Below are 55,367 nucleotides of genomic sequence, written 5' to 3' on the forward strand. Positions count from 1 at the left end.
TTTTCAAAATTCTTTCAAGGCCTGTGGGGGTCACTGGCAATACCAGCATTTTTGCCTACCCATTGGTGCCCTTGAACTGAGTGGTTTGCCTGTTTCAGAGTTAACCACATTGCTGTGGGTCCCGAGTTACATGGAGAGCAGACTGAAGAAAAGCAGAAGAGCATTAGAGGCGCATGAGGTTTTTTTTGGCATTAGATAGTTTGGCTGTGACAATAATGGACTAACTTTTTCATCCTATAGATTATGTATTGTCCCACATAACTACTACAATTGAATCGTTAATTTATACTAGTGGTGGAAATTTGAACCCGTCGCTAAAGCATTAATCGAGAGCTCAGCATTACTAGTCCAGTGATATTACCACTATCGCCCTCATCACACCCTAGTGTTTTCACATTTACATTGTTGAAACGGGTTTGAAATCGAGATATATTGATCATTACAACGCAGAAGCACCACCGCAGTCCTGGAGCAGCAACTATATACAGTGCTGCATTCTTGGTGCAGGGTGGGCGATCGCATAATTGCGAATAAACTCGATTTCAACATATGAAAAGGGACGTTGAAGCCAACACGCAATAGCCAGCCTTCAGTATCCCTGGAAATTGACGTCTAGCAGTTTCACCAAGGACTTTGTATTTCCAGCAGCCTTGTCTTTGCTCACGGCAGAGAAATTGATCCTGCTAGCGGGCTGGTTCATAATTTGCAGTAAGTGCCAGCCTTATTTAGCGTTTTCACGAAACTGGGATGGTCAGTGTGGCGTTTTGGTCGAAGAATTAAAAGGTGCGGGATTTACTGAGCGCAGTGCTCTTGACGTCAGGATTTCTTTCCCCACCCCGGTGAGAGTGTGGAGGTGTGGGGATCTCATTAGAGCACCCAGACACACACAGCTAACGGTGATGTTTCCCTTTGGTTTTGAAGTGGGCCGGGTTGTTGTGCAAACACTGGATGCTGAGTAAACTGAGTGGCTGTGCGGAGGGTGCTTTCCAGCTACGATCCACGCCTTGGAGCGGACGGAATGGGCTGTGGAGGTAGCCGTGCTGACACCATCGAGCCCAGGTACTACGAGAGCTGGACGAGGGAAACCGAGTCAACGTGGCTGACTAACACCGACACAGAGGCTCCTCTGCCGGGCATTACCAACGGCTGCAGCAGCCTCACTAGCGAGCCCAGTGCTCTAGAGAAAGGCGCGGAGCATGTGTATTCCAGTAAGTATAATCGCAGTGTTTAAGAGGGGATGGTGTGGAGAAGGACATCTGTCTACATTTATCTTTTTAGATGGGTGTTTAAATCACTTCAAACCGGCGCGCCAGGCAATTCAAGAGCAGCCCGAGTGGATGCGGCTCGCAGCTCCTGGCGTCCTTTCAGTTTAGGTTTTCACAAGAGAGCTCTCTGTCTCTCTCCTTCTGGATCCCTCTGTGTCTTTATGTGTGTATCTGTTTCTGTCTCGCTCTGGAGAAACCGAAAGAACTGCGGATGCCGTAAATGAAAAACAAACAGAAATTGCTGGGAAAGCTCAGCTTTGCCCATAGGAATGGACCAATCCAATGGAGCCCCATGGCCTCATCCCCAAACAGACAGACCATAATGTTAAAAGGGATTCCTCAAACTCCAGATTGTCCCCTCTCCCTGACACATGACCTAGGGCAATCATTCTGGATTAAACCGTCATTCTTGACAACAGTTGAAAACTGCAATGGGTCAGTGCAGCATTTCGGGTTTGTAGTCATGTTTTGCACAATATTCTTTCCAGGAATCTTGTTCAATATAATGAGATGAAAGGGAACACTGTTTGACACCCTTTCCTGCAGATCTGCACCCACACACACCCTGCTACTTTCAAACAATGCTGCACTTAATCCCAGGAAGAGGGAGGTTCAACTGTAGCATGAGAGCTCTTGGGACCTGACTAGTGGTGTTGCCACGGTAACCAGGCACTTTAAACAATTGTCATGGTGTCTTCTATTCATGTTACAATTAACTTCCCCGTAATTGAGATAGCACACAGCTCAGAATAACTGGCCAAATGGTCACCTGGACACTCAGTCCTGGCTTTATTTTGAATGACTCCAACCTCAGAAAGCAAATGCAATAAAAGGGGGCAGCTTATAATCCACAGTTGAATTACAATCATTGTGTTAGAAGATGTGGGGGAATGGAAAGGATGGCAGTCATGAGCACTCAAAGATGGGGAGAGACAAAGAGAGAGAGGAGAGTCAGAGAAGCATATTCAGAGTGAAAGACAGAAATGGAGAAGGGAGAGGGAGATGCACAGAAACAGGCAGAGGGAGATGCACAGAAACAGAGGCTGGGAGAGGGGAGAGAGACAGAAGAGAGGGTAGAGAGACCTCTGTAAGTTCAGGGAAACAGTGAGACAGAACAAGACATGGTCTAGGTCATGTATCAGGGAGAATGATCAATCTGGAGTTTGAGGAATCCCTTTTAACATTATGGTAAACTTATGGTCTATCTGTTAGAGGATGAGGCAATGGGTTTCCATTTGATTGGTCCATGCCTATGGGCAAAACACTGTCATGATCTGTCACTGCCCCCCGCAGGAATACAGAGCAAGGGACTGTCATGCTCTTACCAAGGGACTATCAGGCAAATTGGAAGGATATACAGGCTGACGAACAACCTGTTTGGCCACATTACAGGCATACCTTCTATGGCCACAAATCCTGGTATGGGACTCAAATCCTGACTCTGGCTCAGAGAAAGGGAAGCCATGATTGCACCACATACCTCATTGCTACTTGTACCAGCCTTTGAATAATATATGACCCATGTCACACTGAAAACACAGAATAAAGGAAATGTTGCTGCTATGATTGGTGAGTTGAGTATAATATCAGGCAGCAACATATCATCTACTTACCATGTCACTTTTAAATCTGTTTGAATAATATATGTTTGAGTTTTTAAGCCTTTTCGCCCTGTTTCAGAGCAGTGTTCTTTGTTCAAACAACCTGACTGTCATATGAGATTTACTTTTCCACAACAATATTTGAATTTCTTGAATTTCATTTGTCACAGACTGTTGTTTTTAACAAATTCAGGGATTTAAATCCCCTCACAGTGATCCAGGCAGTAATTGTCCAATACAAATGGGAAGGCTCATCACATTGCTTATATAACAAGAGGTCAGTCTGCAAAGACAATGCCACACCAAGGCAGTAAGTTAAAATTTGAAACCTCATATTTTCAAAAGCCAAATACTGCAGTTGTAGGAAACCTGAAATAAGAAGAGAAAAAGACTGTAAACAATCAGCAGGCTCTGCAGTTTCTGTGGAGTGAGAAACAGAGTTAATGTTTCAGGTTATGACCTGTCATCAGATAACAGTTTCAGACAATGCTAGAGTGAAAGTGGTCTTGATAGGTGGTAAATTGCTAGCTCAGTTTTCTTGTTATATCTTTTTTCTTTTGGGAAAGTTACTCAGGTTGAGAGGTAAATAGTGTCCAGTGCTTTTTTTTCTAATTTTTCACAATCAATTCCATCCTTTCATAAAGTTCTATTCTCACCTACTTGAAAAGCTGACTGCTGTGTATTTTACATTTTCATTATGCACAGCATTGACAGAGGCTCTGTCAATGTGTTAAAGAAGCAAAACTATCTGAATGCACATAGCATTCACAACAAAGTAAACAAATTGATGGCCCACATTGAAGAAAGTAATTATGATCTGATAGCCATTATGGAGATGTATGGCAACTGCTCTGCCCAGGACCATAAGAAGTTATATAGAGTTTTGTGAACACAGCCCAATCCATCATGCAAGCCAACCTTCCATCCATTGACTCCACCTATACTTCTCACTGCCTTGTGAAGGCAACCAACATAGTCAAAGATCCTTCCTACCCCAGTTATAATCTCTACCAACCTCTTCTGTTTGGCAAAAGATGCAAAACCTTAAACACACATACCAAAAGATTAAGGAAGAATTTCTTCGCTGCTGTTATTAGATTTCTGAATGGACCTCTCAAATTTTAAATTTAATATTGATCTCACCCTTTGTGCATGTTCTCTGCAGCAATAACATTGTAGTCTTCACTCTGTTCCATTACCCCAAACCACATTGTATAGTATATTCTGCCTGAGGTAAACACAAAGCAAAACATTTCACTGTACCTAGACACATGTGACAATACATCAAATCAAAACAAAGATGACAAAGACTGGATCCTAAATATTGAGGGAATATGACATTCAAAAAGAGTAGGATGCTAGATTAAGGTGAAGGGATAGCACTATTAATCATGGGTGACATTGGTGCAATAGTTGGAGATGACCTTAGTACAGGAGATCAGGATCTAGAATCAGTTGGGTGGAGATGAGGAATAGTAAGGGAAAAATGTCATTAGTGGGAATGATCCAGAGTCCTGTAATAGTGGCCATAATGTAGGACTAATTATATATGTACAAGTATTGGATAGTTGTGATAAAGGGAGGGCAAATAATCACGGGTGATTTTACACTATATTAAAACTGGAAAATTCAAAATGGCATTAGTAGCCTGGATGAAGAGTTCATTCATGCTTTTTTTTTATAGATATTTTTATTAGAAATTTAACATTTTTACAAGTTTACAAAAATAAACAAAACTCTCAGATATAAACATTGATATACAATTAGCTCAAATATACAATAGCCAAAATTTGACAAAAAAAAACAAAACAACAAAAAAAACCGAAAAGAAAAAAAAACAAACAAACAAAACTCAACTATCTACTAATCTAACCTACAACTAACCAGGGTGTATATTTAAGTCTCTTACATGCTCGGGATGTGATAGTATCAGATATGATAAAACCCGTATTCGTGCGGATTCCTCCCCCGAGGGGCCGCGGACCAGCCAGGTCTGTAGTCTCAATTATATAAAAGCCCTTGTTAGGATAGCCGAAATATCTGTATTTATGTAATTCAAAAAGGGCTGCCATATTTTATAAAATAATTCGGTCTTTCGGTGCACCATATTTGTAAGGAAATCAAGGGGAATACATTCCATAATTAGTCTGTGCCAATTTGAAAGTCCAGGGGGGCCCTCCGCCACCCAGTTCATCAAAATATTTTTCCTTGCACAGAAAGAAAGAATAGAAAATAGTCTCTTCCCGTACGTGTCCAGGGAGGGAAAGTTCGAAAAGCCCAAGAGGAGAGATACGGGGTCCACTTTTATTTCCGTTCCTAAAAGTTCTGTCAGGGTACTTGCTACTTTAGTCCAATATCTACGGATCTTATGACAGGTCCATAAGCAATGTACAAGAGTGCCCACCTCTATTTTGGATTTAGGACACATTGGAGATGCTCCTGCCTTAAATTTTGCCAATCGAACCGGTGCTATATGGGCCCTATGAAGTATCTTCAGCTGGATAGCCTGGGTTCTGTTACAAATAGTAATTCTTCTAGCATTTTCCCAGATATCATTCCACGTTTCTGTGGAGATTTCTAGTCCCAGATCCTGATCCCATGTTTTAAGCAGATTATCCATATCTCCCGATACTTCATCATGTAGTAAATGATAAATATTACTGACAGAAGATACCCCCACTGGTCGTAGGACACTACATTCTCTATCGGATTTATAAAAACTATCTAATAACGTAGTCTTCTTCTGTATATAATCTCGAATTTGGAAGTATCGAAAGAGGTCTCCATTGGGTAATCCGAATTTCTGACGCAGCTGTCCGAAAGACATCAGGACCCCATCTTTAAATAAATCCCCGAGACATGAGATACCCCTGGATCTCCAGAGTTTAAAAGTGGCATCTGTTAACCCCGGTTGGAATCCCCATGCTCCCACTATCGGTGCATAGGGGGATGTTTTATGTGAATTACCCTCATTTTGCCGCATTATATTCCAAGCCTTGATTGTATTCAGTATTGTAGGGTTTTTACAGTGATCTATAATGATTTTCCTCTTGTCTGAGAATAAAAGGTTAATAAGTGGGTATTTTACTTGAGAAGCCTCGATGTCCAACCAGATTGATTGTGGATCAGACAAGACCCAATCAGCTATGTAACTTAATAGGGAACTTAATTGATATTTCCTAAAATCTGGGAAGTCCAATCCACCCCTTGCCTGTGGAAGCTGTAGCTTCTTCAGCTTAATGAGGGGCCGCCTATGATTCCAGATAAAGGAACTCAGCCAGCCGTATAATTTACATAAAGCCGTCCTCGGCAGCATCACCGGAAGCATTCTCATAGGATATAGGAGACGGGGCAGGATATTCATTTTGATTAATGCTATTCTACCCAACCAGGAAATTGGCAGGTCTCCCCATCGCTGGAGGTCCTGCCTTATCCTTTCCAATAAATACACAAAATTAGCCTTATACAACTGACCAAATACTGGAGTAATAAAAATGCCTAAATATAAGAAACCCTCCAGGGACCAGCGAAAGGGAAAAAGGGAACCGTCCGCTAAGCGGGGTATCACAGCAAGGCCACCCATTGGCATAGCCTCCGATTTTGAAAAATTAATTTTATAGCCTGAGAATGCACTAAATGTATTAATAACTTGGATTAAGCGAGGTATGGACATCAAAGGGTTACTGAGGAATAGAAGAACATCATCTGCATAAAGGGTAATTTTATGTTTACCTGTACCAATCCTTGGGGCCACTATATTAGGATCAGCTTGTATAGCTTCTGCTAGTGGTTCAATTATTAGCGTGAATAACAATGGCGAGAGGGGACATCCCTGACGGCAGCCCCTACCCACACTGAAGCTATCCGAGCCTAATCCATTGGTAACCACAACTGCTTTGGGATCACTATACAATGTTGAGATCCATTTGGTAAACACCTGTCCAACACCAAACCTCTCCAATGTGTAAAACAAATATGACCATTCGACCCTATCAAATGCCTTTTCCGCGTCTAATGAAACCACTACTCCTGGTATCTTTCCCTGATGACAAGCTTGAATCATATTCAGAGCCCTTCTAACATTATTGGATGATCTACGGCCCTTAATAAACCCCGTCTGATCCTCCTTTATAATATGTGGCAGTATCCTTTCTAATCTCAGTGCTAACGTTTTAGAGAGGATTTTAAAATCTACATTTAGCAAGGATATTGGTCTGTATGATGTACAATCTTCTGGGTCCTTTCCTTTTTTAAGGATAAGAGAGATATTTGCCTCTTTCAGCGAAGGCGGGAGACAGCCCTGACTATATGCATAGTTATACATGTCCATAAGTGGACCAACCAGTATTTCTGTAAATTCTTTATAGAATTCAGCTTGAAAGCCATCTGGGCCCGGCGCCTTACCATTTTGAAGGTGCCTAATTGCATCAACTATTTCTTGGGGTGTAAGAGGAGCATTTAGGACCGATACTTGTTCCGGAGTTAGGTCTGGAAAAGTCAGATTTTTAAAAAATGACTGCATCCTCTTCGTCCTATCTTCACAATCCTGTGATTTATATAACTCAGAATAGAATTCTCTAAAGGTCGCATTAATCTTTTTATGGTCATGAGTCAAAATACCCGTACTTTCCTTGATAGACATAATAGTCTGAGGGGCCTTTTTTTTCTTTGCAAGAAATGCTAAGTATCTACCTGGTTTGTCGCCATATTCATATAACCTTTGCTTTGCAAATAATATTTCCCTCTTAGCCGTTTGAGTAAGTGTAGTATTTGGAGCTGTCCTAAGAGCTGTAATCCTTTGCAATTTAATAATAGAAGGTCTATCAGTGTATGCTGTTTCAGCCGCTTTTAAGCGGGCTTCAAGCAGACGCTGTTGTTCTCCCTTTAATTTCTTCTGGGTCGCTGAGTAGGAGATGATCAAGCCTCGCGTGTAAGCTTTGATGGTCTCCCACATCATTGACGGGTTGCTAGCTGTACCTGAATTAATTTCTAAAAAAGTTTTAAATTCTTGAGAGAAGTACTTTACAAATTTACTATCTTTCATTAAGAAGGGGTCCATACGCCAATGCCGAGGGGATGTCCCACTGTTCCTCGCCTTAGTTTCCATATATACAGCAGCGTGGTCAGAAATTGCTATATTACCTATTTTACAGGATGATATGGAATTTAAAAAAATCGAGGGGGCAAAAAACATATCAATTCTGGTATGACATTTATGTGGATTAGAGTAGAAAGAAAAATCTCTACCCTGTGGATGAAGACATCTCCATACATCTACTAATCCTAATTCTTTGTTCAGATCCATCAATTGTCTAGATCTGGGAGATACTCCTGCAGTACTCTTAGGAATCCTGTCTATTTCCGGATCCATAATACAATTAAAGTCTCCCCCTATAATTATATGACGGGCATCAAAAGCCATCAATTTTGAAAAGGCTTCCGTTATAAATTTAAAGGGGTGTGCCGGGGGGCAATACAAATTTAAAATCCCATATTCCTCTCCATTTATGAGGGCTTTAATCAAGATATATCGTCCAGATTCGTCTTTTATCTGCTTTAGGATTTTGAAAGGGAAATTCTTCCGAACAAGAATAACAACTCCCCTGCTTTTTGAGCTAAAAGAAGAAAAAAAGGCCTGATCAAATCCGCCCTGTCGTAATTTCAAGTGTTCTTTATCTGACAGGTGTGTCTCCTGTAGGAGAGCTATATCAACTCTTTCCTTCTTAAGATTTGATAATATTTTCTTCCTTTTAAGTGGCAAATTACTCCCCTTGACATTCCAGGTGCACCACTTAACCGATTGATCAACCATAATCCTCTGGGCCAATCCGAGACCCCTCGGGAGGGGGAACCCTATCCAGAACATCCCGAGCATGGAACATGTAAAATTTACAAAAATAAAGCCTCTTTAATACACCCACAACAATACAGTAAAAAACTATTTCTAAATAAAAAAAATATAAAATGTATCTAAGTGGAGACTCTCCCCCTTGTTCCCAGGGGGCGTCACTTCCTCTCCAAAAATCCCTCATATCCTCTCCCAACCAATGCCCCACCCTTGACCCAGGCACTCCTCAATAAAATGAGGAAAATTCAAATATAATACAAAGCTAGAGTTAACAGTGAGCACCCCACCCCCACCCCTACCAACACCTGGGTATATTTGGTAATGTTAATACCATATATAAACATATAACTATAAAATTACCAGTTCAACAAATAATAATTAAATATGATAATACAAAATAACGAAGGGAAAAACAACCCCGCTCCTAAAGACAGAGGTAAAATCGAATAAGGTAACCACCTCCCCCCACCAACATTAACCAAATCCCCCAGCTTATATATATATACATATATATATACATACACATACACACACACATATATATATATATATATATATATACATACATACACACACACACACATATACATACATCCCTCATATATACATAAAATAATAACAGAAAACAACTCCAAGGGGGGTGGGGGGGGGAGAAAATCAAATCCCTCTCCCCACCCCCCATGATAATATTAAGCAGTAAGGTAAGAAGAAAAAAGGGAGGGGATATAAACCAAAGCGGGGGGGGGGAAAGGCAGACCAACATCCATTATGTCCTACAGTTTATCTAAGAGAGTCCAAGAATTCCTTAGCCTTTTCTGGTGATCCAAAGTTATATACGGATCCTTCATGGTTAAAACGTTACATCGCTGGGTAGCGTAAGGAGTACTGAACATTTAAGTCCCTTAAACGCTTCTTCGCCTCGTCGAATGCCTTCCTCTTTCGAACCAGAGCCGGGGAAAAGTCCTGAAATAGCATGATCTTGGATCCTTTGTAGATCATAGCTTGGGGGTCTTTTCCGAGATTTCTAGAGGCTTCTAGGAGTATCTGCCTCTCCCTGTAGCTCTGCAGCCGGAACAGGACCGGGCGTGGGCGCTGGTTCGAGCCGGGCCCGCGTATTGCTACCCGGTAGGCCCATTCCACCCTTACCTGCCCTGATCCAGCTTGCAGATTTAAAAGTTGTGGCAGCCACTGCTCCAGGAATGCTGTAAGCTGGCCTTCCTCTTCCCGTTCGGGAAGGCCCAGCAAACAAATATTTTTTCGACGACCTCGATTATCGAGGTCGTCAATATGATTTTCCAAGGTCCGGACTCGCTGCTCGAGAGTCCGGACCTGATCCACGGCCGATTGAGCGGTTGTCTCCGAGGTCGCGGCCTTTAACTCCGCCCCTCCGACTCGGCGTTGAATTTCTTCAATTTCACGGTCGTGCTTCTGCAGCGCAGCCGAGAGCGACTCCCAACGATTTCTGGATTCGACGATAAAGGCATCGATCTTCGAGTCAAGCTTGGAAAGCATTTCTGCAAGACTTGCTACTGTTGGTAAGTCCCCCGGGGCGGCTGTGGACGCCTCTGCTGCAGCTGGAGAGTGTAGGGGAGGGGTTCCTGCTTGCTGAGAGCTGCGGGCTCCCTTCCCTTTAGTCATTTTAACTTAGGATAAAGTTGCTTAAATGTAATATTCCACAACTAATTGAGTTACTAAACTATTATAAATGATTTATAAATGATTTGGTGAGCTTGGTAGGGGGTAGGTGACCCACTGTGCCCAAGTCTTAGGAGGAGCACTATAGACTCAGTCTTACTGGGTCGCCGCCATCTTGGATCCCCCCATTCATGCTTTTAAGATAGTTTCCTTGAGTGACGCATTCTGGAATCAACCAGACAATAGGTTATATTAGAGTTGGTATTGTGAAGTGAGACTAGTTAAAATAATTACCTCAAAGAAGCAATAATCACAATATAATTGAATTTTACATCCATTTGAAAGGGAAACCTTTCAGTATAAGACCAGTATTTTAAATCTAAATTAGGGCAACTGTGTGGGTATGAAAGTTAAGTTAACTGGTGAACTGGCATTCAAGGTTAGGGGATAGATCAGTAAAGAAGTTGTGGTAGACAATTCAGGGGATAGCTTAGAAATCTCAGAATAAGCATATTTTACGATCAAGAAAAATTCTGATGGGAGGAGTCGCCATCCGTGGTTAACTAAAGAAGTAAGGGAAAGCATCAAATTTAAGGAAAAATCGACATAGTTGCAAAGATGAATGGCAGGTCAGATGATTAGTCAGAATACATAGAATGACAGACAAAGAGTAAAAGTTAATCCAGAGCAAGAAATTAGAGCATCCGATATTTGAGGAGGTAATTTCAGCAAAATACATACCAGTATGGAAAAAATACTTTAAGAAAGGGATAAACAAAATATGGCTAACCAGGCAAGTTAAGGAGAGTATAAAGTTGAAAGAAAACGCATATAAGGAGGTTAAAGTCAGTGATAGCCCCAAAGCCTGGGATAAAATCAGAATCCAGCAAAATGGACTAAAAAGGTAATAAAGAAAGAGAAAATTAACGATAAGGGCAAACTAGTGAAGAATGGAAAAACTGACAATAGGACCTTCTTTAAACTTGTAAAAATGAAGTTAGAGGTCAAAGTGAACATTGGCCCCTTAAGAAATGAATCTGGGGACGGATTCATGAGAATCATGGAAATTGCAGAGGAAATAAAGAGATATTTTGCATCAGTCATCACAGTGGAAGATACTTCAGACATTCCATTAATATAAAGAATGTGGGAAAGTAATTAAATAGCATCACTATCACCAAGATCATGGAGATACAGAGCACAGAAACAGGTCCTTTGGCTCAACTCGGCCATGACAACCAGGCTTACTAATCTGAACTAATTCCAATTGCCTATGTTTGACCCATATCTATTCCTATCCAGTACTTGTCTAAATGTCTTTTAATTTTACTCACCTCGACACTTACTCTGGCAGCTTGGTTCCATATATGAGGAGAAAGTGAGGTCTGCAGATGCTGGAGATCAGAGCTGAAAATGTGTTGCTGGAGAAGCGCAGCAGGTCAGGCAGCATCCAGGGAACAGGAGAATCGACGTTTCGGGCATAAGCCCTTCTTCAGGAATTCCTTCAGCGCTTCTCCAGCAACACATTTTCAGCGCTGGTTCCATATATGCACCACCCTCTGCATGAAAAAGTTGCTGCTCAGGTCCCTTTTAAAAAACCTTTCCCCTCTCACCTTAAACCTATGCCCACACTTTATCTATGCTCCTCACCATTTTATAAACCTCTATAAGTCACCCCTCAGCCTCCTACACTCCAGGGAAATGATCATATCCAGCCTCTCCTTATAACTCAAATATTCCAGTCTTGGTAACATTCTTGTAAATCCATATTGATTATTCTGAGACTGATAATGGGGTGTTATTAACAGATAATAGGAAAGTAGCAGATGGCATGTTCTGTCTTCACAACAGAGGAACAAAAAAATCTTTGAATAAGAGCTCCAAATCAAGAGATTCAAAAAAGAGACTAAAACTTGGTAACATTTATAATCACCAGAAAAGTGGTATTGAGCAAACTAATGGAGCTGCAAGCTGACAAGTGCCTGGGTCCAGATGAATTTCCTCCTAGGGTCTTAGCAGAAGATGTTAATGAAATAGCAGATGAGTTGGTCTTATGCTTACAAAATTAGCTAGCTTCAGGAAAAGTTCATTCAAACCAGAGAGTGGTTGGCTGGCAAGAAACAGATAGTTTGCAGATATAGATCTTTTATTGATTGATGGGAGATGATGAATGACATCCTTCAGAAAAGTACACTTTTTACTATTTATGTCAATGACTTAAATGAGGGTAGTAAAGACAAGGAAGGTAAAACTTCAGATGACATAAAATCATAGAATCCCTACAGTGTGAAAACTGGCCATTTGGCCCAACAAGTCCACACCAACCCTCTGAAGGGTAACCCACCCAGACCAATTCCCCTACAAAGACAGGGCCCATTCCTGTGCTATTCTGCTCTATGTTCTATAGTTAAGAAAGAATGTTATTAAGGGAATATGAGGAGTTACAGACCAATATAGATTGGTTGAGTAGGAGAACAGAAAATCTATCAGATGGAATTATTGTGGGAAAATGTCAACAATATGTCAAGGTCTGATCTGCAGAATGATCTTGGTGTGTTAGAGCCTGAGTCACAGAAACATATTATACAGGTACAGAAGTCATAAAAATGGCTATTGACATGTTGTCCTTTATTGCAAAATGAATTGAACATAAAAGCAAGAATGAAAATTGCTGGAGAATTTCAGCAGGTCTGGCAACATCAGTGGACAAAGTTAAAAATCACACGACACCAGGTTATAGTCCAACAGTGAATTGGAAACAATTATTAAAGAAGCAATAGCAGAACATTTGAAAATCATAAATAAATGAAGCAGTTAGTATAACTTCACTAAAGGGAAATCATGTCTAATTTTATTAGAGTTTTTGATGAAGTCTCAACCACGTGGACCAAGGGGAACCAGTAGATGTGTTGTATTTCAACTTCCAGAAGGCATTCAACAAGATACGTCACAAAAAATTAAGTCAAGAGATGCTTTGTCTCCACTGACGCTATGATGTGGAGGTGCCGGTGTTGGACTGGAGTGAACAAAGTTAAAAATCACTTGACACCAGGTTATAGTCCAACAGGTTTATTTTGAAGTACAGTTTATTTCGGAGCTCTGCTCCTTTGTCAGGTAGTTAGTGTTTGAAGGTACAAATTTTTGGACAGTTGCTCCTTCATCAGGTAGCTAGCTACCTGACAAAGCAGCAGCACTTGGAAAGCTTGTACTTCCAAACACTAGCCACCTGACAAAGGAGCAGAGCTCAAAAATAAACTGTATTTCCAAATAAACCTGTTGGACTATAACCTGGTGTCAAGTGATTTTTAACTTTGTTCACTCCAGTCCAACATCGGCACCTCCACAAAATAGCATCAGTGGAGACAAAGCAGAGTTAATGCTTCGAGTCCAGTGACCCTTCTTTCAAGCATCTCTTCACTTAATTTTTTGTGACGTATCTTGTTGAATGCTTTCTGGAAGTTGAAATACAACACATCTACTGGTTCCCCTTGGTCCACGTGGTTGAGACTTCATCAAAAACTCTAATAAAATTAGACATGATTTCCCTTTAGTGAAGTTATAGTAACTGCTTCATTTCTTTATGATTTTCAAATGTTCTGCTATTGCTTCTTTAATAATTGTTTCCAATACTTTTCAAATAACAGATGTTAAGTTAATCTGCCTATAGTTTCCTGCATTTTACCTCCATTCCTTTTTGAATAGAGTTGTCACAGAATATAGGGAGAACTAGCTATAGGGATAAAGAACTGGCTCAAAGGTAGAAGACGGCAGGAGGGTTGCTTTTCAGACTGGAGGCCTCTGACCAGCAGCATGGCACAATGATCAGTGCTGGGTCCATTTCTTTTCATCATTTATATAAATTATTTGGATAGAAACATAGGATGTATGGTTAGTAAGTTCACAGATGACATCAAAATTGGAGGTGTAGTGGACAGCAAAGAAGGTTACCTCAGAGTACAATGGGACCTTGATCAGATGGGCCAATGGGCTGAGGAATGGCAGACGGAGTTTAATTTAGATAAATGTGAGGTGTTGCATTTTGGAAAGACAAATCAGAACAGATCTTATACACTTAATGGTAAGGTCCTGGGGAATATTGCCAAACAAAAAGACCTTGGAGTGCATGTTCATTGTTCCTTGAAAGTGGAGTTCCAGACAGGATAGGGAAGAAGGCATTTGGTATGCTTGCATTTGTTGGTCAGAGCATTGAATGTAGGAGTTGGGAATTCATGTTGCTGCTGTATAGGACATTCATTAGGCCACTTTTGGAATACTGCATGCAGTCCTGGTCTCCCTGATATTGGAAGGATGATTTGGAGGTGCCGATGCTGGACTGGGGTGGACAAAGTTAAAAATCACACAACACTGGATTATAGTCCAACAGGCTTATTTGGAAGCACTAGCTTTCGATGCACTGCCTCTTCATCAGGTGGTTGTGGAACATGACCGTATGGCAAAAGGGTTACAGTGTCATGGAGTTATAATGATATCTTAAACAGCTTTAGTTAAAAAATCACACACCAGGTTATAGTTCTTATACAAATTTAGATTAAGTCTTTCATCTTTTAGAATGGGATATGGTGATTTAGGTTCTTTAAAATGTAAATCCCAGAATTGCATTCTCAAGGTGGAGTCAGCTTATCTAATAATAGGTGTTATCTTAGTTCAGACAATGCATTAAATGTGCAAAGGTAAAGTCTGTACCAATGTTGAGGCAATTCTATTTCCAAAGTGGGACTTACAGAATCTTACATGGATTTATGCAGTTTTTGAGCAAAATAAAATGTAATTCTGCAAATACAAATTCACCCCATAAGCCTATATGTGTGCATGTGCACACCGAAAGACTACGTGATGTTCTTCGCGGCCTGTGACACATTATCGATGAGGACAAATGCCTTGCTAAGACCTTCCCTATGCCGCCACGTCTCACCTTTAAACAACCACTAAATGTAAAACACATCATTGTTCCCAGCAAACTGTCCAGCTTTCAGGACAACATCGATCTCAACACCATGCAACCCTGTCACGGCAGCCGCTGTAATATGTGTCAGCGTATCGACACAAATTCTACCATTACACGTGGGGACTCCACCCACCATGTATGCAGCAGGGACTGATGTGACTCAGCCAATGTTGTCTATCTCATACGCTGCAGGCAGGGAAGCCCTGAGGCTTGATACATTGGCGAGGCTGGACAATCGCTGTGACAATGATGAATGGACACCACGCAGGAGTGTTCCCTCCCAGTTGGGGAACACTTCAGCAGTCTGGGACATTTGGCCTCGGACCTCTAGGTGACCATCCTCCTCGGTATATTTTGGGACAAGCAACAACGCAAAGTGGCCGAGCAGAGGCTGATAGCCAAGTTGGATACCCATGGGGAAGGCATCAACTGGAACCTTGGGGTTCATGTCATACTACAGGTGACCCCACTGTACTATACACTTGCTCTCTTTTTCACACACACACACACACACACACACACACACACACACACACACACACACACACACACACACACACACACACACACACACACACACACACACACACTCTCTCTCTCTCATACGCCCATACATGCACACCCCGCACTCACCCCCATGCACACACCCTCTCCCAAAGTTATACCCCATCACACTTATACACATACTTGACCAAGCTTACACACACTGTTTCACATGCACACACTCACATACATGCCCACTCTGTCTCTCCTGCACATGTGTACATATAAGTTTATGGGGTAAATTTAATTTTGCAGAATTACATTTTATTTTGCTCAAAAATTACATAAATCCATGTAAGATTCTGTAAGCTCCACTTTAGAAATAGAATTGACTCAACATTGGTCCAGGCTTTACCTTCACACATTTAATGTATTGTCTGAGCTGAGATAACACCTATTATTAGATAAGCAGATGCCACCTTGAGACGAAGGGCTTTTGCCCGAAACGTCTATTTTCTTGCTCCTTGGATGCTGCCTGACTTACTGTGCTTTTCCAGCACTACGCTAATCTTGACACCACCTTGAGAATGTAATTCTGGGATTTACATATTAAAGATCCTAAACCACCATATCCCATTCTAAAAGGAGAAAGACTTAATCTAAATTTGTTTAAGAGCAATAACCTGGTGTTGTGTGATTTTTAACTAAAGTTCTTTAATATATCATTACAACTCCATGACACTGTAACCCTTTTGATGTAAATTCTGTGTCCTGTGGTCATTTCCACAACCATCTGTTGAAGAGGCAGTGCCTCGAAAGCTAGTGCTTCCAAATCAACCTGTTAGACTATAACCTAGTGTTGTGTGATTTTTAGGATTTTGTGAAACTTGAAAGGGTTCAGAAAAGATTTATAAGGATACTGCAAGGATTGGAAAGTTTGGGCCAAAGAAGAGGCTGAATGGGCGAGGGCATTTTTCCCCAGAGCATTGGAGGCTGAGGGGTAACCTGATAGAGATTTATGAAATCATGAGGGGCATCGCTAAACTGAATGGCCAAAAGTCTTTTACCTTGTGAGAGAGCCCAAAACTAGCTTTAAGGTGAGAGGAAAAAGATTTAAAAAGGACTGAAGGGGAAATATTTTCATGCAGAGGGTAGTGTGTGTATGGAATGAGCTGTCAGAGGAAGTGGTGGATGCTGGTACAATTACAACATTTAAAAGGCATCTGGATGGGTATATGAATAGAAGGGGTTTAGAGGGATATGGGCCAAATGCTGGCAAGTGGGAGTTGGTTAATTTAGGATATCTAAACATGTTGGACTGGAGGGTCTGTTTCCATGCTGTAAAGCTTTATAACTCTATGACTTTATTAGCAGTTATCCACTTCTCTGGTACGTCTCCAGAATCCAGGGATTTTTCAAAAATTACAACTCTATTTTTTCTGTTACATTTTTTAGGATTGTCAGATACAAGCCATCAGGATCAAGGGACTGAACTAAGTTTAGCCCCATTAGTTTTTCTAACACTACTTCTTTCTTGATGATGATGGTACTTAATTCATGGTTCTTACTTTTTAGTATTTATGGAATGTTTGAAGTATTTTCCATTGTAAATAACAATGCAAAATATCTGTTTAATTCCTCTGCCATTTAATTGTCCCCATAACTATTTCCTCAGATTTATTTTCTAAGATTTATGGGCGGCACGGTGGCACAGTGGTTAGCACTGCTGCCTTGCAGCGCCAGAGATCCGGGTTCAATTCCCGCCTCAGGCGACTGACTGTGTGGAGTTTGCACGTTCTCCCCGTGTCTGCGTGGGTTTCCTCCGGGTGCTCCGGTTTCCTCCCACAGTCCAAAGATGTGCAGGTCAGGTGAATTGGCCATGCTAAATTGCCCGTAGTGTTAGGTAAGGGGTAAATGCAGGGGTATGGGTGGGTTACGCTTCGGCGGGTCGGTGTGGACTTGTTGGGCCGAAGGGCCTGTTTCCACACTGTAAAGTAATCTAAAATCTAATCTAAAGGGGCTTATGTTCATTTTGGCCTCTCTCTTCTATTTTATGTCTTTAAAGAAGCTCTTCTTGTCAGTTTTTACATTCCATGCTAGTATGCCCTCTCAGTTTATTTTCTCTCTCTTTATTATCTTTTTAGACCTCTTTTGCTGGATTCTGATTTATCCCAGTCTTGGGGATTATTACTGACTTTGGCCTCCTTACGTGTTTTTCAATTTCACACTCCCTTAATCAACTCCCTTGATTAGCAATGGTTGGTTTATCCCTGTCTTAGAAACTTTTCTCCATACTTTTACAAGAGTCATGAATTTCCCACCTAAATATCCACTACTGCTTGCTCACTGTCTTTCCTGCTATCTGCCCAGTCCTCTTAAGCTAACTCTATCCTTGCTTCATGTTGATTTCTTTCAATTAAGTTAAACACAATTGTTTCTGATCCAAATTTTGCACTCAAACTGAATGCTAAATTTGATCGTGTTATGCTCACTACTTTTTTTACTCAGAGGTATTTATTAAACCTAATTCACTACCCGTTCCTGATTGGCTGCATGACATATTGCTTTAGGAAACTATCCCTAATGCACTCTATGAACATTCAGCCCATCTATTGCTGAGGCTCAGTGGCAGCAGCATACCTTTTGCAAGGTGTACTGCAGCAACTCACGCAAGCTGCTTCGACAGCATCTCCCAAATCCTCAACCTGTATCACCCAGAGCAGCAAGAAGGTCAGCTGCTAGGCAACACCTGCACCACTAAAGTTGACTTTAAAACACACAGTCACAACACAAAATATGCAACAAAATATATCATTGTTCTCTCATTGTTGCTAGATCAAAATGCCAGAACTCCCTACCTAACAGCATTGTTGCTGGATTTGCAGCAACTGTCGACAGCAACTGTTCAAGAAGGCAGCTTACCCTCCACCTTCTTAAAAGCAATTTGGGATGAGGAATGGAAGCTGGTAGTCACAGAGATATCCACATCCACATGTATGAATAAAACAGCTTAAATGATGAACTAAAAGTGTATGCAAACCAGTGCTGTTAACACAGAACATAGAAAGTACAGCACAACAACAGGCCCTTCAGCCCACCATGCTGGTGCTGACCATAATATCAGTCCAAACTAATCCCTTCTGCCTGTACATGGTCCATGTCTGTCTATTCCCTGCCTGTTCATTTGTCTGCCCAAATGCCTTTTAAATGATATTATCAATGTGCACAATATCTCTGGCAGTTGGGCCATACTTCTGTGGAAGAATGCTGAATAAAACAGCAAATGTTGCATGATTTGAGAAGGTTATCAATGATGCTTTGCAATTTAGACTTGGCATAAAAGGAATCATTAAAAACATTAAAGATCATTCAACAAAAAGACCATCAAGTCCTGCACACACCTTCTTGGCCTTTGTGAAAATGTTCTCCTGTGCACTCTCATGCCCTTTTTTAAAATTGATTCAAAGTGAAATTACTTCCATTTAAAAGTCCAAAGGCATGTGTTCAGCTGATATTATTCCCACTGGTAGACAAAAATAAGTCACCACTTCTTCATCCTATCGCCTGAATGACATTTGAGTGCACCATCTGGGAGAATAACAAGTGTAATCGAGATCACTGCTGGATATGATTGTAGCTAAACTGAATCGAATCTTTGAAGGTTCTTATTTCATAATCACATCTCAGTCATTTCAAAGCAACTTTCTGGCTTTCATTTGAATTAAATTTAAACTGATTTCATTTAAGTCAGAAATCATGTTTTGTTTCCAGGAAAACGTACTGCAACACAACATAGAACATGAACGCACAAACCATAATCTCCTTTTCTTATCTAAAGCTAAAGATACTACTAACAAAACTAACATCATTTACAAAATACCATGCAAGAACTGTAAAAAAACACTACACCGGACAAACAAGCAGGAAACTTGTCACCAGAATACATGAACACCAACAAGCCACCAAAATACACGACTCACTCTCACTAGTTTCCATACATACAGGCAAAGAAGGACACCACTTTGACTGGGACAACACACCCTAGCACAGGCGAAACAAAGACATACACATGAATTCCTAGAGACATGGCATTCTAACTAGAACCCCATCAATAAACACATCAACTTAGATCCCATCGACCTTCCTTTGAAAAAAAGTACCAGAAATGACATCACCCACCTTAAGAAACCAAGACCTATAAATAGAGAGGCAAGACATACCACCAGTGCTTCACCAGAGACTCTGTTACTTAGTCATGGTGACAAAAGGTCTGAAAACAGCTCAGCGAGCTAACTTACATACTTACCATCAATCTGAGCTACAAATCTGGGATAATTTCAAATAACAATATATTATGGATCCAATCAGAGATAAAACGATTTTAGATCTGGTAATGTGCAATGATGCAGGTTTACTAAATGATCTCTGGTAAAAGAAGCCCTTGTGAACATCTAACATTACATGGTAGAATGTAGCTTTCAGTTTGTGCATAATAAACCTTTGTCAGAAACAACGGTGCTAAACTTAAATAAGGTTAATTACATGCAAATGAGGGCAGAGTGGCTGGAGCGGACTGGGGGTGAGAGTTTAGCAGCAAATACAGTTAATGATCAAGTATAGACTTTAAAAACTAATTCATGATACATAGCAAAGATGCATCCCAATGAGGAAAAATAATTTTAAGAATGAAATAAGCCAACTATGACTAAATAAGAAAGTTAAGGACATTGTCAAATTGAGAGAATAAAAATAAAGAATGTGGCAGTGACTGGTGGTAAGTCAGAGAATTGGGAAAGTTTTAAAAGCCAACAAAAGATGGGAGTAAATAAACTGTGAGGGCAAACTAGCAAGTAATGTAAAAATGGACATCCAAAGCTTCTTCAAAGATATAAAAAGAAAGAGAGAGGTAAAGTAGGCCTTGAAATAACAAGGCTGAGGAAATAATAACAGGAAGTCATAAAATGTTAGAGGTGTTGAACAAATACTTTTCATAAATCTTAATAGTAGAGAATATTAATAGCATTCCAAAAATACTAAATAATGAAAGGACTAAAGGAAATGGAAGAAAAAAAATAAACAGAACAACTATCACATCGAAAACTAGTGTAAACTAATGAGACTAAAGGCTGATAACTTACCTGGATGTGGTGAGGTGCATCCTAGGATTCTAAAGGAAATAAATATGGAGATGGTCAGTACACTGGTAGTAGTCTTCTAAGAACCCTTAGGCTCTGGAAATGTCACAGTGGATTGGAAGACAGCTAAAGTAACACACTTGTTCACAGAAGGGAGGTAAATAGAAAACAGACTAGTTAGCTTAACATCTGTCATTGGGAAGTGTTACAATCTGTTATAAAAGATGAAAATGCAAAATGATTAAGCAGAGTTGGTATGGCTTCATGAAGAGAAAGTTATGTCTGACAAATTTATTGATTTGAGGAAGTACCAAGGAGGGTAAATAAAGTAAACCTGAATATATAAAATATTTAGATTTCCAAAAGACACTCAATAAATACCAGACGTCATACTCAATAAAACAAGAGCCCATGATATTTGGGGTATTGATGTAGTCTGGAAAAGGAGATTGGTTAACTAATAGAAGACAGAAAACTGAGATAAAGGAGATATTTTCAGGATGTTGTCCTATAACTAGTGGACTGCTGCAGGGTTCGATACTGGGGTCACAATTATTCACTATATATAATAATTATCAATCACTTAGGCAAGAAAATGAATGTACTGTCACAAAGTTTATGTATGACACAAAAATACGTGGGGAGGCAATTAGTGGGGGTAACACAGAATCTGCAGAAGGATATAGGCAGAGCAATTGAGCAAAAATTTGTAGATAGAATATAATGTGGGAAAAAGTGAGGTTGTGCACTTTGGCAGGAAGAGCTGAATATTTAAACGGGGAAAGATTGCAGAAAGCTGCAGAACTGATGGATTTGTTCTGGGAATCTCATGCATTAATCACAATAAGTTAACATCCAAGTTCAACAAGTAATATGAAAAGCAAATGGAATATTGACTTTAAATTCAAAAGGAATGGTGTCTAAAAGTAAGGAGGTTTTGCTAAAATTATAAAAGGCGCATGTCAGATCAAAGTTCAAAGACTGTGAATAATTTTGGTCCCCTTATCTAAGGAATTATATGGCCTTGAAAGAAGTCTAGAGAAGGTTCACTACGTTTAGCAGTTTAGGAGAATGACAGGAGAACTTTTTGAAGTATAAAATTGTTATTATTTCTGGGAAAGTCTAGCACCAGAGGGCATCACCTCAGAGTAAGGAGTCACATGCTAAAAACAGAGATTAGGTGGATTTCATTCTGATAAAGGGTGGTGAATCTGTAGAATTTTTTACCATTGAGGGTTGTTGAGGCTAGGTCATTGTGTACAATCAATACCAAGATAGATTTTTAATCAGTAAGCGAATCAAGGATTATGGGGGACAAGGTAGAAACCTATACCATGATCTCATTGAATGATAAAGTAGCCTAGAAGGGTTGAACGAGCTACTTTTGCACCTATGTCTTATGGTCTTATAGCCTAAGGCCCAGATCAAGCCTCACAGTGTCCACCTCCTCACCCATGCTAACACAAAGGGTTGGGAAAATGCAGAGAATAGCCAAAAGAATCATTCCCAGTTTAACACATCATCTTTGTTGAGACAAGCTAGAATACCAGCCCCAGCCTGTTCAGCTTCTCCCTGTAGCTCAGATCCTCCAACCCTGTCAAAATCCTTGTAAATCTTTTCTGAACCCTTTCAAGTTTCACAACATCTTTTCGATAGGAAGGAGACCAGAATTGCACACAATATTCCAACAGTGGCCTAACCAATGTTCTGTACAGCCGCAACATGACCTCCCAACTTCTGTACTCAATACTCTGACCAATAAAGGAAAGCATACCAAACGCCTTCTTCACTATCCTATCCACGTGCGACTCCACTTTCAAGGAGTTATGAACCTGCACTCCAAGGTCTCTTTGTTCAGCAACACTCCCTAGGACCTTACCATTCAGTGTATAAGTCCTGCTAAGATTTGCTTTCCCAAAATGCAGCATCTTGCATTTATCTGAATTAAACTCCATCTGCCAATTCTCAGCCCATTGGCCCATCTGGTCCAGATTCTGTTGTAATCTGAGGTAACCCTCTTCGCTGTCCACTACTCCTCCAATTTTGGTGTCATCTGCAAACTTACGAACTGTACCTCTTATGCTCGCATCCAAATCATTTATGTAAATGACAAAAAGTAGAGGACCCAGCACTGATCCTTGTGGCACTCCACTGGTCACAGGCCTCCACTCTAAAAAATGACCCTCCACCACCACTGGTCTTTTACCTTTGAGCCAGTTCTATATCCAAATGGCTAGTTCTCCCTGCATTCCATGAGATCTAACCTTGCTAATCAGTCTCCCATGGGGAACCTTGTCGAACGCCTTACTGAAGTCCATATAGATCACATCTACTGCTCTGCCCTCATCAATCTTCTTTGTTACTTCATCAAAAAACTCAATCAACTTTGTGAGACATGATTTCCCACGCACAAAGCCATGTTGACTATCCTGAATCATTCCTTGCCTTACTAAATACATGTACATCCTGTCCCTCAGGATCCCGCCAACAACTTGCCCACCACTGACGTCAGGCTCACTGGTCTATAGTTCCCTGGCTTGTCTTTACCACCCTTCTTAAACAGTGGCACCACGTTTGCCAACTCCAGTCTTCAGGCACCTCACCTGTGACTATTGATGATACAAATATCTCAGCAAGAGGCCCAGCAATCACTTCTCTAGCTTCCTACAGAGTTCTTGGGTACACCTGATCAGCTCCTGGGGATTTATCCACCTTTAACCATTTCAAGACATCCAGCACTTCCTCCTCTGTAATCTGGACATTTTGCAATATGTCACCATCTATTTCCCTACAGTCTATATCTTCCATATCTTTTCCACAGTAAATGCTGATACAAAATATTCATTTAGTACCTCCCCCATTTTCTGTGGCCTTGCTGATCTTTGAGGGGCCCTATTCTCTCCCTAGTTACCCTTTTGTCCTTAATATATTTGTAAAACCCCTTTGGATTCTCCTTAATTCTATTTTCCAAAGCTATCTCATGTCCCCTGATTTCCCTCTTAAGTATACTCCTACTTTCTTTATACTCTTCTAAGGATTCACTCGATCTATCCTGTCTGTACCTGACATATGCTTCCTTCTTTTTCTTAACAAAACCCTCAATTTCTTTAGTTATCCAGCATTCTCTATACCTACAGGCCTTCCCTTTCACCCTGACAGGAATATACTTTCTCTGGATTCTTGTTATCTCGTTTCTGAAGGCTTCCTATTTTCCAGCCGTCCCTTTACCTGCGAACATCTGCCTCTAATCAGCTTTTGAAAGTTCTTGCATAATACCGTCAAACTTGTCCTTTCTCCAATTTAGAACTTCAACTTTTAGATCTGGTCTATCCTTTTCCCATCACTATTTTAAAACGAATAGAATTATGGTTGCTGGTCCCAAAGTGGTCCCCCACTGACACCTCAGTCACCTACCCTGCTTTATTTCCCAAGAGTAGGTCAAGTTTTGCACTTTCTCTAGTAGGTACATCCACATACTGAATCAGAAAATTGTCTTGTATACACTTAAGAAATTCCTCTCCATCTAAACCTTTAACACTATGGCAGTCCCAGCCGATGTTTGGAAAGTTAAAATCCCCTACCATAACCACCATATTATTCTTACAGATAGCTGAGATCTCCTTACAAGTTTGTTTCTCAATTTCCTTCTGACTATTGGGGGGTCTATAATACAATCCCAATAAGGTGATCATCCCTTTCTTATTTCCCAGTTCCATCCAAATAACTTCCCTGGATGTATTTCCAGGAATACATCCCTCAGCACAGCTGTAATGCTATCCCTTATCAAAAATGCCACTTCCCCTCCTCTTTTGCCTCCCTTTCTATCCTTCCTGTAGCATTTGTATCCTGGAACATTCAGCTGCCAGTCCTGCCCATCCCTGAGCCATGTTTCCGTAATTGCTATGATATCCCAGTCCCATGTTCCTAACCATGCCCTGAGTTCATCTGCCTTCCCTGTTAGGCCCCTTGCAGTAAAATAAATGCAGTTTAATTTATTAGTCCTACCTTGTCCCTGCCTGCCCTGACTGTTTGACTCAATTCTGTTGCTGAGGGATGACCTTATAGAGGTTTACAAAATCGTGAGGGGCATGGATAGGATAAATAGACAAAGTCTTTTCCCTGGGGTCGAGGAGTCCAGAACTAGAGGGCATAGGTTTAGGGTGAGAGGGGAAAGATATAAAAGAGACCTAAGGGGCAACGTTTTCATGCAGAGGGTGGTACGTGTATGGAATGAGCTGCCAGACGATGTGGTGGAAGCTGATACAATTGCAACATTTAATAGGCATTTGGATGGGTTAATGAATAGGAAGGGTTTAGAGGGATATGGGCCGGGTGCTGGCAGATGGGACTAGATTGGGTTGGGATATCTGGTCGGCATGGACGGATTGGACCGAAGGGTCTGATCCATGCTGTACATCTCTATGATTCTATAACAAGCTGGGACTCAATACCTTAAGAAAGCACAGACCTCGGGAAGACCTAGTTGGATTTATTTGACAATGAAAGAAATCAATTGCACTTTTACTGACAGCTTGTTCCAATATATAGGTTAGATAAAATTTCAGTTCCCAATTTTAAGTTTTAAGCCAGCTCAAGAAAGTAGTTTAATTTCAGAAGGTTGTGAACTTCTGAAACAGGTTCGCACATGGTCTCTGATTCACTGACTGCCTTCTAGCAAGAGCTAGGCTTGTTTCTGACTGGGTCAGAGATTGCATTGTACAAAAGGTTAGATGCTACATGAAATTATTTATTCTGAGTGATCTTGATCTCCTTGACTAATTTCACTCACTTGGAAGGAATTCTCCAGATACATTTCTCCACATTGGTCTGAATTTTTCTCTAGTTTCCATCACTCCCAAGAAATTTCATGGTTTTTGAGGGGAATGAAGTATGTATTTATGGTGTTGTACAAGGTGCCACATTTGTTCAACTCAGGCTGTATGCGCCAAGGGGTCTTTGTCTGTCTGTCTGTACTCATATATTTGACTGCAGCTTTCAGTAATCCTTCAAGGCCACTTAAAGTCCAAACCAATGGGCACATTGCGTACCCTGCACTCCATTCCCATTAAATGTCAAAAATGCCATTGAGCCATATCACTAGCACAGGACCCTGATATAAATGTTAAAATAAGGTGGAGAACTAGCTTCCCATTTTGGGGCCAGCCTGAAAATTGAATGACATGGACCTTGGACTGACAATGAATGAAGCTCTTTATTTTTAAAGTATATGTGAAGATGTCCCATTTTAGCTTAGATGAAATTCAGCCCCTTTTTAGGTTGCCTGGGTGCAGTATGATTTATGAATCCCAAAAAAAGTTAGCATGTAAGTTCAGCAGAAAATAAAGGAGGCAAATGGAATGTTAGTTTTATTTTCAAGGCACTGGAGGATTAAAAATAGGGAGTCTTGATAAAAGTATACAAGGCACTAGTGAGACCACAGTTGGAATATTATGTAAAGTTTGAGCCTCTTATCTAAGGGAAAAGATATTGGCTTGAAGCCATTCCAGGGAAGGTACGGAAATTCCTTATGAGATGAGGTTGACTGCGTTACACTTGTACTCATTGAAGGTTTGGAAAATGAAAGATGAACATAGTGAAATATATAAGATTCTTATGGACACTGACAGGATGAATGTAGAGAAGTGAATTCCCCTTGTGGGAACATCTACAAGCAGAGTGCATAACCTCAGAGAAAGCAGTCACCCAGTTAGGACAGAGATGAAGAGGAATTTCTGGAGGGCAGTGAATCTTTACCACAGAGTGCAATAGAAGCTGGATCATGAAGTAATTGCAATGCTGAGAATAGACAGATATTTAATCAGGAAGGGAATCGAGGTTTATGGAGAAAGACAAGAAAATGGTATTGAGGATTATTGTGATAATCTAATGAGCCATAATCTTATTGAATAGTGGAGGACAGTTGAGTTGATTCACCTTATGTGTTATGGTCTTATTGACTTATCATGCAGCTATATTGATGTAGCATTTGTTGTGTCCTCAAAAGTCTGAAAATACTTGAACGACCAGTGAATTGAACTGTACTATATGTAAAGTTTAATATCATCACTGACAAAGTGGGATATACCATTTATATTCAGGTCAAAGTTGAATCCTTATGACTATATTCATAGTCAAAAAAGGAGGTGGTCTTTTACATGAGGGTCATTTTTGAAAGGATTGAATTCTATCCCTTCCCATTGCCTTGCCATTAGGACCACTGTATCAGAGGTTGCTCCCCAAAATCCCAACACAACCCTAAAAGTAGCATAAAATGAGCCAGAAGTATTTTTATTATTAAAATAATTTTTATAGATAAAAAAAACTGTCCATGGAAACAGGCATTCATTTCTGCACACTAAATCCATCGAATTTATCAAATTCAAAATAAGAACAACACCTAATTTTCTTCTTGAGGACCCTGTAGCCTCCTAGATTCATTATCAAGTTCAACAACTCTAAGTCTTCAGCTCTCCCTTGACTTTATTCCAACCTCCACAAACCGGGCCTTGTTATCACATGGTCTGCTATTCCACACAACATTTGTTAGCCACTAACAGTCCCCATTAATAGCTATTCCCATTCCTAGCCAGATTGTTATCCACTCTTTTGTCTGTCCAACTGCTCTGCTCTCTATTTGGACTCTAACCCTCCCTATCACTTACTCCTTAACACCTCCCTCCATCCTACCTTCTTCCTATAAACCCGCACTTTCCTAGCAACCATCACTTCTGAGGAAGGGTAACTCAACCTTCTTGGAAGAGCAGGGTCGGATTAGAACAAGTCAACATGGATTTAGTAAGGGGAGGTCGTGCCTGACAAACCTGTTGGAGTTCTTTGAAGAGGTGACAAGTAGGTTAGACCAGGGAAACCCAGCGGATGTGGTCCACCTAGACTTTCAAAAGGCCTTTGATAAGGTGCCACACGGGAGGCTGCTGAGCAAGGTTTGGGCCCATGGTGTTCGAGGTGAGCTACTGCTATGGATTGAAGATTGGCTGTCTGACAGAAGGCAGAGAGTTGGGATAAAAGGTTCTTTTTCGGAAGGGCAGCCGGTGACAAGCGGTGTCCCGCAGGGTTCAGTGTTGGGGCCGCAGCTGTTCACATTATATATTAATGATCTGGATGAAGGGACTCGGGGCATTCTAGCGAAGTTTGCCGATGATACAAAGTTAGGTGGACAGGCAGGTAGTACTAAGGAAGTGGGGAGGCTGCAGAAGGATCTAGATAGTTTGGAAGAGTGGTCCAGGAAATGGCTGATGGAATTCAATGTGAGCAAATGCGAGGTCTTGCACTTTGGAAAAAAGAATACAAGCATGGACTACTTTCTAAACGGTGAGAAAATTCATAAAGCCAAAGTACAGAGGGATCTGGGAGGGCTAGTTGAGGATTCTCTAAAGGTAAACATGCAGGTTGAGTCTGTGATTAAGAAAGCGAATGCAATGTTGTCAATTATCTCAAGAGGGTTGGAATATAAAAGCACCGTTGTGCTACTGAGACTTTATAAAGCTCTGGTTAGGCCCCATTTGGAGTACTGTGTCCAGTTTTGGTCCCCACACCTCAGGAAGGATATAATGGCACTGGAGCATGTCCAGCGGAGATTCATACGGATGATCCCTGGAATGGTAGGTCTAACATATGAGGAACGGCTGAGGATCCTGGGATTGTATTCATTGGAGTTTAGAAGATTAAGGGGAGATCTAATAGAAACTTACAAAATAATACATGGCTTGGAGAGGGTGGACGCTAGGAAATTGTTTCTGTTCGGCGAGGAGATAGGACCCGTGGACACAGCCTTAGAATTAGAGGGGGTAAATTCAGAACAGAAATGCGGAGACATTTCTTCACCCAGAGAGTGGTGGGCCTGTGGAATTCATTGCCGCAGAGTGCAGTGGAGGTGGGACGCTAAATATCTTCAAGGCAGAAATTGATAAATTCTTGATGTCACAAGGAATTAAGGGCTACGGGGAGAATGCGGGTAAGTGGAGTTGAAATGCCCATCAGCCATGATTGAATGGCGGAGTGGACTCGATGGGCCGAATGGCCTTACTTCCGCTCCTATGTCTTATGGTCTTATGGTCTAACCTGAAATGTTAACTCTGACTTCTCTTCCAGACCTGCTGAGCTTTTCCAGCAATGTCTGTTTTTGTTTCTGATTTACAGCAGCCACAGTTCTTTCAGTTTTAATCCCACATTTCTTAAATGACTTGATCACAATCTCCATTCTAATTCAATTCTAAGCCACTGCAACCCTTTCACTGGGTAAGGAGCATTAGAGCCTAATGCTACCTCCCTCAGTGAATGTCTTCTGTCCTCTGATCAAGCAAGCATTCCATTTATTTCCTATGCTACCACTGAAGAGCTTATTAGACACCCAACTGTTAGGCATAGCTGGTTTACCTTTGGGAATCACTGCAATAGGGCAGCATGGTGGCTCAATGGTTAGCACTGCTGCCTCACAGCACAGGGACCCAGGTTTGATTCCAGCCTTGAGGAGAAAGTGAGGTCTGCAGATGCTGATTCCAGCCTTGGGCAACTGTCTGTATGGAGTCTGGAATATCATTGATTTCTGATCTAGCTTCAACAACATGTCCCAGATGAAAACTTCAATTTTTTAACACAATCCACATTGTAAACTTCCTTCATGCTTCGTTTCAAGTCACCTTCATTAATCTATTCTCTCTTGTGAATGTTTTTCTCTTGAATATCATTGTTGGCTTAAGCTCTATTCTGTCAAATATACATGACAGCGTAACTGAAACTATTCTTATTGTTGTCTTCACTAACACTTCATTAATCAATGCTTGAGTCTAAACTGCTGAAATATGATAAACCTGCCATCAAGTTCCCCTGGGAGATACTGCAAAATATTAGTCTTCTGTCTGTATAAAATTTTAGCTCTTCATGAATCTGATACACCATCCAAGGCTAGCTTTGAAATGGGCAGTGCCTAAATTTCATGCGTGTTTTCAGAATAAAGATTTAGAGAATTGTGCAAGAAAATGAGAATCCATTCTGATGATTTTCATCAACGTATTTTAAGCCTCCAAAGTCAGCTGTGGCCACATGTGAGGCTTTCCTCTGTGCAGCAATTCTTGGGTCTCTGCCAAAGCTGTGGACAAGTCCCTCCACTCTCCAACATTCTTCATTGATATCTGCAATTCTCCAGCTGCTGCATAATTATTTATCTACTGCTCAATCTCAATGACTTTGATTCAGAAGTGGGCTGTTCTACTGTTCTTTCTTGATGCCATGTTACCAGGAGGGCAGTATTGGTGGGGATACAGTGTGCACCAATGAGCTGGCAACCTTGACTTTACATGTTGATGTATGCAGAGATGAGGAGCTGAACATCCACGTTCAATACTGAGCTATTCTGTGGTTCTATCCAAGAAAGAGTTCGCACCAGGCCAAGCTTGACATCAGTATCAAGTAGACAATAAGTGCAAAAAGTTTGGATATTTTTTGGTTAAAAGTTTGGGGTCATTTTTTACACAAGAGTTATCATTACTTGTTGTATTTCAGTATTCCTCCAGACTAACTTAACACTCTTTAATAGTCACAAAATTTGATAAAGAATGTGAAATAAAGAAACAGAATTCCGGCAGGAGTTTAGGACAGTAACATAAGGTTGTAACTAGGTATTATTTTTGGTGATATCAAACATACTTGTAAGATGTTTCATTACATATTATTTAATTAGAAAAATCAATCCCCAATGTCTGTTCAAATAACAGGCACAGACAAGTTGAATGTATGCAACAAGTATCCTTCTGTATGTTAATATCAGAGTAACATAATACTCTGGTATAACTGCAGTGAATGATTTAAATGAACTACATACACCTCTAGGTTTACAGGGTTAGCTGAACTTCTTAGATGTATTACTGTTCTGAAATATAACCTGTATGTCCATTATTAAACAATTACAAATGTGATCTGTATATATGTGTGTTGCCAACATGTTGCCAACATGTCCACTGTGCCAAATTCAGGGAACTCAGTGGATTTCGGCAGCTACAAATCTGTCAGAATTTCTGTTTCTGACTGTTATTCAATGCTAAATGAATAAGACAAAGCACTGGAGGTAGCAAATTAGAATCACAAAATGGTTCCAGTACCCTTGTCAGTATGTACAGATGTAGCTCTTTGATCAGAAATATGAATAAGATAAAGATGCATTGTATTTTAAAGAGATTGTAGTAAAAGAGAAAGGAAAGAACCACACATAAAAACATGGGCTCGTATGACTTTCAACTGCATACATTTAAAAAAACAAAGATTTTGAAATAGTTGAAGTGATTTTTAAAAATTGAAAGAACTATGGATGCTACAAATCAGAAATAGAAGACATTTTAAAAAAGATGCCAGGATGAATGTATCTGAGGCAATACTACAGCTCAGAAATGGAAGAGCCAGATAAATAGAATGGACTCTAGCAGAGCCTTTACAAACAGTTGTGCTGACAGAAGGATCACCCCAAGTACCATTGCATCTCTTGCCTCTCCCTAAACTGACAATGCACCCACCACTTCTCAGCAATTGATCAGAATATGTCATCATCATATTCAAATAGTGCCTCTCTATCTTAGCACCTCCATCAGGCCAGAGCCCTCCTGAGACTACTTCACCTCTTAGTTGAGAGCGTGTTGCTGGAAAAGCACAGCAGGTCAGGCAGCATCCGAGGAGCAGGAAAATTGATGTTTCGAGCCGGAGCCCTTCATCAGGAATAAGATGATCAATATGATCATGGCTTATTGAACATTTCAATGACATTTTTTCACTCCATCTCCATAACTCCATACACCACTGGCAATCAGAAATCTATCAATCTCTACATTAAACAGACTCAAAAAGACTGAGATTCTCCAGTCATCTTTGTTAAAGAATTCCAAAGGCTCACAACTCCCTGAGTAAAGAAAAATTCTTCTAATCTAGATCCTATTTAAGTTCCCTCTTGTTTTTATATTGTGCCCACTAGTTCTAGACTCCCCAAACAAGGGAAATATCTTGGTCTAACCAAGCTTATATACAATTGAAGCAAGGCATGACAATTCCTGTACTCAAATCCTACTATGATAAAGGCTAACATTCTATTAGCCTTCCTAATAGCTTATTGTACCTACACGTCAACCTCAGTGATTTTTTGATAAGACACTTTAGTCCCTTTTTATATATACGCTTTCAAATCTTTTACCATTTGAAAAACACTCTGCACATTTGTTTCTCCGACCAAAGTGGATAATCTCACATTTTTTCACAGTATATTATGTCCACGTTTTTGCTCATTCATTAAGTCTGTCCAAATCATCTTGAAAGCATACAGCACTTAAACGCATCCTTTGGTCCAACTAGTTCACCCTGATCATAATCTCAAACTAAACTAGTCCCACTTGCTTGGCCCACATCCCTCCAAACATTTCTTTTTCATGTACTTATCCAAATGCCTTTTAAACATTTTAACTGTACCCACATTCATCACTTCTTTGGAAGTTGATTCCACACACGAACGATTCTCTGTGTAAAAAAAAAGCCCTTCGTATCTTTTTAAATCTTTCTCCTAGCACTTTAAAAACATTCCCCGTTAGTGTTGAAATCCTCCACCCTAAGGAAAAGGCACCTGCCATTCACCTATACCCCTCGTGATTTTATAAACCTCCATAACGTCATTCCTCAACCTCCTATGCTACAGTGAAAAGGTCCCAACCTATTCAGCCTCCCCTTATAAGTAAAAGCCACCATTTCAGGCAACATCCTGATATACCTCTTCTGAACCCTCTCCAGCTTAATAATATACTTCTCATGACATGGCAGTACTACAGAAAAGGCCTCACCAACACTCTGTACAATCTCAACGTGGCATCCCAATTCCTATACAATGAAGGCAAGCATGCTAAATGTCTTCCTAATCACCCTGTTTACATGTGATGCAAACTTCAAAAAATTATGTACCTGAACCCTTAGTCTCTCTGTTCTACAACACTAAACAATCCCTTACTTTTAACTGTGTAACTCCTGCCCTTGTTTGTTTTACCAAAATGCAATACCTTGCATATATCCAAATTAAACTCCTGCCCCTCCTCAGCCCATTGACCCAATTGATCAAGATATCTTTGTAATCTTAGATAACCTTCTTCACTGTCCACTATACCACCAATTTTTGTGTCATCCACAAACTTACTAACCATGCCTTCTATATTCTCATCTAAATGATTTATATAAATGACAAACAAGAGTGGACCCAGCACCGATCCCTGTGGAACACAGCAATGTACCTTCCCATTGAGCTTTGTATCATCTGACAAACAGCAAATAAGACTATATTTGATCTCCACCTCAAAATCATTGCTATGTATTATAAACAGCTAAGGCTCAAATACTGAACCTTATAGCCACAACCTGCCAACATAAGAATGATCCATTTATTCCTGCTGTCTGTTTTCTGCCTAGCCGATCAGTAATCTGTTCCAAGACATTATCTCCCATCCAATGTGCTTTAAATTTTTTAACCACCCTCCTGTGGGTGACTTTATCAAAAAGACTTATGAATTAGCAAGTTTTGAGAAGATTTGTGGCTGAGGTTGAGGTTCTGGATGTAGGTTTGCTCACTGAGCTGAAAGGTTCGTTTTCAGACATTTCAGCACCATACTAGGTAACATCATCAGTGAGCCTCTGGTGAAGCACTGGTGTTAGTGACCCGCTTTCTATTTATGTGTTTAGGTTTCCTTGGGTTGGTGATGTCATTTCCCGTGGTGGTGTCAGTTCCTGTGGTGATGTCGTTTCTGGTTCTTTTTCTCAGAGGGTGGTAGATGGGATGCAAATTGATGTGTTTGTTGATAGAGTATTGGTTGGAATGCCATGTTTCTAGGAATTCTTGCGCGTGTTTTTGTTTGGCTTGTCCTAGGATGGCTGTGTTGTCCCAGTCAAAGTGGTGTCCTTCCTTATTTGTATGTAAGGATACTAGTGAGAGTGGGTCATGTATTTTGTGGCCAGTTGATGTTCATGCATCATGGTGGCTAGTTTTCTGCCCGTTTGTCCAATGTAGTATTTGTTACAGTTCTTGTAAGGTATTTTGTAAAGGATATTAGTTTTGTTTGTTGTCTGTATGGGGTCTTTCAAGTTCATTAGTTGCTGTTTTAGTGTGTTGATGGGTTTGTGGTCTACCATGATACCAAAAAGTCTGAGTGGTCTGACAGTCATTCCAGAGATGTCTTTGATGTAGGGGAGAGTGGCTACGGTTCCTGGATGTGTTTTGTTTGCTTGTTTGGGTTTGTTGCTAAGAAATAGGTGAACTATGTTCATTGGTACCCGTTCTTTTTGAATATGCTGTATAGGTGATTTTTCTCTGCTCTTTGTAGTATGGTGACGAAAATGAACTTTACATCCAGGCTTATGTATATCTAAGCAAATAATGTCCATTGGCTCTTTTTTTAAATCAATTTTGTTATTAACATCTTCAAGTGTAACAGATTTGTCAAATCTTGATTTTCCATTTCTTTAGCTGGTTGAATGATGAATTTACCTTTCATCTAAGCACCACCTCTTATTGACATTCAAAACATGACTCAAGATACTGAACTCTGATGTTTGGATGGTAAAGCCACTGATATATTCAGATGTTCTACTCCATCCAAGAAATTATTTTCTATGATTGAACTTCAAAACTCTCCAACTGATTTGTCCCGGTACATAAAATATGTTTTCAATGTCTCCATCACCTGTCATAGGGTTAGTTTGAAATATACACTTTTATGTTGTAATTATTAATTGGCTTTTTAATATGAAAATGTTGTTGATTACTGAGATGGGGGAGAAACCAATAGAGAGATCATGATTAATCCACAACTAACCTGGAATAAGTGCAGATCCTTTCAGTATGCTGCAAACAGTACGTACGTGACTGCTGCATGTAATCAGAGTAACTACTGGAGGGGGTGCGTCATAGCTCAAGTGACCAACATGATGTAAAGGCATCCCACACCATTTAATGAGGATACACATTGTGGTAACTGAAAGTGCTAGGAGTAATTTGAAAACTGAATATATGCTGTAATGAAGATTAGATGAACATTTGAAAGAGTGTGTGCACAAAGTGCTCAGCTGTACTGGAGACATTGGTAGAAGTGGCAAAAAGGAGAGAATTTCAAACAGTGAATAGTTTGGTTAGGGATTGCACTGCCTGGAAGTGTGGTGGAGGCATATTCAACTGAGTCACTTAATATGGCATGACTATTGTCAGCCTCTAGTTCCTTCCAACCTACCTGATCGCACAAGTGTGCACTAAACCAACGAATATCTATCACCCAGTCCTCGGGAAAAGTGAAGACAAGAGAAAAGACAAGTAGGAATAGCATGCAAGTGTGTGGAGGAAAAGCAGGATATTGGCAATAGGTAATTATGCTCATTTGAATAGTTGGTGCAGGAATGAAGAGCCATTTGGCCCCTTTTGTGCCATAACAATTCTGTGATTCTGAAATGTCCTATGGGGGCAAGGGTACAGGATACCTTCAAGTCCATACTCAGGATGCAGAGGGAGCAAGTAGCAACAGAGGTAAGTGCCATTTGTAGTACTCTTCAAATATGGATGGCAGCTGTTATGGACCAGACCAGACTCCCTCAAAACATTTTAAGAAGGTAGCACAGACCCTAATTTTTTGACTTGTTTCAGGCAGATGTCAGGTGGATATCCCAGAAGTGATGCAGCTGGTTAAACCGCTTGGCTTCAAGTAAACCAGAATTTATTTACACACCATCAAAGGAATCACAAACAGAGGAAAACAGAATTGAGAATAACAATGATGTGAAAACGCAACTGACACGATATTCCCCACAACTTAACAAAGAGCTGTTCCAATTTCCTGCAACATCCCATAAACACACCTCTTGACAAAGAGGTTAATTCAAACACAGGTTCTTACAGGAGAGAGATGGCAGAGAGAATCAACTAGGGATCATTTGCTGAGGCATGGAACATCTTCACTCCAGCAGCTTCTCTGGGTTACCAGCTAAAACCAAACCAAGCTGGCAAAACTCCCTGAATTTGGAGAATTGGCCACTCCCCTTTCATTGTACAAGTGTTTTTAAAAAAACCGAAAAGCCCTTTTCCCTGATTGTTGCCTTAGGCAGTATCTGTTAGCTACAATCAAAGTAACCCAGACAAAATAGGAACAACAGACCTCTGCCTTTTACAACCCCTTTTGAAAAGAAAACAAGGACCACATAACCTTGTTGAAGGAACAACATCGTCACACAGAACAGGGAGAATTTTCATAATCCCATATGAATTTTCAAGATGAATGAAATTGACCTTCAAAAGCCATATCCTACTAACCATGTAACCAGCCTCACTCACTGGTCATATCACTACCCTCACCAATCAGCAATCCCAACCCTTCAACTCAATGTGCTTTATTATACCATCACACATTTAACACAGCGGTAATCCTCGCACTCAAACCTTGCATCTCATATACACTTGTAACTCTGCAATCGCACATTCATGGCAGATAGATACTTTAAGAAGTTCACATCACTGGTGCAGACCAGTCGGCTCAGCTTACCTTTTGTTGAGCAATCCAAATTTGCCACTCTCTCACTGCAGCCTAGTCTCTCTCTTCATCTGTTTCAAATATCACTCCAATTTTCTCTTAGGAAAAAGAATAGGTGTGATATTGATTTTTGATTTGGCAATACAAAACAAATGATGGATTTGTGCAATAGAAAAAATAATGCCACCACATTAGAACCATTGTATAACTGTATAGAGTAGTTGTTGAACATGCATTCTGTTTCCACATAAAATATTTGACGTTTGACATTCCAATACTACATAACAAAAGACCCAAAACAGTGCTGCAAGTAATTTAGTTCACTGTCCTTCTCCTTCACCCACCAAGGTTTAGAATCACTTATGCTGTCTATAAACTTCCTGATGGAACTAGGTTCATGGTGTATATGAATGTTGAATCTAGCTCATACAGACTATCATCACAGTTTCTCAGGATGTCCAAAGAGACTATTGTTTTAAGGAGGTCTGGATCAAATCTTGGGTTGAGGATTTCTTTATGTGCCATTTGTCTGTATTAGTAATTTTTCATTTGCTGATTGAGAATGCAGCAATTTTTAAAAATCCTGTTTTGAGCAGATACTTTAGAAGGAGGAATCCAAACCCAGACCCATGTGACTGCGTCTTCTAATGTACATGAAAAAGTGAGCACCGATAAAAAGACATCAACTGTTGGGACAAATACACAGATTGGAAAACAACACCTAACACAAGGCCCACCAACTATGAAACAGAAAAGACGGTTATTCAGAACAGAAGAGGTATGTTTGTAATGCATAATAGTGTTACAAGCTTAGCAACATTATATATTATTAATAGAGAATTAATGAAATGGCAACTTACTACATTTATTTTTGAGTCAGTTTCAACTTTAAGTAAATTTTTGATTTCTTTTGACCAATTGTTGGCAGTTTTAGGGTAATTTGTCACAAAGATACATGGAAAAGTCCAAATAAGCTTATTTTCAATCTCCTGATATATTCAAGCAATGTTTTATTTTAATATATATGGTGTATGTCCTGAAATCCTAGTTTTCCTCTGGATTAACTCTGGAGTTCTCATTCTGGAGGCACTGAATTTTCCACTCGGCAGTTAAATTCAGAATTTCCTCTGGGAATTTCCCTTCTATAGACTCTGTACTTGCTAAGGTTCTGGAAGTAAAACACCACTGGTACTTTCAGTTTTAAGTTACAGCCTCATGCATGAACATTTTTTGCTGGGCACAGTTGCTAAAATCACTTTCTTCCTGAGCTAAAGGAAATATGTTTAAAATTACTTTTTCTTTGTCCAATTGATTGAAAATAGAGACATGACTTGTGTCATTGTGCATACTTCATGGTGGAGTCATGCAGTTCGAATTACATATCTCCTATCAGGGAATGAGTCTAATTGATATATGAAAGCAATATTGAACCATTTTTAACATTCAAAGCAAAATGGCTCACAGCATGACAAATATAAGAAATTGTATCATGATATCTTTGCCTGTTCGCTTTCTATTCCCAATTCTGACCCCCAATTAACCATTGCCATAAGGAATTCCTGATGCTTTGCTAACTACAGCTGAGTAAAGTTTCCTCACACACTATATTACGCTGGACAATGACCAGGAGAAAATGCTCATGAAGGAGATTTGCAGAAATGAATGCGGTATCTTGTGTAAATCTGCTGTATGATAGGAGCTGTATGAGCCTCTGCGTCTATGTCTTCTTCTTTGACAAAAACTCCAAAGCTCCTTCTGAGGACCCCTTCTCCCACCTCCAACCTTCATCCACGACTTGGTCACCCCCCCGCTGGCCTTGTGCCCACCCTAGAGCCCTTCATTGCTGACTACTGATGACTGCCTCAATTTCTTCACCCCCCTCACACACTCCAACCTCCCCTCCTCCAAACATACAGCACTCTACTCTGTCTGCACCAGCTCCCAGTTCACCATCAAACCTGCTGACAAAGGCACGCAGTGGTATTCTGGAGAATGGACGTCTATATCGCAGAGGCTGAACGCCAACTCTCTGACACCACGTCCTACCTCCCCCTTGCCCATGACCCCACCGCAACCCTCATGCCAAAATCACTCGCACTGTCTGTGCCCTTATTGCCTCCAATGATCTCCCCTCCACTGCCTCCATCTCATTGTCACTCAGCCCAGACTGCCTGGCTCTCCCTGCTCTCCAAGATCCACAAGCACAACTAGCCTGGCCATCCCATTGTCTCGGCATGGTGCTGCTCCACCGGACTCATCTCGTCCTACCTCAACTCCATCCTCTCCTCCTTAGTTTAGGCACTTCCCACGTACATCCGCAACACCAACCATGTCCTCCATCTCTTCAGTAACCTCCAGTTCCCCGAACCCCTGAGCTTTATCTTCAATATGGACATGTAGTCCTTATACATGTCCATACCCTACCAGGATGGCCTCCAGGCCCTTTGCTTCTTCATCTCCAACAGACCCATCCAGTTCCTCTCCACCAATACCATCCTTCGCCTCACCGAACTGGTCCTCACCCTCAACAACTTTTCCTTTAACTTCTCCCAATTCCTCAAAATCAAGGGGATAGCCATGAGCACCCAAATGGGCCTCAGCTATGCCTGCCTCTTTGTTGGCTATATTGAACAGTCCCTCTTCAGTACCTACCACAGACACTGTGCCCCAAATTGTCCGCTGTTACATCGATGACTGGAGCAGTTCATCGACTTCGCCACAACTTTCACCCTGCCCTCAAATGCACGTGATCCATCTTGGACCCTTTCCGCCCCTTTCTTAACCTCTCCATTTCCATCTCTGTCAATAGACTCCAGACAAGCGTTCACTACAAACCCATAGACTCCCATCACTGCCTGGATTACAACTACTCACACCTTGTATCCTTCAAGAACTCCATCCCATTCTCCCAGTTCCTCCACCACATCTGCTCGGACATTCCATTCCCAAGAATCCCAGATCTCCACCTGTTTTGAACAACATGCTTTTCTTCGTTCTGTCATCCAGACATCGGGTACTGAGAGATAGGATCTATTTATATTTGGAAAGGAATGAGCTTATCGGTGATGGGCAATATGGTTTTGTGCGGGGGAGATCATGCCTTACCAACTTGATAGAGTTCTTCGAGGAAGTGACCAAGTTGTTAGATGAAGGAAGGGCTGTTGATGTTATATACATGGACTTTAGTAAGGCATTTGATAAGGTTCCCCATTGTAGACTAATGCTGAAAATGTGTTGCTGGAAAAGCGCAGCAGGTCAGGCAGCATTCAGGGAACAGGAGAATCGACGTTTCGGGCATAAGCCCTTCTTCAGGCTTATGCCCGAAACATCGATTCTCCTGTTCCATGGATGCTGCCTGACGTGCTGCGCTTTTCCAGCAACACATTTTCAGCTCTGATCTCCAGCATCTGCAGACCTCACTTTCTCCCCATGGTAGACTAATGGACAAAGTGAAGTCACATGGTGTGCAGGGTGTTCCAGCTAGGTGGATACAGAACTTGTTGAGCAACAGGATACAGAGAGTAGTAGTTGAAGGGAGTTTCTCGAAATGGAGAAAGGTGACCAGTGGTGTTCCACAGGGGTCAGTATTGGGGCCACTGTTGTTTGTGGTATACATAAATGATCTAGAAGAGGGCACTGTTGGTATGATCAGCAAGTTTGCAGATGAGATGGAAATGTGTTGCTGGAAAAGCGCAGCAGGTCAGGCAGCATCTAGGGAACAGGAGAATCGACGTTTCGGGCATTAGCCCTTCTTCAGGATTCCTGAAGAAGGGCTAATGCCCGAAACGTCGATTCTCCTGTTCCCTAGATGCTGCCTGACCTGCTGCGCTTTTCCAGCAACACATTTCCATCTCTGATCTCCAGCATCTGCAGACCTCACTTTCTCCTCAAAGTTTGCAGATGACACAAAGTGGAGTAGGAGAAAGAATAAGGGACTGTCAGAGAGTACAGGAGGATATACATAGATTGGAGAGTTGGGCAGAAAAGCGGCAGATGGTTTTCAATCCTGAAAAATGTGAGATGATGCATTTAGGCAAGTCTAATTCTAGGGCGAATTATACAATGAATGGAAGAGCCTTGGGAAAATTTGATGGGCAGAGAGATCTGGGAGTGCAGGTCCATTGTACCCTGAAGGTTGCTGGACAGGTGGACAGAGTGGTCAAGAAGGCATATAGTATGCTTGCCTTCATCGGACGGGGTATTGAGTATAAGAGCTGGCAAGTCATGTTAAAATTGTACAAGACATTGGTTCGGCCGCATTTAGAATACTGTGTACAGTTCTGGTCACCACATTACCGAAAGGATATGGACGCTTTGAAGAAGGTGCAGAGAAGGTTTACGAGAATGTTGCCTGGTATGGAAGGTGCTAGCTATGAAGAAAGGTTGAGTAGGTTAGGCTTATTTTCACTAGAAAAAAGGAGATTGAGGGAGGACCTGATTGAGGTTTACAAAATCATGAAGGGTATAGACAGGATGGGTAGAGACAAGCTTTTTCCCCGAGGTGAAGGATTCAATAACGAGAGGTCATGCTTTCAAAGTGAGAGGTGGAAAGTGATCAATTGCTAAATTGTCTCAATTCATATCTAAGAATAAAATCATGCACAAGTTTTGCTTCTGGATTTGAATAAATGATGTAGTCTTATTTTAGTGTGATAGTAGATAAATCTAATCATTATTTATACCAGCAGAGTGTAGTGATCAGAACAGCTTGATCACATTAACTATGAGATCCTTGATGGGGGTTGCTAGCCTGGGCCAATCAGGGAGCCCGGGCTGACTGATATAAACATGAGACACCTTGTGTCTCTCACTGTGTCTCACACCTGCACACACACAACATGGGTGCTGGGGGAAAAAAATAAGTACCACCGCAGTTAGGCAGTAGTGTGGGGGTAAAAAAAAAGAAAAAAAATAAACATGAGATTCAGAGAGTTTCCTCATTCTAGGGACTGCCTTTGATCTGACTGGTCAGAGCCCATGTACTGTCCACATGTAAATAATGGGGGATTTAGGGATCAGACCTCTGTGTCGTTATTTCACAGAGATAAACAATTAGTGTGGTCATGACGGTTAACCAACTTGAGTAGATGAGAATCAGTTTAAACTGTCTGCTTGTAGATCTTATCTTTGAGCATAACAAAAGTTCTGAATGACAGTGAAACTCGGAAAGACCAAAGGTCTGAAGCAAAGGTTGCTGAAGTAACATTGGACTCAGAAGGTAACATTAAATCTGAGCAAGAATTCGACAATGTGATAGTGATGAGGATGCTTGCTTGCCAATGTGGAATAATTGAGGCTTGCTTGCAAATCAGTTAGAAACATTAATTACTCTCTGGAATTGTAATGTGAAAGAAACAAACAAAACAGAAATTGCTGGAGAAACTCAGCAAATCCAGCAGCATCTGTGAAGAAAAACAGAATTATCATTTTGTGTCTGGTATGACTACTTCAGAACATATATTGTGAAGAGCTGGGACTGGCAATTGCTTGTACATTCTGGGGCATTTAAGATTTCTAGACATGGCTATAGTCGTACACTTCACTGTGTGTAATCAAAAGCTGAATGCTTTAACACAGAAATAAATGCAATTCCCAGACATATCACTGGTTCTTGCATTCATGAATGAGTTAGCAAAAGGAATAATTATTTTTGAACAGAGTAGCGAGGCTGGGCAATTTTCAGATGTGACAGTTTTGTGTGCCTGATCGTTCAAGAACAGTAATGCTCTTCATCCAAATTTGCTCATCCAAACTTGAGTTTCCATGATTTTTTTCAGTCTACCATCAGCTCTTATGCCTTCAGCTTCCTGGGTCCTTACCTCTGAAATTCCCTGTTTAGACTCTGCCTCTGTTTCTGTCTGCCTCCTCCTTAAAGATCTTCCTTAAAGCCTACCTCTTTCAACAAGCTTTTGGTTGCATATTTCTTTGCATGGCTGTGTGTCTAATCGATTACTATTATAATTGGCATGGGAATTGCTAATCCACTAAAAACATTATTAATGTAAGTTATTGTTGGCTGTACTGAGAATATCAACAAAACATAATAACACTTCATAATGAATATAATACTGGTAAAGTACTTTGGAATATCTCAAGAATGTGCAAGCCACCATATTAATATTAATACAAGTTATATAATTTGCTTTAATGATTGTGTTAGCTAACTACAAAGGAATATTGGAAACACGCAAGGCAAATGGTCATTGCCTAAATCCAACATTTCACGCCTACATACAGAACTAAATGATTGAATGACCAAATCTTTTGTTTTTATGTTACTTTACTTGTCAAGGGATCAATGTTAATCCAAGTGAAATGAGGCACCAGCACAAAACATCATCCATGCCAAACATAATTAAAACAAATAGAACATAGAACATAGAAAAATACAGCGCAGTACAGGCCCTTTGGCTCTCGATGTTGCGCCGATCCAAGCCCACCTAACCTACACTAGCCCACTATCCTCCATATGCCTATCCAATGCCCACTTAAATGCCCATAAAGAGGGAGAGTCCACCACTGCTACTGGCAGGGCATTCCATGAACTCACGACTCGCTGAGTAAAGAATCTACCCCTAACATCTGTCCTATACCTATCACCCCTTAATTTAAAGCTATGCCCCCTCGTAATAGCTGACTCCATACGTGGAAAAAGGTTCTCATGGTCAACCCTATCTAAACCCCTAATCATCTTGTACACCTCTATCAAGTCACCCCTAAACCTCTTTTCTCCCATGAAAACAGCCCCAAGTGCCTCAGCCTTTCCTCATACGATCTTTCTACCATACCAGGCAACATCCTGGTAAACCTCCTCTGCACCCGTTCCAGTGCCTCCACATCCTTCCTATAGTATGGCGACCAAAACTGCACACAATACTCCAGGTGCGGCCGCACCAGAGTCTTATACAACTGCAACATGACCTCAGGGCTCCGGAACTCAATTCCTCTACCAATAAAAGCCAGTACGCCATATGCCTTCTTCACCGCACTTTTTACCTGGGTGGCAACTTTCAGAGATCTGTGTACATGGATACCAAGATCCCTCTGCTCATCCACACTACCAAGTATCGGACCATTAGCCCAGTACCCCGTCTTTTTGTTACTCTTACCAAAGTGAATCACCTCACACTTACCTACATTGAACTCCATTTGCCACCTTTCTGCCCAGCTCTGCAACTTAACTATATCCTGCTGTAACCTGACACATCCTTCCTCACTGTCAACAACTCCACCGACTTTTGTATCATCCGCAAACTTGCTCACCCAACCTTCTAGCCCCTCCTCCAGGTCATTTATAAAAATGACAAACAGCAATGGTCCCAAAACAGATCCTTGCGGAACACCGCTAGTAACTGCACTCCAAGATGAACCTTTACCATCAACTACTACTCTCTGTCTTCTTCCAGCCAGCCAATTCCTAATCCAAACCTCCAACTCACCCTCAATGCCATACCTCCGTATTTTTTGCAGTAGCATACCATGGGGAACCTTATCAAACGCCTTACTAAAATCCATATACACCACATCTACCGCTTTACCCTCATCTACCTCCTTAGTCACCTTCTCAAAGAAGGGCACGACCTGCCCTTCACAATACCATGCTGACTATCCTTGATCATATTATTCCTATCCAGATGTTCATAAATCCTATCCCTTACAATTCTCTCTAAGACTTTGCCCACAACAGAAGTGAGACTCACCGGCCTATAGTTACTAGGGTTATCCCTACTCCCCTTCTTGAACAAGGGAACCATATTTACTATCCTCCAGTCTACTGGCACTATTCCTGTAGACAACGAGGACATGAAAATCAAGGCCAATGGCTCTGCAATCTCCTCCCTTGCTTCCCAGAGAATCCTAGGATAAATGCCATCAGGCCCAGGGGACTTATCTATTTTCACCCTTTCCAGAATTTCCAACACCTCTTCCCTACATACCTCAAAGCTGTCCATTCTAATTAATTATGACTCAAGATTCACATCGGCAACAATGTCCTGTTCCTGAGTGAATACTGACGAAAAGTATTCATTCAGTGTCTCCCCAATCTCTTCAGTCTCCACACGCAACTTCCCACTGCTATCCTTGACTGGACCTATTCCTACCCTAGTCATTCTTTTATTGCTGACATACCTATAGAAAGCCTTGGGGTTTTCCCTAATCCTACCAACTAAGGACTTTTCATGTCCCCTCCTTGCTGCTCTTAGCTTTCTCTTCAGATCCTTCCTGGCTACCTTATAACTCTCAATCGCCCCAATTGAACCTTCACGCCTCATCTTTACATAGGCCGCCCTCTTCCATTTAACAGGGGATTCCAATTCCTTATTAAACCACGGCTCCCTCACACGACCCTTTCCTCCCTGCCTGACAGGTACATACTTATCAAGGACACTCAATAGTTGCTCCTTGAACAAGCTCCACATATCAATTGTGCCCATGCCTTGAAGCCTACTTTTCCAAGCCACGCATCCTAGGTCGTGCCTCACCGCATCATAATTTCCCTGCCCCCAGCTATAACTCTTGCCCTGCAGTGCACACTTATCCCTCTCCATCACTAGAGTAAAAGTCACTGAATTGTGGTCACTGTCCCCAAAGTGCTCACCTACCTCCAATTCTAACACCTGGCCTGGTTCGTTACCCAGAACCAAATCCAGTATGGCCTCACCTCTTGTTGGCCTGTCTACATATTGTGTCAGGAAACCCTCCTGCACACATTGGACAAACACCGACCCATCTAACGAACTTGAGCTATAGCTTTCCCAGTCAATATCTGGAAAGTTAAAGTCCCCCATAACAACCACCCTATTACTTTCACTCTTCTCCTGAATCATCCTCGCAATCCTTTCTTCTACATCTCTAGGACTATTAGGAGGCCTGTAGAAAACTCCTAACAGGGTGACCTCACCTTTCCTATTCCCAACCTCAGCCCAAACTACCTCAGATGGAGAGTCTTCATTCATCGTCCTTTCCACCGCTGTAATACTATCTTTGACAAGCAATGCCACACCTCCTCCTCTTTTGCCCCCACCTCTGCCCCTTCTAAAACATTTAAATCCTGGAACCTGCAACAGCCAATCCTGTCCCTGTTCTACCCATGTCTCCGTAATAGCCACAACATCGAAATCCCAGGTACCAACCTACGCTGCAAGTTCACCTACCTTATTTCATATACTTCTTGCATTGAAGTACACACACTTCAAGCCACTTTCCTTTTTACAGGCACCCTCCTTTGAGATTGATGCCATGTTCCTAACCTCCCTACACTCTGGGTCCTGCACCCTAAAGCTACAGTCTCGGTTCCCATGCCCCTGCAGAGTTAGTTTAAACCCCCTCCCAGAGTACGAGCAAACCTCCCCCCAAGGATACTGGTGCCCCTCAGGTTCAGGTGTAGACCATCCTGTTTATAGAGGTCCCACCTTCCCCAGAAAGAACCTCAGTTATCCAGATACCGGAATCCCTCCCTCCTGCACCATCCCTGTAGCCACGCATTTAACTGTTCTCTCTCCTCGACTCTCTATCACGTGGCACCGGTAACAAACCAGAAACAGCAACTCTGTTTGTTCTAACTCTGAGCTTCCAACCTAGCTCCCTGAAAGCCTGCCTAACATCCTCAGCCCTCCTCCTACCTATGTCGTTGGTGCCAATGTGGACCACGACTTCGAGCTGCTCCCCCTCCCCCTTAAGGACCCGGAAAACACGATCAGAGACATCACGTACCCTTGCACCTGGGAGGCAACATACCAAACGTGAGTCTCTCTCGCCCCCACAGAACCGCCTGTCTGTGCCCCGAACTATCGAGTCCCCAATAACTATTGCTCTGCTCTTCTCCACCCTTCCCTTCTGAGTAATGGGGACAGGTTCCGTGACAGAGGCCTGAACCCCATTGCTTACCCCTGGTAAGTCCCCCCCCCCACAAGTATCCAAAACGATATACTTGTTCTTGAGGGGAACGGCCGCAGGGGGTCCCTGCACTGGCTGCTTCCTCCCAGACCCCCTCACTGTCACCCATCTATCTGCCATCTTTGGAGTTACTACTTCCCTAAAGCTCCGATCTATGACCCCCTCTGCCTCCCGAATGATCCTAAGTTCATCCAACTCCAGCTCCAGTTCCCTAACACGGTCTTGGAGGAGCTGGAGATGGGTGCACTTCCTGCAAGTGTAATCAGCAGGGATGACCATGGCATCCCTCACCTCAAACATGTTGCAAGAGGAACATTGCACTGCCTTCACTGCCATCCCTCTAAAAGTAACCTTTTAAAAAAAAACTAGGTCTAAAGAATAGAACAAGCAAAATGCAGCACTTACCTACTTACCACAACGGATCTTATTATTAGGTTAGAGGAGGAGGGAGGGTGGGAGACACTACCTCTGTAGTGTCTCGGGTTCCTCTCCTGCGCACTTTTATAGGAAAAACAACCTATCCAGGTAAGCTTGCGCTACACCAGCTTCCGGCTGCCCCTCTGGTTGTCGTCACTTCCCCCTGCTGCTCCCGCTCTGTCTGTGAAGAAAAAAAAACACCGCTGCCCGCTACCGGTAAGTAATTTTAAAACAAACTGTCTCACCTTAGCTGTAGCCTTCCGGGTTCGTTTAAACTCAGCTGCTGCTCTCACTCAAAATGAATGCAAATGTTTCTGTTACAAAACTATTTGTAAACAAGAGCCGCTAAGGTAACAATGTGGAAAAGAACCCCACTGTCATAGGCAAAGTTTCAGGTTAAAAACAGCCTGAAGAGATATATTAAATATATATTTTGCCAAAATATGCTGCGACTTGACTGTAATCTAGTTCTGGGAATGGGTTGATGATTTGAAGCAGGGACTTGCTATCTTGAGTTGCCAATGTCAACGTAGCTCAACTGAGGTATCATTGTGGTCAAAAAGTTAAAGGAACTGGTCAACCTACTGTATCGCTTCTGTTCCATTACTGTAGTTACTGAGATTTGCTTCTGGGCCAGAAAGGAACCTCTTTATTCCATGTAAATTGGTATCGTGGGGTGGAACATTTCCAGGGCTGGAATATATGCAAGCAGAAGACATGGGAACAAGGAGTTGGTCATTCAGTCCCTCGACCCTGTTTCATCATTCAATTTGACAATGGCTGATTTGTGGCCAAACTTCATATACTGCATTTGGTCCATATCCCTCACTAGCTCTGCTTAACAAAGATTAATCGATTTCAGATTTATAATTAAAACAGATCCTGCATTCAGTTGTGGAAGAGAATTCCAAACATCTTCCACCTATTGTAGATGACAGTAATTCAGATAATGTGGTCCATTGAATCATGGAACAGAATCCTAGAATCCCTACAGGGTGGAAACAAGCCATTTGGCTCATTGAGTCCACACTGACCCTCCAAAGAGCATCCTACACAGACCCAGCTCCTTCCCCATTCTTGCATTTCCCACAGTTAATCTTCCTAACCTGCACATCCCTGGACACTATGGACAATTTAGCATGGCCAATGTACCTAACCTGTACATCTTTGGACTGTGGGAGAACACCTGAGCACCTGGAGGAAACCCATGCAGGTGCAGAGAGAATGTGCAAACTCTACACAATCGTCCAGGTGGAACTACCATGCTACCCCCAGCAAATTACTTCTCTTTTAGGAATTTCTCCCATGGATTCAACCTCCTTGCTAGCTGGAGCCACTTTCTAGGTGCCCAGTATTCTGCTAGGAGTCAATTATTTGTAGTCAGAAGCTCATGAAGAGTAATACCGTCCTCAAAATGCTGAGACATCCCACTGGCAGGAACAAGCTGGTAGTGCAGCCACTCCTTACTTCTTCCACATCTGCTCCTATGCACTAACTATTGGTTATCAAGCTGTAACAATTTTTCAGACACATCACCTCTAGTCACCTGTTCTCAGATATTCAATTTTCCACCATGAACTTTACCTGCATACATGTCAAGCCTATAATGGGATCAGACAGATACTTAACTTGTTGACATGTGGCAATCATTTTGCTGTGCATCTTAGTTCTGTATTGTAATATGATGTCTCTGATTGTTCTTATATTTAATAACTTGTTTCTGCTCACTTAGAAGAAAAAATGGGATTCCAACAAGATGCCAGCAAAAGAAGTCAGTATTCGTATCACAAAAAGTATCTGTTCGGTTGAGTCAGATGAAAAAAAAATGGAGAACTGCATGAAATAAAGGAAAACAATTAACCCAGGAGCTTATGGGGCACAGAGATCAATACTGTGCTCTCTACAATAGATCCATTGCCTCAGAAAAAGACTAGCAACAATGAAACACTGAAAAATACCTACTAAGTTGAGTGGAAAATAATTATTTCTTTGTGCCTTGAGAATCAACATTTGAAGATTTGTGGAAAAATTTGATCATGTCGATCTTCTTAAAATATTTTTTCAGAAAGCAAATGTAATCAATGTGCCAAAATGTATCATTGATTTTAGCTGAAATTTTAAGTGTACACAAGATCTAAGTAACTTGAATTATGCACGTTGGTTTTTCTGATAAATCTGTTGGTCTTTTCTGCAGATGGAACCAAACAGACAATTATACACTAATTAAAAGACCTCTTCAGTTCTCATTGAGCTATGTAAGCTGGTTTCAAACCTCTTTAAAAAAGCTTTTGATCCTCTCTCAATGTTTCTGTCCTGTCCAGGTTTTTGTCATGAAGGTTTGGCAGATTAAGTGTATTCCACGTGAATTCCCTCGGTATTGTTTTAAATTGCCTAAAATAAATTCTTAATACACTCACTCTTCATTTCCAATTCCTTTTCCCCTGTGCAATGTTCTATTTGTTTGTGCCACAAAATGTATTTTATGGTGAATTACCCATCTGTATTTTTGTCTCTTTCACCCTGGCAGTTACCACTTACAGCATCTGAGTGGGATTAAAGAGTCTTATCGTGGCCAGTATAAATGCTGCAGAGTAAGATATAGATTTAATTCTAACTCTCCAAATCAGAGCAATTTGCTGTCACCCACTATTCCAGAGGATCAGCCATTTGAGGGGATGGGTTTCCAGTGACACAGTGGGTAATGTTCTGCCTCTGAGCTAGATGCTCCGAATTCAAGTCTACTTTCAAGACTTGATGGCCTCAGAAGGTGTGTCCACAATGCAACCAAACATGATGGTTATCATGAGTACCAGTTCGTAAGTCCTTCCCATACATGCCAATGGTAGACAGTAAAGGTTGGCAACATTCCCAGTCAGCAACATGATAGTAAAAGAATTGGAGCCTCCATCGTCACTAGAAGTAGCATTGAGATGCACTCACAATGCTAAGGCATATAATGTGATGTGCTGAAAAATGGGATTAGAATAGTTAGATGGTTGTTTTTGCACAGCATGGACATGATGGACTGAAAAGCCTTTCTCTGCACTGTAGATCTCTCTGAATCTATGATTCTCAGCCCATTTGATACACATGACTGAGCCACCACATAACAATAGGCAATTGAAAAGTGAACTGAAGTCAGTTCTGACTTCAGACACTTCATACACATATGCAATCATACAATTTGCAGTATAGAGGTAATCAGTTGACCGATCATGTCTGTACCAACTCCCAACAGAGCTATCCAGCTAGTCACATTCTCCAGCCCTACCTTCATGGTCCTCTAAATTCATCACTTTCTAATATATATCTCGCTCTCTTTTAAAACCTCCAATGGAATTCGCTTTCATCACACTCCCAGGCAATGCATTCTTTATCTTAACAACTCTCTGAATAAAGATGTTTCTCCTCATCTCACTCCTAGCTCCATTGCTAACAATCCAAAAATTGTGACCCATAGTTATTAACACACTCACTAGTGAAAGCAGAATATCCTTCTTTAATTTTGAGCACCTCATTCAGGTCACCACTTCATTGTATCTGCTCTAAGGAGAATAAGCCCAATTTTTCTAATATATCTAACATATTATATCTAAAATCCCTCATTCCTGGTTCCATTCTAGTAAATCTCCTTTGCACTCTTTCCAGAGCTTTAACATCCTTCCTTAAATAAGCTGCTCAAAACTAATCACAAAACTCCAAATGTGAACTGATCAATGATTTGTAAAGATGTAGCATCACTTCCTTGCTTTTACACTCATGCCTTTACCTATAAACAATTAGGAGAATGTGAGGACTGCAGATGCTGGAGATCAGAGACAATGAGCGTGGTGCTGGAAAAGCTCAGCCAGTCAGGCAGCATCCGAGGAGCAGGAGAGTCGACGTTTCGAGCATAAGCCCTTCATCAGGAATGAGGGAAGAAAGTGAGGACAGCAGAAGTTGGAGATCAGAGGTGATGAGTGTGGTGCCGGTCAGGCAGCATCCAAGGAGCAGGAGAGTCGACGTTTCAGGCCTAAGCCCTTCCTCATTCCTGATGAAGAGCTTATGCCCAAAACATCAACTCTCCTGCTCCTCAGATGCTGTCTGACCGGATGTGCTTTTCCTGCACCACCTTCTTTGCCTCTACTCTAAGAATTTTATAAGCCTTTTTAACAACTGTTTCAATTTGCCTGGCTACCTTCAGAGAATTATGAATTAGAATCCCAAACTTCTTCTGTTCCTGTAGTCCCCTCAAAGGTGTACCTTTGAGCCTGTATTGTATCACCATACATTACCTCACAGTTCTCTGCATTGAAATTCATCTGCCAATGTGCCTGCCTATTTGGCTGACTTGTTAATGTCCCTCTGAGTCACTCAGCATCAACTTCACAATTCACTATTCTCCCTGGCTTAATATTATCTGAAAATTTAGAGGTATTGTCCTCAACACCCACATCCAAACCATTTATATATATCAAAAAAAAGCAAAAGTCCTGTGGACTATCATTTTCAACTCATCTCAAATCTGAGAAATGCCCATCTATACCCACCTTCAGTTTTATATCTTATAGCCAACGTCTAATCCATGCTATTAAGACCAATCAATCCCAAACATTTCTAATTTGCTAACTAACCTAGCATGTGGCACCCAATCAAATTCTTTCTACCAGTCCAAATATACAACATCACAGCACTGCCCTCATCCACTGCCTGTGTCACCTCATCGAAGAATTCAATCAATTTGTCAGACATGACCTGTCCTGACAAAGCCATGTTGACTATGAAGTATTAACTTATTTTTCTCCAAGTACATGTTTACTTTGTGCTGTATATTGGCCTTCATCAGTGTTCCTCCTATTGATGTCAAAATAATAGGCCTGTGGTTTCCTGGGATATCCTTTGCCCCCTTTTTTTAAACAACAGTATCACATTCACAATTTTACAGTCTCCCAGAACTAATACTGCATTCAGAGAGACCAGGAAAGTTCCTGTCAATTGGTCTGCTATTTGCTTCTTTACCTCTTCCAGCAATCTACAATGAATGCCATCTGGGCGTGGTGACTTCTCTACCTGGAATGCTGCCAGCCTTTTTAATACCAGTATATCACTATACTACTCAGTTGCCCACATTTTCAACTAAGCCATTGTCACCATCTTCTAATTTGGTAAACACAGAAGGAAAGTATTCATTTAGTAATTCTGTCATACTCTTCTTCAGAGAGCAGCTTACCTTGTTTGGTTCTTCTGGGAAGAAAGTGAGGTCTGCAGATGCTGGAGATCAGAGCTGGAAATGTGTTGCTGGAAAAGCGCAGCAGGTCAGGCAGCATCCAGGGAACAGGAGAATCGACGTTTCGGGCATAAGCCCTTCTTCAGGAATGAGGAAAGTTTGTCCAGCAGGCTAAGATAAAAGGTAGGGAGGAGGGACTTGGGGGAGGGGCGTCGGAAATGTGATAGGTGGAAACAGGTCAAGGTGAGGGTGATAGGTCAGACTGGGGTGGGGGCGGAGAGGTCGGGAAGAAGATTGCAGGTTAGGAAGGCAGTGCTGAATTTGATGGATTTGACTGAGACAGGGTGGGGGGAGGGGAAATGAGGAAACTGGTGAAATCCGAGTTCATCCCTTGTGGTTGGAGGGTTCCTCGGCGGAAGATGAGGCGTTCTTCCTCCAACCGTCGTGTTGTTGTGGTCTGACGATGGAGGAGTCCAAAGACCTGCATATCCTTGGTGGAGTGGGAGGGGGAATTGAAATGTTGAGCTACAGGGTGGTTGGGTTGGTTGGTCCGGGTGTCCCAGAGGTGTTCTCTGAAACGTTCCGCAAGTAGCCGGCCTGTCTCCCCAATATAGAAGAGGCCACATCAGGTGCAGAGGATGCAATAGATGATATGTGTGGAGGTGCAGGTGAATCTGTGGCGGATATGGAAGTTTCCTTTGGGGCCTTGGAGGGAGGTGAGGGGGGAGGTGTGGGCGCAAGTCTTGCACCTCCTGTGGTTGCAGGGGAAGGTGCCGGGAGTGGAGGTTGGGTTGGTGGGGGGTGTGGATCTGACGAGGGAGTCACGGAGGGAGTGGTCTTTACGGAATGCTGATAGGGGAGGGGAGGGAAATATATCCTTGGTGGTGGGGTACGTTTGGAGGTAGCGGAAATGACGGCGGATGATGCGCTGTACATGGAGATTGGTGGGGTGGTAGGTGAGGACCAGTGGGGTTCTGTCCTGGTGGCGGTTGGAGGGGCGGGGTTCAAGGGCGGAGGAGCGGGAAGTGGAAGAGATGCGGTGGAGGGCATCGTCGACCACGTCGGGGGGGAAAATTGCGGTCCTTGAAGAAGGAGGCCACCTGGGTTGTGCGTTTTTGGAACTGGTCCTCCTGGGAGCAGATGCGGCGGAGTTGAAGGAATTGGGAGAATGGGATGGCGTTTTCACAGGGGGCAGGATGGGAGGAGGTGTAGTCCAGGTAGCTGTGGGAGTCGGTCGGTTTGTAGTAGAGCTGTGGGAGTCGGTCGGTTTGTAGTAGAGCTGTGGGGGCCTGGTTCTTCTGGGACCCATTCTATCCTTCAATAATCTTTTACAATTAATAAGCTTGAAGAACATATCACTATTTGGTTTAGCACTGGCCTGCCATCTTTTTGTCATGCTATCTCTTAGTCATCCTTACTCCACTTTCGCCTCTCTCCTGCATTTGAGACACTTTTTCTGATTTCTATGGTTATTATTATTCCGGTATGTATCATATACCACCTTTTCCTTTCTTATTTTCACATTTATATCCTTATTCATCCAGGCATTCTAGTTTTGGATACCCTGTATTTATTTTTCAACTCTAAGTACCATGCTTGCACCCTACGCTGTTTTGAAACTCTGCCATTTCTCATCTGCTGTTTTATCCACCAAAATGTATTTCCAATCAATCGGCGCCAGTTCAACTTTTAGATGCCTGAAATCTGACCTTTTCCAATCTGGAATCTTAATCATTGACTGATGTTTATCATTATGCTTGCATGAACAAAAAAAATGTACTGACTTTATTCCTTAGCAACTGACAAAAGGTTATCCAAGATCTTTTGATTAAAGTATGAGGGGAGGGTACAAGTCAATTTCACAACTGCTTTAATTTGAGTTATTACTGTTTATATTTTCATTGTCTTTGAGTTTAGGCTTTTAATGGCAAAATAAGTAATATGATACAGAGTAACTTTGAATCCCTTTGCTTAAAAAATATTCATTTGCATGTTTAATGCAATCCTAGCAAATTCATGCCAGCATTTTGTTTAATATATTTTGTGGTTACACACAAGAACCAAGTTATGTTCATGCCTCATTGATATTCTTGCCGATCTATATTGGTTCCTGGATCCAAAAACCTTGATTCTAATTTGTTCATATTGGGCCAAATCTCCCAGACCCACTTGAAGTTTTAGCAGGGCGGGAGGAGAATTTAAGTGGGCAGGAGCCAAGAAGAATTCCAGTACTCACTGACACAGTCTCTAAAATAGTGATTATTTATTGTGTCCTGGACAACCAAGCTCAATGACAGCTCCGTGGTTTGTCGGTCACTGGAGATGGAGATGGAGAGGTCCAGGAAGGGGAGGGAGGTTTCCAAGATGGTCCAGGTGAATTTAAGGTCAGGGTGAAAGGTGTTAGTGAAGTTGGTGAACTGTTCAATTTCCTCGTGGGAGCATAAGATGGCACCGACACAATCATCGATATAGCAGAGGAACAGATTAGATTAGATTAGATTACTTACAGTGTGGAAACAGGCCCTTCGGTCCAACAAGTCCACACCGACCCGCCGAAGCGCAACCCACCCATACCCCTACATCTACCCCTTACCTAACACTACTGGCAATTTAGCATGGCCAATTCACCTGACCTGCACATCTTTGGACTGTGGGAGGAAACCGGAGCACCCGGAGGAAACCCACGCAGACACGGGGAGAATGTGCAAACTCCACACAGTCAGTCGCCTGAGGCGGGAATTGAACCCGGGTCTCTGGCGCTGTGAGGCAGCAGTGCTAACCACTGTGCCACCATGCCACCCAACAGGTGGGGTTGGTGCCAGTGTAGCTGTGGAAGATGGACTGTTCCACGTACACAACAAAGAGACAGGCATAGCTGGGTCCCATGTGGGTGCCTCTCCATCTTCATCTCTGGTAACGGACTAACCACAGACATCTACTGCAAGCCCACTGACTCCCACAGCTACCTAGACTACACCTCCTCCCACCCTACCACCTGTAAAGACACCATCCCTTATTCCCAATTCCTCTGCCTCCACTCCATCTGTTTCCAGGATAACCAATTCCACCATAGAAACTCCGAGATGGCCTCTTTTTTCCAAGATCACAATTCCTTCCCACATGGTCAATGATGCCCTCCAGCGCATCCCGTCCACTTCCCTCACCTCCACCCTTGAGCCCCATCCCTCCCAACGCTACAAGGACAGAACTTCCCTGGTCCTCACCTTCCACCCGACCAACCTCCTTTTGGATCGCATCATCCTCCACCACTGCCACCACCTACATACAGACACTAACACCAGATATATTTTTCTCTCCCTACCCCTATCAGCATTCAGGAGAGACCATTCCCTCCGTGACTCTCTCATCAGA

At 41.7% G+C, this 55,367-nt stretch overlaps 1 protein-coding gene across 1 annotated transcript; it reads left to right on the forward strand.

The window, feature by feature from the left end:
- Positions 1–339: 339 nt before the first annotated feature.
- On the forward strand, positions 340–50,630 carry LOC122549570 (brain and acute leukemia cytoplasmic protein-like). Its single transcript, XM_043689413.2, has 3 exons — positions 340–1,208; positions 37,072–37,253; positions 48,522–50,630. Exons 1-3 carry the CDS (start codon positions 1,019–1,021, stop codon positions 48,633–48,635), a joined length of 486 nt encoding a protein of 161 aa, XP_043545348.1. The 5' UTR covers positions 340–1,018; the 3' UTR covers positions 48,636–50,630.
- The last annotated feature ends 4,737 nt before the right edge of the window (positions 50,631–55,367 follow it).

This window comes from Chiloscyllium plagiosum, unplaced genomic scaffold (genome assembly GCF_037043375.1).
Source record: "Chiloscyllium plagiosum isolate Xiang-an unplaced genomic scaffold, Cpla_swu_hap1 HiC_scaffold_4, whole genome shotgun sequence".
Classification (NCBI taxonomy): Eukaryota; Metazoa; Chordata; class Chondrichthyes; order Orectolobiformes; family Hemiscylliidae; genus Chiloscyllium; species Chiloscyllium plagiosum.

What these genes read in the sequence shown, in the direction of transcription:
- LOC122549570 (XM_043689413.2), top strand. Translation starts at nt 1,019, where the DNA reads ATGGGCTGTGGAGGTAGCCGTGCTGACACCATCGAGCCCAGGTACTAC. An exon ending in CGCGGAGCATGTGTATTCCA is followed by an intron (nt 1,209 to 37,071) that starts GTAAGTATAATC and finishes TGTTTTGAGCAG; the next exon opens with ATACTTTAGAAGGAGGAATC. An exon ending in GGTTATTCAGAACAGAAGAG is followed by an intron (nt 37,254 to 48,521) that starts GTATGTTTGTAA and finishes CTGCTCACTTAG; the next exon opens with AAGAAAAAATGGGATTCCAA.